The sequence below is a fragment of the Chinchilla lanigera genome, unplaced genomic scaffold (assembly GCF_000276665.1).
Source record: "Chinchilla lanigera isolate Chin_1 unplaced genomic scaffold, ChiLan1.0 scaffold00021, whole genome shotgun sequence".
Lineage (NCBI taxonomy): Eukaryota > Metazoa > Chordata > Mammalia > Rodentia > Chinchillidae > Chinchilla > Chinchilla lanigera.
Window position 1 is genome coordinate 16,463,697 of NW_004955422.1, and position 71,773 is coordinate 16,535,469.

Genomic DNA, 71,773 nt, shown 5'->3' on the forward strand with positions numbered 1-71,773 from the left:
GCACGGGAAAATTAAAAGAATTTGAAGTTAAACAAATGAGTATAGTGATACGATGTTCTTAAACAAAATCTATAGACGTTCATGATTACTCGACAGGGTCCGCAGTATTCTCAAAAATTTAAAGACACATAAATAAAACACATACTATTTTTTATTAGAGATTTTACCTCTTGGGTGCTTTTGAAAAGGACATCTTACCCAGTCTTAACTTTTTTAAGTAATACCTGCCCCGAATTAAGAAAACGGTTCACTTACTTTTCTCTGGATGTATTTTCGTGTTAACTCACCGTCCCCCACCCCCGAAAAGAAAGGCTCAAAGGAAACGGATGCAAAAGCCCCCTGTCTCTTCCCTACGGTGCACGTGGCAAGATGCGACCCCCCCCTTGGAAGTCCCTTCCTCTCGGTCCCCTCCCCCGCAGGGAATGAATGGAGTACTAATATTCCGGGTCCTTGGAGAGCAATGACCCCCCACTCACGCCCGGGACGCTGTGGTGGCCCAGGCAGGTAGTAGCCTCTGTGGGCCCCCTCCTCGGGCGCCCACGCTTACGTGGCCGTGGGTATCTGGGAGCCTCAGAGCATCAGCTCGCACACGAGGGCGGCCCGGCTACTTTTTCATTCATAAAATCTCGACCGGGCGGTTGCCCGGATGATTTATGAGGCCCCGCGTTATCACAGGCGGCTCCCGTCCCTGGGGGCCAAGGGTCCGAGCCCCCCGTGCGCCCAGCCCAGGCTGAGGAGCAGCGGTGAGGGGCAGCGGGGCATAAAGGGGTTCGCCCTCTCCGGCGACAAGGACTCCCGGTCCCGGAGGGAGCGTCCCCCACCGCGGGAAAGACAGAGGGAACTGGAATTAGCATGAGCCAATGGGGGCGCGGCGCTGTTACTAGGCGGACCCGGCAGATCTCGACGAGGAACTTCGTTGATTTCCCGGCCCAGGGGCGGGCGCAAAAGTGCAAGCCCGGCCGGCTGGCGTGAAGAGCTGTCCAGGAACCCGCGGGGGAGGCGTTGGAATTTGGGGCCCGGCGGGGAGCGTTCCTGCCCAGCCCCCACCCCGGGGAAGCCTGCTCGGCGAGCACTGGAGGCCCCGAGGGGGCCAGAAGTCGCAGATCCTTAAGGTCCTTTGGTTCAAGAGTCGCAAAGGAAGCACTTTGATTTTGATATTTTTAAAGAAAAAACGCAAGTTTTAAAAACTTTTATATTGCATTTTTAAAAACTTCGTCCTGTCTTTTAAAAACCCACCTCCAAGCAGGAACTGCATATTTTGGGCTCATTTAGTGTTCTGTGTGAGCTTATTTCTTGGTGACCATTTGAGACAAAGAGCCAGTGGTCCGGTCGGGAAGGGGTCGCACTGGTTGGAAAGAATCCCAAAGTAACTTCAATCCACCTTCCCGCTGTCTTTCCTTGGCCCCGGCCCCAGTGACCGAGGTCTGGCGGATTGTCGCCGGGAGAGGGCGAGTTCCGCCGCAGGCGTGTTTGCCACTGTCCCTGGCTGTGGGAACCTTCATTCAACCGGGGAAGGGAGCGCGCTCATTCAAGAACCCGCGCGCCGCGGCGCAGACCCCAGGACGCAGCGCGACCGCGCGCCGCCTAGCTGGGGGCTTTGAGGAAGCGCGTGCGGGCCCAGAGCCAACCCGGTGCGGGTGTGGACCTTCTGCATCCCACCTCCGGAGAGGACCCGGGCAGGAGGCGGGCGCACCCAGGTGGGGTCACCTGCTGCCGCATACCTGGCGGTGACTTGAAAGGGTTTGGCTCCGGCTTCGCGAGTTTGCCATTGTTAAGCCCTTAAATCGCCCTGGAAAACGCTTCCGAAAGCGGCTCCAGAGTTCCGGGGGCGCTCGGGCTTCCCTTCCCCCACACCGTCTGCTTTTGGGGCGCGCATGGCGGTCCATGTGCTGCCGCAGTTCTGCCCGGGCCACGCGGCACCGATTTTGGGTGCCCCAAAGCTGGGGGGGGGCGGGGCGAACTACAGCCCCGAAACCCACGCACGACGGCCACGCGTGGGGACACGGGTGGCCGCAACCCTCGCCCCAGCTGCGTTAATTAGGGTCACCACACAGACTACCACGTTCCTCAGTAGAGGGTCGGGGTAAAGAGACACACCCCGGCTGCGGGCGAGGAGTGCGCGCAAGTTTATCAGCAAACCTAACAGGTAGGAAGTCTAGGCTCCAGCGACATATTTGGCATTCCGAAGGGAAAAGCTCAACTTTTAAGGTGAACGAAGATTCTGATTGCCGCACCCCGCCCCTCGAAATGCATCGCCCGTGCTCTGAGCTGTATGAACCCAAATCTCTCAGGAATTAATCGGCTTCTTTGCTGTGGTGCCCGGCGCGGCTCAGACCAAGTGGTGGGGAGTGGGCGCCCAGACCGAGGCGAAAACTATCCCCAACCAAGGTAGAGAAGAAACTGGGTGGGGTCATAGCCTCCGGAGGTCAAGCTGGACCACCGCCCAATGACGCAGAGCGGACCCTCGCGGGGCGAGGGCGCAGGGGCTGCCGGACGAATACTCGTGGGCGTCCCCGCCTCCGGGATTCATCACCCTCCCCCTTTTTCTAGGGAAGACTGGCCATGGGGAAGGCCCCCATCTCCGCGCCCCTCCACCTAGCTTCCTGGGAGCTCTAGAGTGTCTCTCCTTTCCCAAGGCACGGGGAAGGTTGGAGGAGTGCGTCTTTCCCACTCGGAGCTTGCCAGTTCTGGGTCTCTGGACTCTAGCCAAGAAGGGGACGGGAAGGGAAACTTTCTCCAGGTTTGGGCAGGAGATCGCCCACCCAACGTCCTGCACCCTCCCCTGGGGATCGGCCGCGCCGTAGGAACTGGCGGCCGGATGCTCATTCAGACCCCTTGCAAAGTTCTGGGGCCGATGGGCCGTGGTCGCTCCCCAAGGCCCGCAGGATGTTAGCACGGGACTCCACTTGTTCCAGCGAGTTCGGGGGAGCGGGCAGGGGTGCGGCAGAGGGAAGGGCAGGAGGCGGGAGCGCGCCCTGGGGCCCGGGGCCGTGGCTGGAGGCCGCGCCGCGCATTCCGCGCATTCCCGCTGGGCCTCGGTTCCGCCGCCACGTGGTTGCCCTGCGCGCCGCGCCTACCGTAAAGCGTGGAGCTGGCGCGCACCCGCGCCGCCCAAGCGCATGCGGACCGCCCCGAACGCGGCACGTGGCCCCGCAGCAGCGCGGGAGCGTCGGACGCGGGCGCAGAGGTGGGGTCTGCTCTTTTACGTAACCGAGGGAGCTGCGCTGCGGGTGTGCTAAATTGTTCATTTGTAAAGAAGAGAAGAAGGAGGGTGCCAAATCTCCTCTGCTGTGCGTCATAGGGTGACTGTCCAGCCAGGGAACGCGACAGAACCGGACCTGTGACCATTATGCCTCTCCAGCAGAGGTGGAGGCTGGAGAGGACAGCAGCTTTCGGGTGGTTTCCGTCGTTTTTTCCTTGTTCAGAGTCAGACGGTGGCTCAGCGCAGTGCGTTGCGATTGGGAAGTGTAAACCGGAATGTGCTCTGCAAATGGGAAAATGTTCATAAACCGTACCTAGGTTTTGGTTTTTTTTTTTTCTTTCTTTTGTACGAGGAATTGAACCCTGGACCTTTGCTCCGAGCTACATCCCTAGTCCTTTTTTTTACTGAGTCGTTAAATTACCTGGGCTGGGCTCAAAGTTGCAAATTCTTTTGCCTCAGCCTCCCAGAGTGCTGGGATTGCAGGAATATGGCATCACATCTGGTTGCTAGAAACTTGTTTTTTTAATCCTGTAGCACCCCCTCCATCAGTTTAAGATAAAGAATGCGTGCAGCGCGTTCGCGAATCCTGAGCTGCTGCCTGATTCTGCCTCGCAGCTCAGGGAGTGGTTGGGGCGCGTGGTCCTGGCTAGGGACAGTGTCTCAGTCTTCGTAGGTCAGAGGGTTTTGAGAATCCTGCTGGGCCATCTGTCAGAGTCCCTGCCTAGACAGAGGGCCCTTCTCACAATCATGGGGAGGCAGGATGGGCCAGTAAAAGCTGCTGTTGCACCTGGGTGGGACCAGAGTGTTCCTGTGTCCCTTAAAAACAACCTCAAGCCCCGAGCAGCACCTGTGTCCCTATACAAGGGCTGCACAGGCCGCTCCTGTGGAATAAAGAAAGCCTTTGCCCAGCGTCCGCTTCGTATCTTCTGCGGGGTGTTTCCTAGCAGACTCACGGTTTTCATGTTTTAAACAGATGAGACTGGGGCCCAGAGAAGCTTTGTCGGGTTTATAGGATGGGCAGCAGTGACAGCCGTCACTGCAGAGCACCCTGCAGGCTGTCTCCTTCATGTCGTGGGCACTGTCAGAGCAAGTCCAGGGTCCTTAGATGTTCATGGATCACAACCGACTTCTTGAAGAATTCATGTAAGACAAAGCTCTTTTTCAGCAAGCTGGAAGTTGGCAACTGTATTTCCCAAACTGCCTCAGAATGTCCCACACAACACTCATGGGCCAGTGGCCTAGTGGCTGTGGGCGAATCTCTGTCCCTAGCTGTAAAATGGGGTATGATGGTTTCCCTTGCCAGGCCACAGCCAAGAGTAATTAAGGTAATGTGTGTGAGGCATTTAGCACAGGGCTTGGCATATGTCAGGGCCTGTTCAATTTATTCATTCATGTATTTGTTCTCATGCAGAACAGAGGCCATGTGCTGCATGAGGTATGTGGAATTAATTAAACATTTCATTTTATATTCAGAAAGAGAATTTTCAAAATGACTTTATGATGAATCAGTTCACTTCTCTTTGCTAACTTTCCCTGAGCTGTTTATGGATGGGAGATTGACATCATAGAAGACACTTTTAAATTAAAACAAAAGCTCAGCCACATTCATCTTTCTTTGTTTCTTCGTCCCCAACTCTTCAATCTCCTTTCCCTGCAAAGGGGATAGAAAAGCTGATTTTTAAAAAGAGGCATACGGATTAAGGGCCCAAATGTCAGAAAAAGGACGAGGGACAGAATTATGAGGAGGGGTTTCTGTGGGTCAGAGGGGCCCAGTAGCGGAAGCTGTGCCCTGGTCTCTGCCTTAGTGCTGGCCACCCTGGTGTATAATGGCCATTCTGCTCAGGTGGAAGGGGGCATAGTCGCCAGGGAAGCTGGTCAAAGGTGTGGGTCATTGAGTGACATTGGGTCAAACAAGTACCACTCTCAAGAAGCCACAGAAGCCAAAGCCAGCTGATGGCTCACATGGGCCCAGGGCAGGGACACCGCCTGCTGGGTGGCCTCTGCCTGTTGTGTTTCCCTGCAGGTTAAATATCTAGCTGCCGTGGGACCCTCTTGGGGAGAAGGGCCACTGAACTTGCCAGTCTGGTGGCTATCCCTGTACTCTCAGGACCCGTTCTCCATTGTGTCTTTGGACTGAGGACTCTGATCACTGTCTAACCCAGGGACAGAGCTGGATGCACCAGCCAGAAAAGTCTTAGGCAGAACATGACGTTAGTGCTGACCGACCAGCCATTTGTGAGCACCCAGGGGCGAGACCTCATTCTCCTCTCCTGTCTCATTCTGTGCGTGGTCCATGAGAAGTGCTCAGCAAGATACCTGACACAGGTGAGGCGTCACTGTCTGTCACCAGGAAAGGAGCTTCAGTCCCTACCCTTGCAGCACTGATAGGACAGGCTAGGAGCGTGACAGTTCTGTCCTGGGTGACAAGCACACAACACGGGAAACCTCGGTGAGGGGTATCATGAGAGGTATTCATGAGAAGGGAGACCCAAGTCCCTGTGTGTGTATGTATGTGTGCATGTGAGTGTGTGTAAGTGCTTATGTGCACATGTTGTGTATCCAGCTGGTGTTAGGTCCCAGATCTGAGTCCAAAAGAAAGACCTGGGTCTGAAATGTCCTCCCCCACAGAACAGGTCCCTAGAGGAGGTGTGTGGGTCCTTGGTGCTTGTCCCACCCAACATGAGCCTCCACCTTGGCCAGGGGACCTGGGTGGTATGAGTGTCTGGAGCATGGGCTGCTGTGACAAATAAGCACATGCTGGGCAGCTTAAAGTAACAAATATCTTAGCTGGGTGTGGTGGCGCATGCCTGTAATCCCAACACTCTTGGGGGCTGGGGCAGGAGGGTGGTAAATTGGAGCCCAGCCTGGGCAATTTGAGACTTTGTCTCAAAAAGGGGCTGGGGACATAGCTCAGTGTGAGGGCCCTGGGTTCAGTTCTCAGTAACATACACACCCAGACATCTATTCTCCCATAGTCTGGAGGCAAGAATCTGCAAGAGAAGGATTAGCCAGGCTACCCTGCCTCCTGTCAGGGCGTCCAGAGGAGGGTGCTTTTTGTCTGTTCAGCTTCCAGTGGCGCCATTGTCGCCAGTGTCCCTTTCCTTATGGCAGTACCATCCAGCCTTGTCTCCTTCACGTGGCCTTCTGTCCTCTGTGTCTCCTGTTTGGTCTCTGCTAAGGACATTTGTCATTGGCTTTAGGGCCCACCTGGTTAATCCGAGATCATCTCAGGTCCACATCCTTACCTGATTACATCGGCCAACACCCTAATTTCAAATGAGGCTGCATTCAGAGACTCTAGGGGCTAGGAGGGAGGGCTCTTTCTGGAGGTCACTGCTGCACCCCCCACAGCTAAAGAAGGGGACCCTGCTGGGAGACACTGTAGCTGCATGGAGCAGGCAATCAGACCCTTGTATCTGGCTAAGATTTTGTTCTGGAGTAAGTTAGATGCTTGGGTGCGGGGAACGGAAGCCCAGATGTGACTGGTATGGTCCATGTCTTCCTGGAGCTTTCCGTTGGGAACCTGAGAAATGATACATAGGTGTGTGTGTGTGTGTGTGTGTGTATGTGTGTGTGTGTGTGTGGTACTGGGTATTGACTTCAGGGGCTTATGCATGCTAGGCACACTGTACAATTAGGCTACGTCCTTAGCTTTATTTTAAAATGTTGAGTCTTTCTGTGTTGCCTAGGCTAGCCTCAAACTTGTGATGCTTCCACCTTGGCCTTCTGGCAGCTGGGATTACAGGTGTGTACCACCATGCCTGGCTGGAAATATTTTTATTTCATTTTTTATTTTATTTTTTGGTTTTCTGAGACAAGGTCTCCCAATACAGTCAGGCTGGCCTTGAACTCACTATATAGTCCAGGCTGGCCTCGAACTTGAAGTGATTCTTTTGCCTCAGCCTCCTGAGTGCTAGGATTACAGCCCTGTGCTATCATCCCTGGCCAGAAATATTTTTAAAAATGAGAGTTGATGGCAAAATTGGCAGGTGCTTTCTGCAGGCAGTGGCCACTCCAGTGCCTTTGCCTTGCTCCTCCCAGTGGCAGGCTGTTTGATACACGGTTCTAGTCCTCTCCCTTTCCTGCTGCAAGCCCAGATGGCCCCTGAGACTGGGTGGTGAGCCTTGCGGGTGGAGGCCTGGTTTCTCCTTCCAACTCTGCCATCTCCTGTCTGTGGCCTTCATTTTTCTGAGTCTCAATTTCCTCACCTGCAAAATAGGGGCAGTGACAGTGTTGACCTCACCGGGCCATCAGAGACTTTCCTTTTTCTTCCCTTGTGGATCGCAGTCTGCATAGACCTGGAGCTCCTTGGTGATGTCACAACCAGCTGCTCCCCTGGTCCTTACCAACCAGCGGCTTCTCTAACTGCCAGTCAGACAGAGACCCGGCCGCCAGAAGGAGCACACTGCCATGCTGCTTGGGTGACAGCTACCCAAAGGCAAATAAATTTACTTTGAGGATTTCCCTTCACTGCCTCATCCTGGGCTAACACAGTTTCTCTCTCCTTCTGGATTTCTTGAAAGAAATGGGTCGGGACGCCCTCCGCAAAAGGCAGGTGGAAAGGAACTGCAGCTGCAGGAATAGCCACGGAGGGAGCCTGAACTGGAGTGGGTGAGAAGGCGGAGAAGCTTCCGGTGAAGATGAATCTGAGCTTTCCCAAAAGGAGCCGGGCCTGGGACACCCTCCTGGACCCTGCCTGGTCTGAGACCTCTCTCCTCTGATTCCTGGTTGCTGCAGCCAGGCTCCAAATCCACCCACCAGCAAATTCCCATGCACGCTTCAAGGTAATAGAGGCGGCTATTTGGAAAGAGGCGATGAAAGATACGGAAGGAGGTTAACCAGGTCAGACCCCTGAGGGCAGACGGGAGGAAGGTGGAGAGCTGGGCACCTCTTCTGCACCTGTCAGCTCCTACACAGAGGCCAGCAGTGTGCTCTGATGCCCTGATAACCTGAGCAAAGTCCCTGCCTTTGAGCATCTTTCCCAACAGTGTCTCAGGGAAGGTCACAGAGCCTTGAGGGAAGTCACCTCCTTCCCATTTTAGAGAAGAAGGAAGCAAGGCCCCAGGGTATTTTAGCTACTGTAGAGCTGGGGTGCTTCTAGCTATTTTTCCAAAATGCAGATGGAAGGAGGTGAAATATGAAGGGCCTGGAAATTGCAGGGTTGTCTTTTTTTTTTTTTTTTTTAAGGAAAAAAAAAAAGCCTCAGTAAAGCCCAGGATGGTGGCAGATGCCTATAGTCCCAGCACTCAGGACGCTGAGGCAGGAAGATTACTGTGAGTTCAAGACCAGCCCCAACTGGTGAGACCCTGTCTTAAAAAACAAACAGCCTCATTAAGAGAGAATTTACAGAGCATGAAGTTCACCCATTTAAAGTGTATAATCCAATGACTTTTGGCCATTGATAAGGTTGTACAACCACCACCACCATCTCATTTGAAAACACTGTAATCTTCCCCCAAAGAAATCCTGGACTAGCTGGGGATATAGCTCAGTGGCATAAGCACCTGCCTCGCAAGTGCAAGGTCCTGAGTTCAATCCCCAGTACCAAAAAAAAAAAGAAAAAAAAAGAAAAGAAATCCTGGACCTATTAGCAGTTAGTCACTTTAAATTTTCCAGCGGCCCCCGATCTGCCTTCTGTCTCTGGGGATTGTCCTCTTCTGGACACCTCATATAAGTAGAATCAGACAACATGTAGCCTCTCACATCTGACTTCTTTCAGGTAGCAAGATGTTTTTAAGGTTCATCCACATATCTGTACTTCACTCCTTTTCATGGCTGAATAATACTCCAGCATGTGGATAGAGCACATTTTTTTCTACCATCTTCTGGGGACCATGTGGGTTATTTCTCCTCTGTGGTTGTGAAAGCAGCGTTGCCACGGGTGTGTAAATGGTGTGTGGATGCCTGCTTTCGCTTCTCTTGTACACAGGGTTCACTCTTGGTTAGAACTCCAGCTGCAAGGGGTCTTGTAGTGTGAGACTCAGGAGAGACCTAGACCCTTTTCAAGAGGATTTCTAAACACTGTCATGCCTCCTTCTTGGTGCTATCCTTCTGCTGCTGACCTCTCTTCCCTCCTCTTTTCTCTTCTTATATTTGTGCAGTCTGTACCCACAGCAACTGTGCATGAGAAATTATTATTGCTGTGAAATTAGCTGCTCCTGTACCAGGCCAAGCAGGTGCACCCACGTGGCAGGACACGAGGCTGAGGTGGGACACACCCCAGGCCTTTCTTTTCCCTTTCAGATTCTCGATGGACTGGAATCCAGTTGTTCCAAGGGACTGGGTTAAGATTCATTTTTTTCTGCATGGATTTCCTGTTAAATCAGCACCTTTTATAGAAAAAATTATCCTTTCTCCAAGCAGGGTGGTGGTGACTCAGGTAGAAGTCAGGTGTGGTTCAGGGCGGGTCTCAGGTCTCTGATCTCTGGGTCTCTGATCTCTTCTGTCTTTCAGTTTCTTAGTTTTTGTCCAGTGCTGTTACAGTGATCATAGACAAGCTTTTTTTTCTGTACTGAGATTGGACCCAGCTGAGCTACATCCTTAGCCTCTTTTTAAAATTTAAGACAGGGTCTCAGTAGGACATTAAGATGCCCAGGCTGGCTTCAAACCTTTGGTTCTCTTGCCTCAGCTTTCCAAAGTGCTGAGATTCCTGCAGGTGAACTCTTGATGGCAGATTGACTAAGCCCTGTGACTTGTTTGTCCTTGACAGTGGCCTTGGGTGTTCTTGGCACTTTGGTTTGTATATGCATTTCAGTATACACACACACACACACACACACACACACACACACACACACGACACTAGGATTTGATGAGTTTGTTCATCAGTTTGGTGGGAACTGACACCATCAAATCACTGGTCCCATCTATAGAGGTCTTGACATAGCCCTGTTTCCTTTGGATCTCTTTTTTGGTACCAGGAATCAAACTCACGACCTTGCGCTTGCCAGGCAGGCACCTTGTCACTGAGCTATATCCCTGGCCCTGTAGTTTGGGTCTTGAATGACCTCCAAAGGCCTGTGTGCTAAGTGCACCCCCAGGGAGGTGCTGTTGGGAGGTGGTGTTGCCTTCAGGAGCTGGGCCAGGGCCGAGGTTTCAGGTTCCTGGGGTGTCCTCTCCAGAGGGTTGCTGGAACTCAGATCTCTTCCTCTTTCTCTTTTGTTTCTTGGCCACGAGGTCAGCAGTTGGCTGTGTCATGCTCTCCCTGCCGCCATCAGCCTTCAAGTCCACCTGAGGCCCAGAGCAGAGTCTGCCTGGTTTTAGACTGGAACCTTCAAACTGTGAGCCATGATAAACCTTTCTTTTTTGTGAGTGAATACGGTAATCACAGGCATTTCATGGTAGTAACGGGAGCCCCCAGACACTGGTCTTGTTTAATTTCATTGCAATTGTGTGTATGTGTTTTCTGCGTCTTTTATTAAATATCTTGCTATATATTTGATTTTGGTGTTATGGTTTGGATCTGTGATGTCTGCGGAAATCTCATGTATTCAGAGGTGGGGCTTCTGGAAGGTGATTGGGTCATGGATTGCTGTGCTCATGAGTAGATTAATCCATTGATGAGTTCAATATCAAAATGTGCTGTTAGGAGGTGGGTCTCTTGGGAAGTTGGTCACTGGGGGCCTGACCTGGAGGGGTGTATTCTCCTCTGTGACTCCTCCCTTCTCTCTGTGCTTCCTGGCTGTCATGGCTTGAGCACCTTTCTTCCACTGTACCCTTCCACCATGCCTTCCTACTGTGCCATTTCTGCCTTGGAACCAGCCGACCATGGACCAAATCCTCTGAAACATGAGCCTAAAGAAACCTCTTCTTCTTTAAGCTGTCAATGTCAGATATTTTGTCCCAGAGACAGGAAAGTAACTGATACAGATGTCATTATAGGTACATTTTAGGTATCCATAATGATCCCATTCACTGTAGGGGATTTGTACCTGTACATGATATAATCTGATTTTTTTGTGGGGGAGGTGGTTTTCTGGTACCAGGAATCGACCTTGCGCTTGCCAGGCAGGTGCTGTGCCGCTGAGCTAAATCCCCAGATTTCTCCCCCCACAGATGTCATTATAAATCATATCATTTATTTCATCTTTTTTGATCAGATTTTAGATTGGGAGCTAGTGGTGGAGAGACTTAGAGAAAGATAGAAAATCCTTTGCGCGTAGGATGGGGCAAGGGCCAGGTTCAGGACAGTGAGGTCCATGCTGTCCATTAGAGGGTCCTGGGGTCTGCTGGCAGCACCATGGTGGGTGTGCTGAGGGTCTGGTGTGCATGCACACTGGGGGGACGGCACGGCCCCCTGTTGAGGCAGGATCTGGGCTCACTGTGGTCGTGGTTTGTGCTGTCCTGCCTCCCTGCTCCTTCCTGTTTCTGCATCTGTTTCCCTTTCTGCTGACACTTCCAGCACAGTGTTGTCTTAGTTACCTTCTTGTGGCTGAGACACAGTACCCAACACCGGGAACTTGCAGTCACCCTTTAGCCTATGGTCGGAAGGCTGCAAGGCAGGATGCCGCAGCAGAGGGGCATGGCGGAGAAGAGCTGCTCACAGCATGGTGGATGGAAGCGAAGAGTGAAGGGAGCAGCTGGGGAGGGAGATAAATCCTTCTGGGCCACCTCCCAGTAACCCACCTCTTCTGACCAGACCCTACATCCTCACAGCAAGCCGGCTATAAGCTCCTAGTACAATCACCTTTTAAAAGCTTCTCCTATAAGTACACCAGACTCTTGGGGGGGCATCTAGATATAAAAGCATCACAGGTGTGGTTACCCGCAACCTAAAAATAGCATGGTGGCACCAGCTTGGAGCACACTAGCAGGCTGCATGGTATGAGTCCATTGCCGGGTGTTATACTTACAAAATGTGCCCTAGCAGAACCTCAGGTACAAGAAGAGGGAAATGATGAGCGTGGGCATGTCCACAGGATACAGGAGCACGAAGTGAAAAGAGCCAGACACAGCATGCACACGCAGCAGTAGCAAAACAGAAGAAATGCACAGATGGCTGGAAGGGCAGATGACAGAATAGAAGCCGAGACTGGAGCGTTAGGAGTGATCTCCCCTTCTTGTCTACTGTATATATTTTTCATATTCTGTATTCTGTTATGAATAAATAATACTTTTATGACCAGAAAAAGGAATCTAACCAGAAACGACTCCAAAAGATACCAGGGTCTTTTCCAAGCTCCCTGACTCCCTATCTGACCTTGGAAGACCTGAGCAAAGGCCCTTGTGGTTTATCAGGTGGGAGCCACATGGGGGGTCCCCATCATGGGGGGAAGAGCACCAGCCAGGCCCCAGTTACCAGTGTCAGGGGCATCCTACATTCTCTTTTTTATTTTTGTCTTTTTGAGACAGGGATTCACTATGCAGTTCAGGCTGGCCTTGAGCTCACTTTGTAGCCCAGGCTGGCCTCGAACTCGCACAATTCTCCTGCCTCAGCCTCCTGAGTGCTGAGATTACAGGTGTGCGCCACCACTCCTGGCTTACCCTACATTCTCAAATGACCTCCTTTCCAGCAGAGCAGGGATGAGTGGGAGGCTGGTGTTCTACACAGAGTTGAACTGGGCACCAGATGGATGCTGCAGTACATATAAAGCCAGGCCTTGATGTCACCGGTGGTGGCCATGGAGGAGAATGGGATACAAGGACTCTGCCTCAGAGGCAGGCTGCAGTCAAGGCAGAGCAGAACAACAGGGTACCACGCTCTGTCCACTGCATGAGGAGTGGGAGAGACAGCCATCTTTCACTGTAGATGAACTTGGCCTACGTTACTGGCAATAATTCACATAATCTTTGGGACATACATGTCTCTGATGCAGTGGGAATCTGCTGTCTATGGGGCAGCTGGAAAAAAAGCTAAGTACAGAAGCCCCACCCATCTCCCACCAGGAGCATCATATAGACAGAACCATCTGGGGAGCGGCCCTGGTGGGTGGGCATTGGTGGGAGGTATTATCAGTGTCCTCAGTAGCAATCCCTCTTCTGCCAAAGAAATGGAATTTTTAACTGGGCACCGACTGCTCAGCTAGATACTACATTTCCCAGCCTCTCTTTTGCTGGTTATGGTCATGTAACTAAGTCTGGGCCAATGGGTTGTGAGTGGAGGCAGCTGGGAGCCATGGAGGCAGGGCTCAAAGGCAGGGCCTGCCCTCTCCTTTCCTTTCTTCCTGAGGTGGCATAAAGGTAGCCGTGAGCCATCTGGAACTTCGTAGATGAGGAATGTCAGAGTGATGGGGGTCTTTATGTTATAGACGGTACCATCATTTCGGGTTGGACTTCCACATGACAGATAAAAGAGTTATACTTGTTTAGGCCACTCTGTGTGAGTGATAGTGGGTGTATGTGTGTGCGTGCATGTACGCGTGCACACGTGTGTGTACAGTGGGGAGGCTTCCTTCAGGGCAGGCAGAAGATGGGAGGGCAATTTTGTGAATCAGCTTAGGCTTCTTTTGCTTGATTCAGATGGAAATTGTGAATCAACAAAGTGCAGCTCTGATGGCACCAGATGACGGAACACAGCCAGCTGCTGGTCACTGCTACTGTCTGCCGCAGTCTTCTGGTGCTGGCTTGTGCTGGACACGGTAGGTTTACCCTTCCAGATGTTGGTTTCTGCTGCTGATCTTGGCTGCTGGTTTCAAGCTCTTCAGTGCTAATGGTGCTTAGTGTTTATTACTCTTTGTTTTAAGATGATTGCTCTGTCCATGCTGCTCAGGTCGCTGCTTCTTTGCAGTTCATCTTCACCCCTGCACAGCCTCACTGGCCTACACTCCCCTTGCCTTGCCCTTGGTGCATGGTCTTCTGGAGTACATGACACTGTGGCCTCCCGGGGCCAACTGAAGACTTCTTTGCGAAGCAGCCTGTGATGGACTGGGGTCGCTGTCTCTAGTGACCTTGAGGGTATCACCCTGCCACCTGGGCCTTCCTAGGGACTCTGGAGAGGAAGGCTTCCCTTCCGAAGGTGGGGCTGCCTCAGTTTGAAAACTAGGGTGGGGCACAGGGAGCTTGGGGCTCCATGTGCAAATCTTGGAGACACAGGGCGATCACTACCTTTGATTCCTCCTGAGAAGACAGCCCCCCAACTCAAGTGCCTGGGTTTGAGGGAAGCCAGGCTCTAGGGAGATGTCTCAATGGGGGCCTGATGGGCAGCTCTCTACCGCTTTGTGCATCCTGCTGTTCTGTTGCTGTTGGCCTGGTTGCTGTGGAATTCTGACTCGCAATACCCAAAACCTCCTCAAAAGAATATGCACAGGAAAATTACAGGGAGACGGCTGAAGTCCCTAGCAAAATTGGAAAAATCAGCGCAGCCCCCATTGCAGAGTGTGTGGACTCATCCCCTCCACTCTGATTAAGGGGACTTGGTGTCTGTGAGGCGTTCTGCAAGAGGCCTCTGATTGGGAGACAATTTTGTGGCTTTAGCCTATAATTTGGATGCAAGGGATCGGGAGCAGTTAATGTGATAACCTCACCAACCTCCGCCTGCGACCAGACGTCATGGACAGCCTTGTAAGCAGCCATCAAAGTGGGTGCTGCAAACACTTGGCTGTTGGGCTGCTGTGCTGCTGGGCTTCAAAGGCAGCTCAGAGGAGCCCTTTGTGGTCACACGGGGAAATCTGGAAAGTCATCGGTCCCGTCTACCAGCTAGCTGCAAACATGCCCTGCTGTTGGGTCTTAGGTTCGCTGGACTTCTGGGTTGGCTCTTCCTGGGCCCCAGATGCCAGAGGCTTTGAGGCAAGAGGGAGGTGCATGAATGTCCTGCCTTGGCATCCTGCACACTGTAGGGGCTTTGCAGGAATAAGAAGTGAAGGAGATGGAGGGACAAAAGACATGTCTTGGGCTTGGAGTATGGCAGCCACTCCAGATAGGGTGTTTGGCCCTAGCCGTCTTCGTCCTGTTCAGGATTACTTCAGTGTTGCCTAGAACTTGGGAACATGTAGGTTCTTTATGGCTAGTGGCCATTTTTGTGCATTGCTTTGCCAAGATCAGAAGACTGAGAAGACTGTGTGCAGGGGCATGGGCACTGGGACGGGGATGGGGATAAGGAAGGGGGAGGGGTTGGCGTCACAGCTGTGGTCCCTTCCTCTGTCCCTGCATCCCCCATCCCCCGCAATTCCCATTCACCACATTGCTCCTGTGAGCATCAGTGACATACTGGCTTCTGCACAGTCTCTGAAGTTCTGGTTCTGCATTGATACTTCTCCGGTTCAGCTCCTCCTGACCCAGTGTGACCAGTGTGTCTGAAGCCTCTTCCCCTGTGCTTGTGTGCAAGAAGACGGGAAGCTTTCAAACAGGAGTGGCTGCCTGGGACACGAAGACCAATGGACCCACAGAGCAGAGGGTGAATGAGACCTGATCCTCACTTTAACCAAGATCTAATCAGAGGTCAGTTAGTTGAGCTGACACCGTGGATGGGGAACCAGGCTTTAGTTTCTTCCCCTTTCTAAAGGTTAACAAAGATACACAAGCATCTAGTGCTAACTATACTTTCCGGTTTGACTTCTGCAGTGCATGTGATTTTTGATAACATCTCTGGACTACATGATAATGCAACCCAGTGGTTTTTCCACAAGGGTCACTAAACAATGACATCCAAGGAAATGAGTCTCTAGTGACAAGCCACAGAGCTCTGGTCCTGTTCAAGTCCTAGATCAAAAACTTCAATAAGAAGTCTAAAGAGCATGTTTAAATAGCTAGCAAATGAGAGAGAACTTATAATCCAAAGGTTGCGTCTAATTACAGTTGAATTGGATAAGCTTTCCTCTCCTGGGGAGAAATCCAGGTTGTTTCAAAGTTTTCAGTTTTACCAATAATATCTTCATACAAAATACTCTTCTTATTCTCAGTGCAATTGTCAGCATCCTAGTGCATAGTGAACTATTGATAAAGTTATAAAAAAAGATTCTTAGGGAAGTGAAATTAATTGGATGACTACTACACAATTTGGAGATTCACAGTGCCCATTTGTGTGTAAAAGTCACTGAGAAGTCCCGCACTATAGAGACTATAGTTTTTTTTTGGTCAGATTACTCTTTTAATGTAATATTTATTTAAATCCTTTGGCAGCATTCCAGAAATACTATTTGGGAAACAGTGCTTCAGCATATTTTTTGAAGTGATGTAAAAAAAAAACCTCTTTTTTCCCAATAAAAACAAAAAAGGCTGTCAGAATACCTTCACACAACAAAACTGAATTACCACAGATAGCACTGGCAATACAGAAATCTAATTTCCCTACAGCCTTCCTACAACTTAGGGTCTTACCATTTTATTTCTTTCTAGCTAGTAGGTATCTAAAGATACTTTCATATCATTTTTCACTTTATTTCTTTAATTGCTGGTGAAGCTTTTTATTTTTTTATATGGTAATTTGTTATCTGAATTTTCCAGCACATAAACCATATATTCTTCTTCTCGGATCACTTATGAACTTGAACCTGGAAATTGACCTTGTACATTTGATACACATATTTCATCTGTGTGATGACTTAACTTATTTATGTTTATTATACTTTTTCTGTGTTTTTATCAAGCATATGATTATGTAAGATTTTTAAATTGCTATTTTACATATTCAAACCCTCCCTTTTGTCTCCAATGAGATGTCCTCATTTCCTTAGTCTGTCTGTTTCTTTTACACAGATGGGAAAAAATGCAGTTCTTTCCTTCTAGCTTGGTAAGAGAAACCTGAAAAAAAATAAAAACTTTGTTTTCTCACTGCGTAAGTAATGCCTGTTTATCTAACCACAAACAAAAACAAAAAAAATCAAAACTAAGTGAAAAAAGTACTTGTAATCTCACCATTGAGACTATATTGGTAATAGTTTTTGTAGGTCTTTTCAGACTTTGTTTGGATGTTTGTATATAATACTTTTTTTTTCCACAGGACGAATAAGTTCTGGAAATTCACTGTACACTGTGATGACTATAGCTCATAATACTGTATCATACACATGAAGATAGCTAAGATAGGAGATCTGATGTGTCCTCAGCTCAAAAAGAAAAAGATAATTTTGTAGAGGGATGAGAGTGTTATTTAGCCTGTGGTTTATTGTTTTGCAATGTATGCATGTATCAAAATGTCCTATTGGATGCCACAAATAGGTACAGTTTTTATCATCAATTATACCTCAAGAAAGCTGGGAACGATTTCAAGTAAAAAATTTCAGAGTTTAGCAAATCCTATTAGGATAATAGTGTTTTGAACATTTTTGCTTAACCTTGGAATTAACGTGGGATCTTCTGGTAGCTGGAAGTTGCCTAGCTCTTTCCGAGCACTGGTGGTCTCAGTGCTCAGGGTTGTCCAGAGCCACAGAGATGTGGAGACTTTGTCATGTCTGCTTCACAGAGGGGCTCCCAGCGCCCTGTCCTATCCACACTAGGGTGGATAGGCCTGTTGTTTTATTGGTTTAATGTCTATTAGGTTTCTACAAGTAGTTTGAATCTGGTTCTAGCCAGCAGCTTTTTACTTCAAAATCCCAAGCCCTATGATTTCTGGCTGTGACTTTGTCACAGTCCTAAAACTACCGAAGTCAGCAAATAATACCATCTTCCTGAGGATACAGCTAAAGATACGCATCTGTAGTCACACACACATACTCTTCTTGGTGCTACTATCTTCTCACTTCTTAAAGAAGAATTTTGGAATTTTACAATCAGCTTATCACATTCTTAAAATCATTAATTAAAAAACCCTGGTCTTTACTCAATTTGATGGTGAGCAGAAAAATGGGCTCCCTGGAAAGAAAAACCGAATGTGTGCTTTGCTGCTTCCTGTAATATAAACATTCTCTCCAAGGCCAATTTCAAGTTGCCCATAATCTAACAAATCTTATTATTAGATTTTTTTTTGGTGCCGGGAATCGAACTCAGGACCTTATATCTGCCAGGCAGGTGCTGTGCCACTGAGCTACATCCCCAGCCAACAAATCATTTACATACTTTATGAATAGTTGACAACTGTCATTTTATTATGCTTCTTCCTAACAGGATTAAAGTTTTGTTTGTTTATTGTTTGTCCCTCTCTTCTCTTTCCCCTCCTCCCTCCCCCATCTTGATATTCCTTTTATATGACATGTATTTTCTTCTTGCATGGTATTTGTATAACACACAGGTTAACATGTTTTTCTCATGAACTACATCTTCCAGGAATAGTTAGTACTTCTGGTTGCTTTCCTAGGTTTATAATCAGGACTATAACAAAACCAAAACCCCAGTGTCACCCACCTATGTATGTATGTATGTATGTATCTTAGATATATACATTATTAGATAGTTTTTGCCAATATTTGTAATTTTAGATTAATACGGGAGTGGTAACTGGGTGAGTGAAGTGTGTTATAATGATCCAGATTTTCGTTTTGTTTTGTTTTGTTTTCCGGTACCAGGAATTGAACTCACAACCTCACACTTGCCAGGCACGTGCTGTGCCACTGAGCTAAATCCCCAGCCCCAATGATCCAGATTTTTATTTTTATTTATTTATTTATTTATTTTTTTGGTTTGGTTTTTCTCCGGTACCGGGAACCGAACTCACGACCTTGCGCTTGCCAGGCAGGTGCTTTGCCGCTGAGCTAAATCCCCAGCCCCTGATCCAGATTTTTAATGTGAAGCACTTTCTACTTCTTGGCAACCCTGGCTTGTGGTTTGCTAGCATGGTCTTGGTCATATTTAGAATGAAGCCCTCGTACACATTTTCAGATAGTGAAATTCTTCAAATGGGTCCTTGACATTTATTGAGATGTTTAAGTGACCTTTTATCATTTCGCGTGGTAAGTTGTGTAAATCGTCTCCTGCATTAGAGCCACCTATGTTGTCTTGGGACTGGCGGACCTGGGCTGCTATGGATACTATTTTTTGGGAAATTTTAAAATAAGGTTTTTGCTATGGAGCAAGGTTTGGTAGCACAGGGAGTCTCCCGTTGTTCACATGGTGCATGACCATGGCACATTTGTCCAAAAAAGGCACCAACATCCATGTGTAGCAGTTTATGAAACCCCAGATTCTTCTGGGTTGTGCGTTTTCCTAGGGCATCGGGGCCTCTGGGCCTGTGCTCATGGCTGAGACCAGACTGTAAGTTTTCACTGTTCTTCTCTATTTGATTTGAAATGCTATTGGTCTCATTCCCCTGCACTGTTCCTCAATTTGGCGTTTTCTTATCATCCTTGATTTCACAGAAGAATCATTTATTTCTACAAGGATATGAATTTCCCATGATTTAAGGGGATAGTAAGCACACGTGGAAGTTTAATATATTGTGATAATTGCTGTGTTGCTGCTGTTTTAAGACAATCCAAAGGAAATGAGAATGATTTTTGCCTCTCCTTCCAGAGGGAAAGCACATCCAGGAGATGAGGAGCAGGGGCTTCTCTGATCTGGAGATTTCAGGACATATCTGTTAGAAAAGGGTTGAAATCGCTTGGGGTCACTGGAGACCCCAGGGTTTGGAGGAGGGTCTGGGAGAAGCCAGCAATCAGCATGGCTGCAGCTGGTAGGCAGTGTGGGAGCTCTGCCAAAGGGGTAAGCAGTCCAAGGATAGGGAAGCCCCTTGCCCTGTCCTGCCACAACAATGCAGGTCTCTGAGAGGAGGCACCTGAAGGGCATGATAGGGATTAAATCCATGCAGGCCACCCACTGCAGGCTGATATCTCCCACTAGATACCTCCGTTGACCACCACACATGGGTATGGGATGCTTACCCTGGCCGCTGAGTATCTGTTTCAGACCTCACATCACCAGGCACCATGGCAGTGTCCACAACGTGCCTCTGGTCCCGCCCTATTGAGTCCCGCCCACTTCGGCTGATGGAGGCCCATTTTTCCAGGTGGTTAAGCTCAAGTCCACGTATGTTCCCTAGCCACCTGCACCTGCCTCTACCCAGTGTCCAGCCATTCAGCAAATCCTCCAGCTTGATCGGATGGCTTCTCAGCATCTCTTCCGCCATTGTTCTTGTCTGAGCCACCATCATCTCTGTGTGTAATCATAGCCACAGCTCATACGAGGCCTAGGTTCAGAAGCAGACTAGGGTATGCCATCCTGACAAAACCCCCTAATCTCTGTGGCTGGGAATAGCCAAGGATTCCTGCCTGGTCATGCTAGGTACCCACTGGGCCTAGGCAATGGGGCTCAAGAACCCAGCACCAGTGGAAGACAGACCCTGGCTGAATGTGCACTGGCTCCTAGAGTGTCTACTCAAAAGTGACATTTGTGAATTCCTTATGAGTCCCCTGCTGACATTTCACTGGCCTTTGAGTGGGAAGGACTCAAGTGTGTAGAGGAAGCAGAATGAGACACTCTGAGGTTCTACCACCACAGGTAGTTCCTCTTTTGACTCAGAAAAGCCAACATCCTTTTGATACTTCCAGGTCTGGCACTGTTTCTTGCCTGCCTCTCTTTCCCCACCCCATTCTATGACATCCTCCCTACCATCCCCCCTTTGCTCAGTTTGCTAAAGTACACCAGCTTCTCTGCTGGCCCTTTGATACATCAAGGAACTCCTTCCCCGGGCCTTTGCACCGACTGCTTCCTTGGTCTGGAACGCCTTTTCCATAGCTAGTTGCATAGTTGGCTCCTTGTGGATGTCACACTCTTCCTGAACCATGCTGACAAACACTGAAGTGTACCAGCAACCTGCCCTTTGTACTGTGTCCTTTCTTACCATAGTATGTAATGTTTCCTACATGCTCTGTCATGCACTGATTTATTGCCTACTCCTTTAGGTGGAGGCTGGGCCTTCTTGTCTGTTTATAACAAGCCCTGTTTTATTTGCATAAACTTGACCTGCATACCTGGAATTTCACTGTCCATGGTCTCAGTTACTGGTAGTCAACCATGATCTGATATATTGCGTGGAAAATTCCAGAAATAAACAGTCTACAAGGTTTAAATGATGGGCTGTTCTGTGTAGTGTGACAAACTCTCAAGCTGTCCTACTCCATCCTGCCCAGGACTTGAATCATGCCTTTTTCTGGTATATCCACACTGTATACACTACCCCCAGCCCTGTTACTCACATAGAGCTGTCACAGTTACTGGATCTATAGTAGGTGAACCCAGCTTCAAGGGAGGGAAAGACAGACAGAGACAGAGAGACAGAGAGAGAGACAAATGGAGAGACAGGTAGAGACAGAGAGATAGAAAACAAACCACATAGCTTTTATTATAGCGCATTCTAATAATAGTCCTATACTATTATTAATTGTTAGTGCTAATCTCTTACCATGCATAATTTATAAGTTGGGCTTCATCATAGGGATTTGTATATAGGGAAAAGCATAGAATACACAGCATTCAGCACTATCTACAGTTTCTGACGTCTACTGGCTTTGGAACCTGACCCCTTTGATAAGGGAACAATTTGTCATCTTCCCCTTGAGGCACAGCTACTCTTTGTATCCAGGTCTCAGAAATGCAGAGAAACTTTTTGCCAAGCCATAACATACATCGTCTGGACTCCAACAACCAATGTAGTCCTTCTTTCCAGCAGAAACCTCCCACACCTGGTTTTTACTGGCAGGATTTCTATCAGCCTTCTGGTCTTCCAAGCTCTGACCAGAATCTCCCATACAGAACAGCCTAAGGTGTTCCAGCTCTAGTTTTTCAGGCGACATCTCTGAACCTTTCCAAACACTTCCCACAAGCCGTTTCCAAAGCTCTTGAACCACATGGTCAGGTATAGTCACAGCAACGGGACCACTCCTGTACCAAATTCTGTCTTGGTTACTTTTCTCCCATTGCTGGGAGAAAATACCTGACACCCAAAATTAAGGAAGGAAAGGTTTATTTAGCTCACAATTCATGGAGGTTTCAGTCCATACTTGGCTTGCTCCAAGGCAGAGTGGCACATGGCAAAGGGCAGCAGTTCATGGCAGCGGAAACAGCAAAAGCAACAAGAGCAAAAGGGAGGAGAGCAGGCGGGCAGCATCTTTCTCTGCCTTACATATACAAACTATCCGCCCCAAGGCGGGTGTAGCACTCACACCCATAATCCCAGCATTGGATCATGAGTCAATCATAAACTCTAAAAGCCTGCCCCATGACATAATGAGGTTTTAGGGGGACATCCAGACACAAACCATAACACTTAGCATGCACAGCATTCAGCACTATCTACAGTTTCTGACGTCCACTGGCTTTGGAACCTGACCCTTTTGATAAGGGGACAATTTGTCATCTTCCCCTTGAGGCACAGCCACTCATTGTATCCAGGTCTCATCTCTGATTTTTGTCACTCTGTCTCCGTGGTTTTGGGTTAGGGTTAGGGAGATCAGTGGAGATGACCATGGGGCAACTAGCACAGACTTAACAGTGCTGGCTGTTCCTTCAAATACCTCTGGGATCCTGGGGAATTTGGTTATCATTAAAGGGTTCTAACATTAAATGGCAGGCTCATTAAGGGATCTGGAGTCAAATTGCCAAAGCCACCAGCAGGGAAACTGGCCTGGCCATCTGTAAATTGGGAGCGGGAGCCTCCCTTAGTGCAGGGACAAATCCTGGTTCACGAATTGAAAATAATGTGGTTAGCAGTAATTTAGAAAGCTTTGTATTGAGCAGAGCTTTAAAAAAAAAAAAACAAACTTGTAAAAGTCTGAAAAATCTCAATGGAAGCGTTTGCTTTAAAATACTACTACTGTTTCTGGCTTAATTCAGTAAAAATTTTATTAACTTAATTATTTTTTCCCCTCTTGTTTTTGTACTCAATAAGCACATTTCAACAACTTTTTAAAATGAAACATTCCTTAAACAAGGCATTTATCTTCAAGAAACTAATTCCACCTGCTAATTTGCAAATAGGTTCTGGTGACCGCAGCATGCCCTCCTCGCAGTTTCCATTTGGAGAGGGGCTGGGCTGTGGTACCCCGCATCTCCCCCGCCATGTCTTGCTTTTAGAAGAGGTGCAGTCAAAAGCATTTTTTTTTTCAGTGAAAAAATTTTGTTGCGAGTGTGTGTGGGGGGGCACAGACACACAGAGCTGCCTTTTCCTCTTGTTTTGTGGCTTTTGCAGCTTTGAAAGTTCCAAGGTAGAAAGGGTAGGTCTGTTCTTGAGGTCCTCCTGTTCCCTGGCTGGAGACTTCATGGGGGCAGCTGTGTCTGCTGCCTTCTTTTGCTATACTCAGGGATTTCCTGTCTCTCCCATGTCTTCTGTGACCTCAGTGGCAAAGCGCAGCACCCTGGATCAGATGCTAACGTGAGAGTATCTGTCACTTGACAGCCTCCCCTGCACCCAGCACTATGCTGGGCTGGGTACCACCAACCCCTCCTACAGGAACCTCCAGCTGGGTGTGGCCTGACCCCGTCCACAAACTTCACAAACCAATGACCCATGGCTGAATATGCTTAAGAGACAGAGCGGGTGCCTCAGGGGCGTGTGGATTTGGGATGGGGAAAGATGTCCCAGCTAAGATTGTTGGGACAGAGAGCAAGGTGAGGAGGTTGTGGGGGCTAGAAGCTAGCTTCATGGGGTGGGCAGGACCACCCAGAGATAGATGCACACTCACAGCAGGAAGCTGCCTTTATTCCAGGGAGGCTAACATCTGTGGAAGGTTCTATAGAGCACGGGCCTCCACCCGTGAGTCTTAGACCAGTGCCAGTTTATGGTCTGTTAGGGACCAGGCTGCGCAGCGGGATGTATTTACAGCAACCCCCACTGCTTGCTTTACCACCTGAGAGCTACCTACTATCAGATGAGTGGCAGCATTGGGTTCTTACAGGAGTGTGAATCCTACTGTGAACTATGCATGTGAGGAATCTAGGTTGCGTCCTCCTTACAAGAATCTAGTGCCTGATTTGAAGTGGAGCTGAAGCAGTGATACTAGTGCTGGGGCATGACTGCAAATACAGATTCATATCAGCAGAGAGGCTTGACTTTACAGAGACCACAATAGATGAGTTAACTGCAGAGTTATATCAAAGCTCTACTAAAGTGAGTGGCAAGTGACATTTAAGCTGCATCTGTGGAAGGACAAAACAAGATTATGAGGTAGGCTGGACATAACACACTTTGGGTGTCACTGTCTCCCGTCATCACCAGATGGAACTGTTTATTGCAGGAAAACAATCGGAGCTCCTATTGATTCTGCATTACGAGGGGATGTATAATTATTTAATTACATGTTACAATGTAATACTGTAATAATGAAATAAATTGCACCATAAATACAATGCACTTGAGTCATCCCACAACCACCCCACTCCCTTGGTCCACGGAAAAATTATCTCCTACCAAACTGGCCCTGGTGCCAAAAAGTTGGAAACTACTGTTCTACAGGGAGAACTTTTTGTAGGGCGGTTAGGGCTGGAGGTGGGAACTCCTGCTTGTGGGTGGGACACTGACTCTGCAGGCTGCTCTTCCCTAGTGTACCCATGACCTTCACATGTCCTTTAATTGCTGGGACCTTCCCAATGGAGTGGGCCTCATTCCTGTGTCTTGCCCTGGAACAGAGATGTCATCTATGTGTCAAGTTGGACTCTTAGCCCCTGTCACTGAGAGGGGTCCCATAAGCCAGTGGGTCCACACACTGCTTTACCATGTTCTGCTAAAGCTCTGTCCTGTGACAATTCTTTCCCATCCCTACACTTTTTCTGCTGGTAAAGTGACTCACCTGAGTCCAAGGCTTGTGAAGTATTGATGATCAATTTGCCTCCATTACCTGCTAATACATTGGCATCTAGATATCTATTCCCAACATGTGTGAGTGGCACATCCTCCTCCTATGTCTTAGATTCCTAAGCTGGGCTCTGTGAACCTGGAGGGGGGAACAATCACATCTTTATCTGTCTCTAACTGCAATTTGGCATTTGTTGACAAAGCTGGGTGTGGTAGTTGGGATTGAGTGTCAGTTTGGATTGGTTTAGGAATTACTCCAGGTACTGGTGGAGAACACTTCCAGTTGTGTCTGGGTGGCTTGTGGAGCTGTGGCCTTGGGGTCTGTGGCTTCTCCTTCACCTCTGGCACTTTGCCCCTGGTCTCTTTCTGGGTTGAGCACATTTCCTTTGCCACACTTTCCTACCATGCAGTTTCTGTCTTGGGGCCAGCTGATGGTGGACTGAGTCCCCCTAAATCATGAGGAAAGTTAACTTCTCCCTTCTCCTCCTTTACATTGTAGGTGTCGGGTGCTGTGTCTCACTGACAGGAAAGCTAACATGCTGGGTTTTAGTGAGGTAGAAACATGAAGCCCAGACCCTTCCCTTTTCCTCTGACAGCAGAAGGGTTGTCATCTGACTGGCAGCTGGCTGGCCCGTCTCCCTGGTTGATGGGTCGACTACCCCCATGGCTTTCTGCCACTTCTGGCATTACTTCCGTGGCTGTCCTTCAGGTCCTGTCAACAACCATGACTCCCTTACCACTCCTAGCTGAGGCTGCCCTCTCTGAGGAGCAGCTGGGAAGCCATACCTGAGAGTGCCAAGATTGGGGAGCACTGGCCCACTACCCTCACCCCCTAAAATCCTCAATTCCAGTGGGCCGTGATCAGTACACCTCCCCCAGACTCCTTGAAAGTGGTGGCAGCCACAACTTCAATCCCACCAGAAAAGATAGAAGCTGTGAATCAAGGAGCAGATTCTGCCACAGTCCCACATGTCACCATGACAGCTCAGATGCTCCAGGTGCTCAGGGAGATACTTGCTTTGGCTGTAGTAGGTTTCAGATACTGACCTAATCCAAACATCTTCACCTTGTGACCTCCAGATGAGCCCACCCCTTTTATCACTACTACAAAAGTTCAAAATAGGTCACTGATCTGCAGGGGACTGTGCATGCACAGGTGGCTCCTTCTCCACATAGACACTTCTCCTTCCCCTCACCCTTCTTGGGTCAGTTGAGGAGGGCTCCTTCCCATACATGCCTACCTGTGCTATACCACAGATTCCAAAAAGGCCTCATTTGTGTGGTCCTGGTAACCCACCTGTGATTCTTGACCAGGGTAGAGTCAGGTGAGTAGGATGTACTAAAAAGAGCTCATAATACTAGGAGAAACTAGCCCCGAAGAATCACAGAGACCAGGGTCAGCTACCAACAGAGATGTACAGTGACCTATAGAGAGACCCAGAGAGGCAGCACAAGCTGCTGGAAGAGACACAGATCGCTGCTGAGGGAGTTACGAGCCTTGGCTGCTGAGGCGCTATAGGAATAGCTAAGAGCCACCAAGCACCATATAGCTCCAAAGCTGAAACACCAAGAGCTCTACCACTAAGAACTGAGTGAGGCTGGCACTCAACATTCAGAGCTACAACACTAAGGGTTGAGAGCCACTGGCTTTCAAAGCTCAGAGGAGCAGACATCAAGGAAGTTGAGCTTTGCCAATTCATGATTTTTATCCAAGCTGAACAAAAGAACCCCCAGCCAGTTGGTAATAATAGTAGTAGAGTAGAAGGATTTGTCACCAATAGAAATCATGGGTATCTTCAACTCACCTTATGGTTGTTGCAGATGTCTCAAAATATCATTTGTACTTATTGGCTCTTCAAAATCACAGGGGTGACCGGCCTTGCTGCTGGGCCTATTGCATTGTCAGTAAAACTGGGCTGTTTCTGTAAGTTTTTTTTTTTTTTTTAAATATTTGGTTAGCTGATTTCAATACATTCATTTCCTTGATAATGCTATATATTTAATGTTTTGTATTTTTTGTTTTTTATTTTTTTGAGACAGCATCTGTCTGTGTAGCTCAGGCTGGCCTTGAACTCATGGTGATCTTCCTGCCCCAACTTCTGGAGTGCTGGGATTAGAGGCATGTACTATCACACCCCGCTGATGTTTTATATTTATACGTGCACTGCCCCAAAGTCCATATTGCTGAAAGGGCTCAGAACTGGCTAACTTTTTGCACTGACATGCAAACCTGATCTTGAGATGAGAAGCATCGTCTACGGCCATACCACCCTGAACGCGCCCGATCTCGTCTGATCTCGGAAGCTAAGCAGGGTCGGGCCTGGTTAGTACTTGGATGGGAGATGAGAAGCATCCAGGTCACTCCAGACTATGTCTATGGGGTTTGTGGAGGACACGGTCCTTGGGACAAATATACAATTTTAAAAACTTGTGGATGGCACACCTGCCCTAAAATAGGCCCAAGTCATTGACTCTCAGCTGACTGGAGGCTCCCCTGCTCCTCCATCTCTCTCCCCTCCTTTCCTACCCAAATATTTTCACATCCTTCAAAACCCTACTAACCCTCCTCTCCTCCAGGAAGCCTACCCAGATCGATGGAGGCCATGACAACCCACTCTGCCTGTCCAGGCCCATGCTGCCATGGTGGAATGATGCCAAGGGCCCTACTCTCCCCTCTCTCTGTGTCTCTCTCTCTCTCTCTTTCTCACCAGGGATTGATCCATGCTAGGCAAGTGCCCCATCATCGAGCAATATCCTTGACCCCCTCATTTCTTTTTATTTTATTTTTATTTTTTTATCTTTTCGAGACAGGTTCTTGCTATGCAGTTCTGGCTGGCCTTGAGCTAACTTTGTAGCCCAGGCTGGTCTTGAACTTGCAACGATCCTCCTGCCTCAGCCTCCCGAGTGCTGGGATCACAGGTGTGTGCCACCATGCCTGGCTGACCCCCTCATTTCTTAAACAAGGATTCCTGGTTCAGAGTCCATCTGAGTCTTGTGACCTCCCTGAGTGCACAGGATTCCTCTGTGAGCCCGGTGAACACTGCAGGAGAGGCCCTTGCTTGAGGTCTCAGCACCCACCCTCAGCTTGAATGGCGTACGTACAGTGCAGCGACACATGAGAAGATCGCCCACAGTCAGAGTGTGCAGCTCCCAAAGCATCCCAAGTCCTTAACTGTCTGCGTCTTAACATGAGAGTGGGCTGAGGCCAGTGCACACTGTGAGTCCCCAGGGCTGGCTCAGGATGGATGCTCTGGTCTTTTCTCCGGCCAGGCTGGTGACCATGTGCACAGGAGTCCGTTCCCAGGGAAAGAGCCGGGTACATGGCTATCATTAAGAAGACCCGATGAAAGAAGCCGAGTTCTTTTGTGGCTGGAGCATGGAAATCCAGCTGGATCCTTCCTCTTTCCATTTCCTCCTGGGATGGGGAGCAGGGAATTCACAACTTCCCTCCTGCCCCAGATGTCCAAATATTTTTCTTATCAAATTGTACATTTTCAGCAAATTTTACTGTCAAAGAGGAAAATCCCACAGAATACAGAAGAAGAAGAAAGCTGTATTTATACTGTAGAAGACAATCATTTGGGAAAAAAATGACTTCCTAGCTATGGAGGCCAGATTGTAATTCTAATGAGCTCCTGTCTGATTTCAGATTCAGATTAATCCAGTGATTTAATAGATGGTTTCCCTTAAATAATTCCAAACCTTACTTACTCCACCTGAGTTATTTTTCAGATAATTTGGGGCCTGTTTGGGGCAATGGCCCCCAGGTTCTCAGGACAATATTTGCAGCATGGTCTATAGTAGAGGAAGCAAGGACTTTAATTGGAAGTGGACTGCAGTTTGAGTTTCAGTGTTTTTATTTATAGTATGGTTAATTTGTCATTTGACGTTGTTAATTTTCCATCCTTTCATAAATGACACAGCACTTTGGAGGGCCAGCTGTGCACAGAATCAATACTAATATCAACATCACACTTTCGGGGCTCGGGCTTCTTCAACCTTCCTCTCAAGGTCAAAGAACCAAGGCAAGGATGAATGAAACTCGGACCTCAAACTCCCTTACTTTGCTATCTGCCTAGAGTTTGGTCCTGCATTTAAAATTCAGGCAATGCCTTTTTTTTTCTCTCCAGTTCTGGCTGAGACAGTTGGGACATGAATATAGTTTCTGAGAGCAAAGCCTGAGGATGGGATTTTGGTTTTGGGTCACCCATGAGTCAGATATCAGCAGTGACCAAATTCCTGATGGCAACCTGGATGGCCATGGTGCTCAGTGGACAAGGTGCTCACTGTGGTTGCCTGGGGTGAGATGTGCAAGGAAAAACGACACTTTGGGCTACCCAGAATAGAGACATTGGATAGCATGGAGCAGTTGCCTTTCGTTAAGTGGCTCGGGGAGCCTTGGAAAAGAAGGTAATAGCCAACTGTCAATTCAAATCATGCCATGGAAGTCAGAGGGCCTCTGACAGCTTTGAGGTTTGCATTTCCTGTAGGGCAGACTGTGCTGAAAATCAGACCCAGGATCTGATTGTAAGAGTGGCAGTGCTGCAGGGGAGACTGAACGCACAGGTCTGCTTTATGCAGTTCAGGATCCTGATAGGAAAAGAGCAGAGCTCTGAGATCCAGGATGGCAACCATTAGGTGGGTGGACCTGAAAACCCTGCACAGCTGGGTTCTCTTGAGGCTTCCATGCCAGCAGAAATAGTTTCCTCTCTCTCAAAAGAGAAGAGGTCCCTCCATTTCCCAGAGGGCCCCCAAAACCTCACTTGAGGCAGGCATGTGACACTTTTCTTTCTCAGTATGCGTCCCCACCCCCCTCAATACTTCCAGCCTGAAAAGACTGTTGACTAAAGTCATCTCTCAGCAGGGCTTGAGTGGAGAAAGACATTCTCCGATCTGAGAGGAAATAGCTCACCCAGTGAAGACAGCAGGCGCTGCTCAGTAAGTTCCAATAGGAACCAGGGAAGTATACATGACAGTATAGATAGCTTAGGTCACAGACCTTGCCCTCACGAACTAATTAATTAAAAGGGAAGCTGGGTCCCTTTGAGAAAGACTCCTGCAATGAACCTGTCTGTTTGAACAGTACTTGTTTTCCTAATCCTTCCTCAAAGTGACATATGGCTATTACTAGGGCAACTGTGACTGAGGAAAGGGGACTACGTAGACTTTCAAGGATTGTTGAATATGAGATCTGATTCTGGGAAGCCTGAAACTCCATCATTTTCCCTTGGAGACTTACGGGAACCAGGTGAGAAATGGAGTTCTTGCCCAGGAGCTATCTCATAGTGGACCCAGTAGATCCAAGGACTTGTCCTATGATCATGTGATCATTTCCCTGGTTCCTTGGTGTGTAACTGGGGTAGCTAGAATTCAGAGCTGGCGGGAACTTTCCTTTGATTCCTTGAGTTGTGGGGAGAAAGCCATTAGGTGGGAAGAACCAAGTGAAAGGCCCTGAATGTGTCATGTCCTGGCTAAAATAGTAGGTCACAATGATACTGTAAGTCAAGAAGAACTGTAGAGATGTAGCCCCACCCCAAATAACTTAAGGTATGTTGGGCACTTTTCCACTGTATTCTCATTCAGCTCACCTGTTTAGCCCCTGCAAAACCCTGATGGATTGTGATACAGAGGTTATTATAATAGTAACCAGGTAAACAACCCCTATTAAACTCCTGCTGTGCCACATGTAGTGAATTTACTGAAGCAGATTGATATAACCTCTGACACGTGGTATGGGCTGTTTATCTAGTGATTTACCAGTTCAGGCATTCTTCATTCCTTCTTGTGGATTCTTATTTCCAACTGGTACAATTTCCCTTCAGCTTGAAGAACTTTCTGGGAGTATAGCTCTCTCAGATTTTATTGGTCTGAATGTGTCTTTTTTTTTTTTTTTTTTTGTCTGAATGTGTCTTTATTTCACTTTTTCATTCTTGTTTTTGAAGGATATTGCCATTTGATGCAGAATTTTAAGTAGACAATTTCTTCAACATTCAAAGTCTCTCTCTCCACTTTATTCTGGGTGCTGTTGTTTCTGAAGAGACATCAGCATTATTTATATCTTTTTTTTGTATGTTTTTTTCTTCTGTGTGCTTTCAAGATTTTCTCTTTCTCTTTGTTTTTTAAACTCTTTTATTTTAAATTTTTAAAGCAATATCTCTAGGATGTGCCATAGGTGTGGATTTTCTTAGTAACTATCCCATTTGGGGCTGACTGCATTATTTGGAAATCAATAAGTCAATTTCTATTAACTTTGGGAAGTTTTTTGCTTTATTTCTTCAAACATTTTTTTTCTGCCTTGTTACCATTCTTTTTCTTCTGGGATTTCTGTTAAATATCCCATGCCATTTTTATTTTGTTCCTTAAATGCCTAGGAATCTATTCACTTTCTATATCCCCATCCCTCTTTTAATTTTTTAATCTCTCTCTTTAAGATTACATAGATTCTATTGATCTATCTTCAGATAACTTCTTTGCCATTTCTGATCTTCTTTTATGTTAATTCGGTTGCTTTTTCACTTGTGCTGTGTTTTTCTGTTTTAGAATTTTCACTTAGTTCTTTTTTCAAGTTTTAGTTTCTCTATGAATTTCCTATCGATTCATTCTTCAGGGCCATATTTTCCTTTAAATCCTTAAGAATATTTATAACAGTTTTATAGTCTACATCTGCTAAGCCCAACATCTAGGTCGTCTGGGGGTCAGTCTCAATTGATTGCATTTTCCCTGAGTATGGGCCACATTTTTCTTTGATTTGCATGTCTAGAGTTTTTTTCTGCTATATTCTGAATGTCTGAATATCTGCTATATTCTGAATTTGAGGTTATTAGGGTCAAATTATCTGCTAAAATAAAAACCAACGCTTTTCAGGACCAAAGAGTAGAACCTCAAATTCTATATGATGCATTAATAACTTGAACTTACATAGATATTGATCTGGTTTTCCAAGGCCTTCTAAGTTGATCTAACTCATCCTTCAAATTCTGTCTTGCAGTCCTACGAAGAATTCTCTTGAGGCTTTGTTAGAGAAAATACAGAGTTGACTTTTCTCTAAATTATGATCCTTATTCCTAAGGTATGAGCTTGTCTGATGTCTCTTACATTTGGGATATAGATGAAACCCTCCTCTCTGGTTGTGCGGGATGTCATTACACCTTAGTATTGTCTTCCCTTTCAGCACCCCAGCAGCTGATCTCTGCTAATTCTTAGGCCATCTTTTTCTCCACATGCAGAGCCAACTTTTGGTCAAAGACTTGCAAGTGGCTTATGTACACAATTCTGAGGAGACTTGCTTGGCACAATTTTTTCCTATCGCATGCCCTGGCCCACAGATTTTAGCTGCTTGGGCAGCTTCCTCGGTGTAGTGAAACTGCATGCTCTGCTTGTGCTATAGCTTTCTTCACCACAGCCAAGAAATGTCCCTTAGGCAGAGAGATAGAGAAATTAGCAGGCTCACCTTGTGAATTTCCTTTCTTTCAAGCATCACATTCTTTCCTGCCTGTAACACAGTCTCATCATATCCCCTCTCCCAATTTTATAATTGTTTATGGGAGGAAAGTTGCTCTGGTACAGTTATCCTTGCATCTTGGCTGGAAATGGAAGTGGGACAGTATGCAGCTCTTGGTTTAGAGAATGCATTTTCCATCTTTATCAGTGAGAAGGAGAAAAAATAATTTATCTCTAACAGGAAGGACAGCAGTGTACATTCATGCCCATTCTGTTACAGATCAATGCTAACTCTCTGTTTCTTTAGTTAAGATGCTTCATAGGGACTGCAGTCACCTTGACACTGTACAGACCATGCTGGTTTGCCCCAGCCTTTAGCAACAGAGACAAAGGGTGAAACAAGCTCCAGGAGGGCTGTGGTTGGTTAAACTTAATTGTGTCAACTTGATTGGTTTGAGTGCTGCTTAGGGGATTAATAAACATACTTCTGGGTGTGTCTGGGTGGGTCATGGAGGAGTGATCTTGGGTACTATGTATGGTACCTGTTCCCCTCTTCCCTGGCACAGTTCCCTGTTCTGACCACCATGAAATAAACAGTTTTGTTCCATCATGCTCTTCCACCATGATGTTTCTCCTTTGGAGCCAGCTAACCATGAACTGAATCCCCTGAAACCACAAGCCAAATTAAACTCCTCTAAAGTTGTGAGTGTCAGGTGTTGTGTTCCAGTGATGGGAAGACTGACTCATACAAGGACCCATTCCTTGAGGGCACCAGATAAGCACACAATGGCAAAGCGATTACACTGGACCCTTTCTAGTCCAGAGAGGGTAGCAATAATTTTTTCTGGAGTTGATGTTACTCTAGATATGAGCTTACCCTTTTTGTTGAAAGTGCTGAGTGAGCATCAAAGGACCAACACAATTTGTCACCAACCTGTATTTATCCTCCTTTATTTGCAGTTTTATCCTCCCTTATTTGCAGTTTTAGTTTATGGTATTTTCAATTACCTGGAGTCAGTTGCAATCTGACAATATTTGTGGAAAATTCTTGAAATAAACAATTCATAAATTTTAAATTTGCATACTATTCTGAGTAGTAAGATGAAATCTTGTACCATCTTGATGTGTCCCACCTGGGACATGAATCATTACTGAGTCCGATATATCCACGCTGTATATGCTACCTGCTTGACATCATTATGGTTTGATGATCCAGGATTGCCGAAAGCAGATGATCCTCTGCCTGGTGTATTGTCACAGATTAGTAGTAGCTTAATGCTATATCATAATGCTAATGTCACTCACCTCCTTTCATCTCATCACATGGCATTGTTTCATCTCACATTTGTCACAAGAAGGACGAGGGCAGTATAATAAGATCTACATACAGGAATACCACATTCACATAACTTTTAGTATAGTGTAATGTTATGATTGTTAAATTTTTATTATTTAGTTTTATTGTTAATCTCTTATTGTGCTTAATTTACAAACTTTATCATATATATAGAAAGAAAATACTATATGAGGCATGATTGAATAATAAAGTGAAGGTTGAAATTTTAAAAATTTATTACAGGAAAAGACATATTGCTATTAATCCCCCTCAAAATAGTTTTCCTTGCTGAAATTCAAACACACTTATCCCATCATTCTTGCCACTTTCTGAAGGAGTTCTGGAAGTTCCCTTTTTTTTTTTTTTTTTTGGTTTTTCTCCGGTACCGGGAACCGAACTCACGACCTTGCGCTTGCCAGGCAGGCGCTTTTGCCGCTGAGCTAAATCCCCAGCCCCTGGAAGTTCCCTTTTGTAAGTGTCATTAATTGTACTTTTATGGCTGCCTTGAAGGCAAAATGTTTCAAAATGTTTACCTTTCATTATCATTTGCCTTTCTTTCTTTCTTTCTTTCTCTCTTTCTTGCATCCTTCCCTCCTTCCTTCCTTCCTTCCTTCCTTCCTTCCTTCCTTCCTTCCTTCCTTCCTTCCTTCCTTCCTTTTCTCGTACCAGGAATCAAACTCAGGACCTTGAGCTTGCCAGGCAGGTGCTGTGTCACTGAGCTATATCCCTGGCCCTCTTTTTGACTTTAAAGACCAATCCAAAGTAATACAGTATCGGATCTGGTGGATAAAGTTGATGAGGATACACCATAATGTTTTTACAAGCCTGTTTTTCTGCTGGATGGCATGCAGCAGCAACAGTCACTGTAGTTTTGATCACATCTTGTAAACACACTCACAGAAGAGGACTCCCAGAACTGCTTTAGAAAGTGGCAACACCTGGGCATGATGGTGCACACCTATAATCCCAGCACTTGGGAGGCTGAGGCAGGAGGATCACATCAAATTCGAGGCCAACCTGGGCTACAAAGTGAATTCAAGGCCAGTGTGAACTGCATAGCTGAACCTTGTCTCAAAAAAGACCAAAAAAAAAAGAAAAAAAAAAGTGGCAACGACAGTGGGATAAGTTGTTGGAAGTATGGGGTATTAATGGCAATGTGATTTTTAATATGGTAAATTTTAAAAATTTAAACATTCACTGTATATTTTGATCACAGCCTGCATTTAGGGTTCAGTACTCTGTAGTTTCAGGCATCCACTGGGAGTCTTGGAGCACATCTTCCTGTGAGTGAGGGAGGATGTTGCCACAAACCCCGGGCCAAGCACTTTGTCTACAGCAACGGACACGAGCACTGAGCACATGCCCATGGGGCCTCCTGCTCATACAGCAGATATACTCTTCCCAGCAGAAGGAGCTAGCCGAGAAAATGCTAGAGTGTTCAGTTTAAGACTCTGCCATGGGATCAACTCAGGAGAAATCCCCAGTGTATTTGGGACCCTGTCCTGCAGTGTGTGGTGATTAAACCAAGCCCACAGCCACTGGATTCAGGAGCAAATTCACTCCAGCAGTGGGAGTGACACCTTTCCTGATCACACCCAGTGATCCATTTGTGGAGATCACTGAGGTGTGGGTGGCTCTCTGTGCAGTAGAGGATGGGAGGTGACAGAGGAAGGTGGGGTTACTATTGCTCCTTACTCCATATGCAAGTCCTGGAAAGCAGTCCCATGCTTCTCAGGAAAGCCCATGGGTGGAGTGAACAGTGACAGTAGTGACAGCAGATTCAGTGCCATCCCTTTGTCTCTGTCACACTCCCCTTGGACATATCCTCTGTGAATACTCAAACTCCAGCCTCAGACTTAGGCTCTGCATGTTCTGCACCCTTGGTGGCTAAGGCCATCCATCCAGCAATGCTTACTGCAAGGTTGTATTTTAGGACAAAGAATGCAACAAGAATTAAACAGATGCCTCCACCCCCATGGATGCTGTATTCTAGAGCAGGAGGGAGAGATAAGCTATCACTTAAGGAGAATAATATAAAGAAAATAATGTGAGAAACTGAGACAGCAGTTAGAGGGATTGGGACCAGCTAGAGTGGCCGAGTGGGGGCATTCATGTGGGCTCCCAGGTGGGGGAGAGGATGGCCTAGGGACCATCTGGGCAGAGGGCACAGTGAGTGAGCGTATCAAGAAGGTGAAAACCACCTTTATCCCAGTCCAGTCATTGTGTAGAAATTAAAAAATATATTGAGCTTCACATACTGCTCCTGAGAAAGTGGCCCAGCAGGATTATACAACAGCTTCACATAACAGTGAGACCACACAGGGTCCTCTGTCCCTCCCTCACCCCGGGGCACACGATCCAGGCGGGAAAGCTATATTTAGAGAATGGCAGATCAAAAGGCAAAACAGAACTGTGTGCTTCCTGAATCCCTTTATTATAGCCCAACTTAGTGAAAATCAGTTAAGTCTCTCTACTTTATTATGGTACCAAAGAATAAGTCAAAGTTGATGAACCCGAACCCCTTCCTCGACTGGTCATTAAGAAAGACCATTTCAATTTTGGGCAATCTGAGCCAGGTGTAGGAAATACCATAGTCATCCCCAAATGATACTGTTGAAGAGGAGAAATTGCCTGGAATCCCCTGGAGAGAGCAAAGAGATGTTTTCCTTCCTGAAAACTGAATTGGTAAGGAGTATCATCTTGGATGTGTTTATATAAGTGGCCCATGAAATCAAAGGGATTTTTTGTGTGTGTGGTACTGGGGATTGAACCCAGGACTCCTGCACTAAGCTACGTCCCTAGCCCCTTTTTATTTTTTATTTTGAGACAGGGTCTCCCTAATTTGCTCAGTTGCCCAGGCTATGTTCAAACTTGCTTCAGCCTACCAGAGTCCTGGGATTACAGGGATGCACCACCTCAAAGGCCTCTTAAATTGTTCAAAAGCATGTGTAGAGGACAGAGGGGAGCCACAGAAATTGCCATGACCTGAAGGGACAAAATTCACATAATGCCCACAGCATTTAATTGCAAAAAGGAAGGCTTCTGGTCAGATTCTGTAATGACACTGTGTGTGAGAGCTATTTTCATCTGAGGATCTCAAAACATTTTCAAAGTTGAATTAAACTTTCCGGAGGTCCAGTGCAGTGGGTAGAATTAGACCCATTTCTTAGTTGGGTTGTTTGAGGTCCATTAAAGATGAACAAAGTCGTCTAGAGCCTTGGATTCCAACTTTTCTGTTTTTGACTCCGGCTCAAATGGTTTCATGTGTCCAGATCAGAGAAACACAAGCATTTTAAACAAATCTATTCTGAAACTGATTACTTAAAGAATTCTTGGGCAAGCCCTCAAGGGGTGTCTGTGACCATGGACTTATCGCGCTCTCTCATCTTGACCAATTAGCCAAGGTATCTTTTACAAGTCTATGAAAAGTCGTTGTATAGAAATATTGCAAAGCAAGCAGTTGGTCCCAAGAAGCAGCAAACAGCACCCCTTTCCCATGGCCTGAAACTGACTCCAGCCCAGGTGAAAAGGAGCTGTAGTTAGGCTGTTAATTTCCCATTATTCTGCCAGAAGGCTATAAAATGTCTTTCATCTCCAGTTACATATGTATCCAAAAAAATAAGAAGACTGTCATTATGGAGACAACCACTCTGGGAGGAAAGCGGTGCATTTATTTTGAATATCTGCACAAGACACTTTTTTTTGATGTCTTGGAAGGGGACTTCCGAGTCGCAGGAGAGAGAACCACGCACAAAAGTCCTTTTACAAATGCAACTTGGCTGGGGCGAATGTTTGGTCTGGCTGGAAACCTATTGTCCACGGGCTCATAATCCATCCTATGATATTTGCATTTGCTTCTCCTCCTGCCCCACAGGCAGCTCATGCAAAACAGCTGGGCATGGGCTCCGGGGGTGGGGGCAGGGAGAGTCTCGCGCATTACTCAGTCTGCTCCTGCCGCAGAAACCCTGTGCAGAGGCATGCCGCTTCCTGATGCTCCTGCAGGCTAGTGGGGAGTTTGTCTGCCAGCGAGGTGCAGAGGTTTAGGGGTAACCCAAGGAAGTGTGTGATAAGAGCACAATCCCCATTTTTTACAGTCCCTTTAGGGTCGAGGGCCTCACTCACCGAGGTACCCACAGCACTCTCAGCCTTCCGCATTCTTTCCCCTTGACTGACTCTCAAAAGATCTATTTCAGCTGGGAAGAAAAACCCCCACATCAAGGAGCATGCTTGCTGATTTGGATGCTCAGATCCGCTGTCCGTTAAACAGATAGCTTGGGCTCAGTGATATTGGGCAATTGATCCCTGGGTCAAACGGATTCCCTTCTGGCAGCCGTGCTCCTGAAGCACGTTGGAGGGGAACCTGGCTGTGTAGATGAGGACCTGGGGCCGCTGAGTCTGATTTGGGCACTCAGTTTCATCTGTCATCTTTTCCTCCAGGTGTGCTCAGCCAGCACTTCCTAGGACCCATGCAGAGAAACTTAAGTGCCTATTCTCTGTCCCCAGAGTCATTTAAGTGGGGCTGGACTTGGAGGCCTGAGAGGGACCCTGCTCTGTGCTGTGATCCTCTGCCATGACATCCGAGCTGCCACTGAACTGCTGGGGAGGAGGAAGGTGGCCAACTCTGGAAAGTGGAGGAATTCCATCCCATCCCACTCTTAGCTCACGAACAGTGACAATTTCCTAGGTCCAGTGTGGAGTGGAGAGATCAATTAGTCAAAAGAAATGTACATAACCAACACAGCACAGTGGGGACAGTATTTGTATGTGACAGTAGGCACAAGAATGTCCCAGGCCTGTGATTGGTTCTCTCTTGGAGAACCAGGAATTGCAGCACAATGGACACAGTCCAGCTGGACCCTGGGGATAAATATGACCTCAAGGGTGGCCCGGTGTTAATGTGCTCAGGTTTCCATAATGCAGTTCCATGGGTGGGATGATAGTAGCAGACAGTCTTGACCTCATGCCCTGGCGGCCGGAAGTCCAAGACTGAGGTGTCACTAGGCGGTCTCTCCTGAGGTCTCTGTTCTTGGGCTGCAGATGGTTTCTTCCCTGTGTCCTCATGGGTGGAGTTCGGTGCATTGGCCCTATTACACCTGCCCCACACACAATAGTTTAAGTGACGATTATTCAGTTTTTCTCTCCATTGTCATCACTCCACATTGCAGAACATGATGCCCTCCCGTTTCCCAAGTACACGTGACTTTCACAGCTCCAAGGGCTGCCCTGGACTGTGGGCAGCGAAGGGCTTGTGTGGTGTCCAAGGTGGTAACTGTTCAACAGATCGCTGTCTTCCCTATGAGAAACATGTAGGGGGCGCAGAGCTGCTATTACCAGCGCTGCAGCCTGCGAAGCACTGGCCTTAACAACTGTTTAGGGTGCTAAGTGACAAGTGGTGAATGAAAGCTACTAGCATCACTAACTTCTCATCCTATGGAAGCCCTGGGGACAGGGAGGGGACCCAAGTGGATCTCTGTGGGAGGTGGAGAAGATCTCTGACCAGCTCCCTTGTCTCTGCACAGGGAAACTTAGAGATGCACTCTGAATCACCTTATCCTTCCAGAAGGGACAATTTGTTCATATCAGTTTATTGTAAACACAAAGCAGTATGCTATCAAAGGGATGAGGTCTTACCAAGTGGTAGACCACCTCTTGTTAGAAAGAAAGAGTTGTTTTCAAAAGCAATGTATTCTACCTTTTATAGAAGTAGGGGTCTCTACTCCCTTTCCTGCAAACTGGATGGACATGGATGTTCTGCACTGGCAGATGTGACCAGGAGCTCAGCCCCTTCTTCAGTAGGGGTGAGCCAGGGCTTGGTGGCAGCTGTGGCACACAGGCCTGCTGAATGGCAGATGTTCTGGTCTTTTACAAAAATATAATATTTATTTTTTTTAAACTGAAGGGCATAAAGGCAGACCAAGGGGGAGAGAGAGATGCTAATTTAACTTGAGCTGACTTTTTTTTTTTAGCTGACTTTGATGCATGGCAGAAGTCTGGAAAAGATAAAGCGAGTTCAAACGTATAGAGCTTACTTTTCCTTTGCATCAAAGCAAACCAAACATTGAGAAGGTCTATATGCAGAGCTAAAATACTCAATTGATCCTTTTCTTCCTCCCGACCAACTCCTGGGAAACATGGATGCCTCAGCCTCTTAAATATCGCTGGTAACAGCGGGCCAATTGTGCAGCAGGGCCAGCGCTGCCCCAGGTAGCCGATAACTTCCTGTGTTGAAACGATGACTCGGAGATTTCATCGTGATATCTGTGCATACCAGGAAATATCAGCTTACAGACCTGCCATTTCTTGAAGTAATCGGTGAGAATGCCATTAAAGTCGATGTCTTAATTAAGCGAAGCATTAGCCAAGGAATTACAGGCATCCCAAGGCTTAGCTGTCTTGTGGGATCTAGTTTCTCGAGGCTGAGGCGGAGGTATGTAGACTCCGGGAACTGGGAGGGAGAAAGCCATTGTTCCTTGGGCTGCCTGTAGGCTGGCCTCCTGGTCCCTCTCTGGGAGGCAGCTGAGAAGGTGCAGGAGTGCATCACCAGCAGGGAGGTGGACTTCTCTTTGCCTCCTGGGCCTCTTTAGCCCGTTCACTTCCTTTGGTCAGTTGTTCGTTTACGCTGTAGTAAATAGACAGAACGTAGACTCTGGCTGGGCACTGTGCATGCTGGAACTCCACATTCACCAGGTTCTACTTCTGCCCAGGGACTTACATTTGAAGGAAAATTGAGGTCAAAATGAGGGCAGCTGTAGCCCTCCACAGTCAGGAAATGAGGCACCTGCGATCAGAGGCAGCTCTGCCCTCCTCCACTGTGGCAAGATGACCAGGGCCACCAGGGGCTCCCATGTGGAATGGTCCTTGGGCTTCTAGGTGTTTGCTTAGCAGCTCTGTTCTCAATTTTCAGGCTGCAAAATGGGCTTCATTCTCAAGTGCCCACATGACAAAAACCAGTGTGTTGATAACAAACGGTCCTAAAGTGTAACTTTGGTATACTGAAAATTCAGTAGACTTCCTTCATCCTCAGCAGTTACAGGCCCAAGATAAAATCTAATTTATAAATTAGGCATAGAGATTATATGATGAGATTAAAAATTATAACATAGAGCAATTATAACAAATATTGTAGTAAAAGTTATGAGAATGTGGTCTTCTCTCTCAAAGAAGTCTTTTGTACTATAGAGCTTAGCAACCTCCGCTGTCATCTTTTTTTTTTCCTTTCCTTACTAAGTCACGAATGTTCTCCTTTTCACTTCAAGGAACTACTTTACCATCTCTCTTTGGCACATCTGAATCACCAGCATCACTACTTTGGGACTTTGGGGCCATTATTAAGTAAGTTAGGGTTATTTGAACATAAGTACTGCAATACCTCAACAGTCTGATAACCAAAATGGCTGAGTGCTAACAAATGGGTAGTGTATGGGATGTGGATGTGCTGGACAAAGGGATGAGTCATATCCAGAGGGGATGGAGTAGGACAGCAAGGTTTCATCTTGATGCTCAGAGTGGTGCATCATTTAAATTTAAGCATTCTTTCTTTCTGGGATTTTTCCATTTAATATTTCCCAACTGGAGTTGATCTTGGGTAACTGAAATTAGGGAATGTGAAACTGTGGACGGTGGGGGACAAGGATAATGTGAAGCTGGTCTGGCTCCTGGAATAGAGGCTGTCTTTGTTATTTTCTCATTGCTGGGACAAAATACCCAACACCCACAAGTTAAAGGAGGAAAGGTTTACTTTTAGCTCACAGTTTGTAGAGGTTTCAATCCATAGTCAGCTGGTTCTAAGGCAGGGTGGTATGGCAGAGGGACGTGGCAGAGGAGAAATAGTCCATGGTAGGACAGGCAGGAAGCAGGAAGGCTTCCTTCTTTTTTCCTTTTTTATTCCACTCATGCTGTAAGCCTATTTGTTGGTGCCACCCACACCCAGTGTGGGTCTTCCCTCTTCAGTAAATCCATCACCCACACCCCAAATTATGCTAAATTGATCAGTGGACTAATCCAGTATCACACACTCATGATCCAGTCACCCATCAAAGCCCTACAATGAGTTCATGAGCCTTTTGGGGGGACAGCTAGATATAAGCCATGACAGACACTCAAAAGATAGGAAAGTGTTCTGAGCACCTGGCTCCTATACACAGATGAATTCTTATTAGCCAAACAAGGAAAGCTGTCATAGTCTACTTGGGCAGCCATGACACAATACCACAGACTGGGTGTTGTCAACAACAAACATTCATTTTCTTACAATTCTAGAGCCCAGAAGTCCCCGGTCCAGGTTCCAGTAGGTTAATTTCCTGGTGAGGTATCCTTCTTGGCTTGGATATGGTCACTTTGTCTCTATGTCCTCACATGTAGAGGCAGAGCGAGCCATCTCCGTGATGTTCCTTCCTCTTTTATAAAGCTACAGTTCTGTTGGATCCTCAGCCCTACTTCTATGACTTCATTTAGCCTTAACTGCCTCTCTATAGGCCCTACCTGCTCCACACTTGGTCAGGACTTCAGCACACAAATTTGAGAGGAGTATATCAGTCTCTATTCTGTTACTACAATGGTATACCTGAGGCAGGTTGACTTGAAAAAAAGATTTACCTTGGCTTGTGGTTCTGGAGGTCCAAGATGATGGCCTTTTGGCTGGCAGAGTTCTGAGACGGCACAGGGCATCATGTGGTGAGAGACGGACAGTGTGTGTTTGCCTGGCTTCTTTTCTTCTTCTTACAAAGCCTTCAAGGTCTGATCATGAGACTTCACCCTGATGACCTCAACTAACCTTGATCACCTCCCATGGGTTCTAACTTTTAGCCTCATAGTTGACCAAGTTTTCTCCCTCTTAATCCCTCATAATGGGGATTAGATTTCAAACAAAGGTGCTTTGGGAGAATGAGATAAGAACTGGGTTGCTATAAAGGGGTTTTGGATGACAGTCTGCCCAGGGCCACTCTGCCCTGTTTTACCTATTCCTACCACAGCAGAGGACACAGGTCAGTCCACAGCAGGAGCATTTTTGTGGTTTAGATCTAGACTATCCCCTCAAAATCCCACATGTTCAGAGGTTGGTTTTTGGAAGGTGATTGGATCATGGAGTGCTATACTCTTCTGCTGATTAATCCACTGATAAATTTCTAGTGTAATGTGCTGTTAAGATGTGGGCCTGGTGGAGGTGGGTCACTGAAGCAGAGACCTGGGCAGGTGAATCTCCCACCTTGGCGCCTCCCTTCCCTCTCTGCTTCTTGGTTGTCATGGGTTGAGTTCCTTTGCTTTTGTCCAGGCCCATCTACCATCCTGTTCCTGCATTGACATTAGCTCACTGTGGAATGAAACCGTGAGTCAAAATAAGCCTCCCCTCCTTTAAACTATGAGTGTTGAGTACTTTGTCCCAGCAATACGAAAGTGGCCAGGACGAGCATTGAGTTCTGAGAATGAGGTAAAAACTGGGTTGCTATAAAGGGGTTTTGGATGACAGTCTGCCCAGGGTCACTCTGCCCTTTTTTTTACCTACTTCCTTTTGCTTTGCATCTAAAACAAACAAGAGACAAGGAGGTCCCTTGCTGCCCTTGGGAGCCCATGGTGTGTAGGAGGGGGCTGGACTCCTGAGTGCAAGGAGTATTGTCCACCTGGTGACCATCTTTCACAGGGACAGGGCCACAGAGACAGGGCTGGCCAAGATGGGACTCCAAGTTGGCATTTGCTGCTGGTGGCCCCACAGCCTTCCAGAGGGTGTGTGATTGTGTGCATGATTGTGTAGGTGTGTGAACATGTAAGTGGTGCTGCCTGGTACCCTGAAGGAGGGCAGTGGAGTCTATCTAGAGGTGAAAGAAGAATGGTCCATACAGAAGGCACAGACAGTAAAGTCATGGAGATGAGACACATCGTGAATTTGTTGGCTCTGTCATGAAAGCAAAGCACCATGGACAGGTACTGTCTCTGGTCCTAGGGCCCAGAAGTCCAAGGGGTTTTAGGGCTGGTTCTCTCCTTGGTTAACAGATGGCATTTTTCTCCCTGTATCCTCACTTGGTCACCCTCTGTGAGTGAGTGTGTCCAGATTTCCCCCTGTTAGAAGACCACAGTCAGACTGGGTTGGGAGCCACCCTGATGACCGCATTTCATGTAACTGCCTCTTCACAGAGGCCCCGTCTCCGAATGCATCACATTTGGAGATAAAGGGGTGAGTTAGGGCTCCAAAATATGGGTGTTGGTGGGACACAATCTGGCTTGTCACCTGAAGATGCACTTCTGGAGATCTTTGGTTGCTGTGATCTTAAGGCTTGTGGGGTCCAGAGCTGAGGAATCTGAGGCCCACACAGGACAAGAGACCCAGGTCCAGGCACACATTTCCTAAGAAATAAGACTGTGGGTCACATAGATCTCTGCTTCCAGGCTAGGGCCTATTCTACCCTCCACACCTGGCCCCACAGCCTCAGAGACCTGAGTGACGCTGGCACCTAAGCAAGGAGAAGCCCCATTAGCACTTTCTTCCTAGGAGCATGGTGGGAAGTTCAGGGGTGCTGAGCCCACCAGACACTCTTGGGGAGCCTCCAGTACATTTTGGAGTGGCGACTGCCCCTGCTAGAGGGGGTGATGGGGTGGGGGCGGCTGGCAGGAGAAGGATGCTGAGTCATCTGTCTCCTGAACATGCTACAGAAAGGAGAAGTTGGAGGTGTGGGTGTCCATGCCTCGGAGCCTGGAGTTACTGCAGAGGAGGCCCAGCTGCAGGGCAGCCACCCCAGGCAGGACTCTCATCCGGGGCCTGACCTCTGGGCTTTGATGCTGTGGTGCATTTGGGACAGCGTGAATGCAAGTTCTTTCCCTCCCTAGCCTTCAGGTATGTGATGTCAGTGGCCATGGTGTCCTTCCTGCTGACCCTCAACCCTGTGCCATCCCTGCAGCCCCCCTGCAGCATTCAGTTGCTCTGTGAGTCAGGGGCCTGGTGGCATGTGGAGGAAATCCCCAAACACCTAGCTGAGCAGAGAGTCCTTTGACTCAATACTGGCAGAAGTAAGCACGGCCAGGCTTGGTACATGCTCTTCCTGGGCTCTGTGGGATGGAGCTGACCTTCAAAGCCAGAAACTCTATCCCTGGGGTTCCACTGGTGACTGCTGTCCTGTACTGCCTCCTGTTATGTCCCAGTCTGTGAGACATGGTTCTGGCCCTGGGAAGTTTGTGTGCTGCTGGGGAGACACAGGGTTGAAAGCCAGCCACTAAGGGGGAGCGTACAGGTGGTCTCAGCATGACCCTGTGCATGACCCCTGGGCAGGTTTTGAGCAAAGTACCTCTGGACACGTTTCTACAGATGCCAGCACCTCGGTTTCCTGAGTGCTTTCATCCTCACATCGCATTCAGCAGAGAGCACAGCACCGGCTGAATCAGCATCTCACCTGGCAGCATGGCAGACTCACCTGGGGCAGCTCTGAAAAATATCACAGGGGTCACGCTCTGCCACTCTGGATGGACTGCCTGGCCCTCATAGATTCTGGGCCATTCTGCGATGCCACCCATGACATCCTGGGAGTACCCGGCCTCAGGGGAACTTGGTAGAAGTTCTAAAGTCACCCCAGTGGTAGGTGCAGAATGGAGACCACAATGGAGACCCAGCAGAGGGGTCTCAGTGCCCCAGGGACATGCCATACTGGCTAAGCTGAGGCCCTGCACAGAGTTTACCCTGTGATCTGGGCCAGTGGACACCATGCATGTGGGGTGGCCAAGAAGCCATGCAAAGTGGGCTCAGCCCCTCTGGGCCCCTGGGAGTGGGCATGGCTGCGGCACAGTCAGACTCGGTACAAAAGAGAGGGAAGCGCAGCTGGCCACTTTTCCCACTTTCCCAATTCCTGAGAGTTTCAACAGTGAAACAGGACAGGATGGGGGGCCCGGGGACAGGAGAGTGTCAGGATTCATTTGGAGTTGCTGGAACGTGATTCAAAGCAAAAATGGCTTAAATGGATCTATAAAAAGAACACCCCAAATCCCCTTAGACGGCGAAAGCATTTTGATGATTTCAGTATAAATGAATCTGGAACATAAGGATTAAATTTCTCTCAAAATACTCGAGTCTAAAATGGTGCGGAGAAGGAAAGGACTGTGAAGTACACGACTGCTTTTGGAGACTTTTCCGGGGCGGGGGACATCTCCAAGAAAGTGCCCAGAGGACAGCTTCTCTAGCGGGTTCCAAGATGGTGACCTGAAGGAGCCTTTTCCTCTTCTCTGCTTTTCTCTGTGACACAGGTCACATCCTCCTGCCAGCCCCAGGCCTCCATCCAGGAATCCTGACTCCTCTACCATCCCCTCAGCTACTCTGCTCACTGCTTGTGCTTGCCTCCCAGACACACACAGTATTGGTGGATAAGGGTGGGGAGTGACAGAGGGCTAGGTTACTTAGCATAGGCAGGAGGGTATTTCAGGAAGGCTGGGCAGTCAAGGTCAGAGCACCAGGAAGCACTGAGAGTGGCTGATGAAGTCAGAGACAAGGAGTTAACAATGACTGGGTGTGAAGGGTCTGCCCAGGGGGAAGCAACAGGGCTCGGATTGGAGAGTCTTGGATGTAAGAAGCAAGGAGAAGTGGGAGGGGATAAGGTCGAGGCGAGGGCAGGGCAAATAGTAGGTTCTATGGGCAGTAGCTGCTTCCTGTGGGCTGTAGGGAGACTCCTGGGACAGCCTACTGTGTCTAATAGCAAGATACTCTCCATGACAAGATATTCTCCATGTGCAAGATACTCTCCATGAACAGATATTCCATGGTCAAGATACTCTCCATATGCAGATACTCTCCATGATCAAGATACTCTCCATATGCAGATACTCTCCATGAGCAGGTAGTTCCGTGAACAAGATATTTTACGAGCAAGACACTCCCCTTGAGCAGATATTCTCCATGAGAAAGGTACAGTACTCTTCATGAGCAAGATACTCTTCATCAGCAAGCTACTCTATACCTGCAAGATACTCATTAAACATGGCACATCTGCTCTGGCTGCCGCAGCAAATACCACAGCCAGAGGGCTTAAACAAAAGACATGGATTGTCTCATGTTCTGGAAGCTGCAAGTCCAAGATCCAAGTGTCCCAGGGCTGGCTCCTCCTGAGTATTCTCCCCATGGCTTGCAGATAGCATGTTCTTGCTGTGTTCTCACATAAGCTCAGTGGTAGAAAACTTGCTTAGCATGCCCAGGGTCCTGGGTTCAATTCCTAGTACCCCCCCACCAAAAAAAAACCAAAAACCTTCCCCACATTTTCCAAATTAAGTGAGAGGTCAGATGAGATGGGTATTTTATTATATTAAAGACATTTCCATCTCTTCTCATTTTATTCAATGAGAATTATCAAATACCTCCCTAAAAATGGAAACAATTGTTTGATTTCTCCCCCTATGTCAAATAATATAATCAATTATAGTAACATATTTCCTAGTATTGAGGCCCTCTTGGCTTTGATTAGAGTAGTCTTTTAATGTGCTTCTGCATTCTTTGTGTGTGTGTGTATGTGTGTGTGCTTCTGAATTCTGTTTGTATATATTTGACTTTGGATTTTTCCCCCTTGATATTTATAAAAGCTATTTGTCTAAAGCTTTCACCAGATTTTGGTATGAATGCACTTGCTTTGTAAAGACCATTTGAAAGTTTTCTACTTTATCTAAGCTCAGAAGAGTTTTAAATACTTTGGGATGAAAGGTCTAGGAGTGGTTCCCTGGAAACTTCTGGGCTTGGTTCTTTTCCTTTTTTGCGGGGTGGTGGTGGTAGTGTTCCTAAAATTTGCTGTTAAAAAGAATGTCATAGGGAATATCTTTTATATTTACCCTTGCACACTTATGTATTTGGCACTTAGATAAATTCCCACATGTATAATTCCTATCAAAGAGCATCCATAATTCAGAGCTTAATCAACAGGTCCTTCTGATCCCCACCTTCCCACTGGACCCATGTGTGCCTGGGCCAACAGTCAGGGACACCATATATTGTTAACCTTTTTTGTCTTTTTCAGTATAAAGTGAAAACAAAACCAAAAAACCTTATTTCAACTTATATTTCTTTAACTGATAGCAAGGTGAGTGTTTTTTCATAGTTTTACTAATTACTGTATTTGTTTTTCTGTGGATGTCCTGCTCATACCTTTTCTACATCTTTCCAATTGACTTTCCTTTCTTCTTTCATTGCTTCTCAAGAGCTCTTTACATATTAGGGATCCCATTGATTATGCTATCCAAAGTCAGCCACAAGTCTTCCTGGTAATGACTTTGTTATAAAAATTATGTAGTTACTCTGTGATATCTAAGTTCACTCTACGGGGCAGAGGGTGGGTGGTTCAGCCTTGAATCATGCAGAGAATCTGAACTTGTCAAATGAACATTCAAAATTACCTGGAGGAACTTGACTCAGCTCTTGTGTGTCCAGTTCCAACAAGCTCTTTACAGGACTGGAAATAAAGAGCCAGCATCAATAGAACTCCCAATGATCGGAAACATACCACAGACTCATGCAGTTCTGGTCATCAGAATTCATTTCCTGAATAGGAAGAATTTATTTCATCAGAGGAAGCCTGGGTCAGTCTCCGGTTAGTTATTCCAAGAAGGGAACAGAGTTATTTGCAGGTATTAGCTATCAAAATTCAGCCAGGGTTTCTATTAAATTGCGCTTGTTACTGCTTTGTTGATTTCTGGAGGGAAACATAAACATGTGATGAGGGTGCAAAAGAAATTTCACAAGGTTCCCTCTTGGCTCCCACCCTGGGTGAGGTCAGGAATTGCAGGGACCGGTTGCCAACCCAGGCTGATAACCATGGCAGGGAGGGTGGAGGGCAGAGCATTTGATGTGGAATCTCCCATGCATGGTTTGGCAGTTTTCCAAACAGTTTTAAAAATAAAGCAACAAGTCAGGTGTTGTGGCACATGCTTGTAATCCCAGCACTCTGGGAGGCTGGTGCAGGAGGATTGCAAGTTCAAACCTAGCCTGGTCAACTCAGTGATTTAGCAAGATCCTGTCTCTGGAAGACTTATCTCTTGCCCCAGCCCCAGCCCACATGTCCCAGCAGGACGGAGTGTGATGGTGATGATACTGGAAGGCAGTGAGAAGTGTCAGATGATGCAAGGAGGATGCTCTTTTCCTCTTCAGGCACTACCCCACATCAGGCACTGGTTTTGGTTCCGGGCAGATAATAACAGTGGGGGATACCAACAAGACAATCCGGCAGCAATGAAATCAGATACTTGGGCTCTGTCGCAGGCCCTGCCGTGGAGCAAGCTGCCAATGTACCCTTGCTGGGTGAGGAGACTGACATAGAGCCCAGGGTGTAAAGAGAACAGCCCTGGAGAGATTGAGCAACTCCCCTGAGGCGTCCTGGAAGTCTGAGTCCCATCCCTGCTCTGAGTGATCCCATCTCTGAAAGGTGACCAGTGCAAGGCACATCTTCGCAAACTCACTGTGATGAAACTACCGCGGATGCAAGAGACGGCAAATCCAAAAGTCAGCCTGCCTGGGAGTCAGGAAGGCTGTGCCAGACCTGTGTAGGATGACGGGGGCCTGGATTTGGGCAGGATGGGAAGGGAGGTGGTGGGGCCAGCCTGTCTGCAGGAGCAGAGCCCACAAAGGACAGGCTATGTTCAGGGACAGTGTGCAGGGCAGAGGTTCTAATGAAGCTGGCCTCAGGGAAGAGGGCAGGACACCTTCCATGGAGGGACTCAGTAGGCTTCACTGTGGGGCTTCTCCTGGTGCCCCAGCAGCAGAAAATCTCTGTAGGTTCCCAGAGAGTCGCATTTTTGAAGGTCCATCATGGCAACAGCTGAGAGGGGAGATTGGTACACTCAGTGCTCTCTGTGTCACTTGTTTACAAGAGCCTCTGCTAGGTAGAATCGCTGAGTCCTGTCCTGATGAGCCCGATGGTATAGTGTCTTCTCTGCGTGATGCTTAGAGGTGCAATGGTTGCAGTGGGTGAAGTGGCAAACATGGTGACAAAGCCCCATGTTCAGTGACAAGGGACATGAGCTGTCAGCTAGAGGCATCCGGCTTCTCCCAACAAAGAATCTGACCCTGCTTCCTTCACATCTGTTTAGTGATACTGAACCGGTAATCTCTGAACATTATTTGTAAAACTGGAAGTGGGTGTCATTGTATTAGAGTACTCACCAGGAATAGCACTCTGCCTTATGGCAAGGAAAGATTTCTCTGTGAGACTGAGACATTAAACACAGTTGTCCTCAGTATCAAGAAGGATTAGGTCCAGGATCCTCTTGGAGTCCAAAATCTTTGGATGTACAGGCTCTTTAAATAAAATGGCTTGGAGTCCTACTCATATGTACTTTAAATGTGTACTTTAAATCATCCTTCCTGTGTACTTTAAATCATCTCTAGATGGCTGCTAATACCTAGTGCAATGCCAGTGCTGTGGAAATAGTTACATTGCTTAGGGAATAATGACATGGAAGCAGTCTTTATATGTTCAGTACAGATGTAAATGTTATTTTTAAATATTTTGATCAGTGGCTTTTGTTAATGGCTCCCTTCTGCCTCAGTTGCCTTCACCATTTATGTTCACATGTTTGTGCTAAAATTTCAGAATGCTCAAATCATGACTCAGAAGACCAAAAATTTGGGAGATGATGAGATGGGTTAGTGGGTGAGGAGTTGAGTAGAGGACACATAAGCAGCCCTAGGCAGCTCTTTTCTGAGTTCTCACAGTGTTCAAACACCCTGGAACCTGCAAATACATGAAGCCACAGAAAGCACACTGAGATATCTTCATGTCTACAGTAGGGAAGAACAGACAAAATCCTAGCCAGCAGAGAGAGATGTGCAGAGAGTTTGCATGCTGAATTGTTTGCCAAAAGAAGTGTTTGTGAGCCAAGGCATTCCCTGTATATTCAACTAAAGACAGGAGACAAAATAAACAAGAATACATACACTCACAATCACAGAGAAAAAAAACAAGACCGAATATCTTGGCTATAATAATAAATGTAAATGGAATAGATTCTCTTAAGGAGAATCTCTACTTGGATAAAACAATCAAATTGTGTGCCATTTCCAGGTCACATCCCTGAGACATATTTACTTGGAAGGTAAAAAGAAACACACACGCAAATACATACTAAATAAGTGCAAATAAAAAGAAAGCAAAGGCCACAATGTTAATATTGGTCCAAGTAAGATTCAACATAAAAAACCAAGTAGAACAAAGAAGGTCACTTTATTTTGACAAATGGTACATTTCACAATAAAGACATGTTGACTCAAGACTTTTTTATGATAGCTATGCTCCACAATATATAATGCAAAAATGGTTAGAAATATATGAAGAGACAGAAACCCATGAAGGCCTGACATCTCTTTTTCATCCTTTGATTCCCCAAAAAACTCCAAAAGGCAAAAACTTTTTCATAAGCCTGAAGCCAATTAGGCAGCAAAACCGGCCCTGAATTGCTGTGAAGCTCTCTATAGTCTCGTCTTAGTATGGATATTTGTGTATTTCACTGAAGATATGCCACTGGCTTTGATTATGTGGCCCTCTCTCTAATCTGTCTAGGGGTTTTACGTAAAATACCTTATATTACCTTTCTAAAAACTAAAAAGTTCTGGGTTTTGAATTATAGCCTGCTCTAGTAGATTTGGATAAGTGCTTGTGGACCTGTAATAAAGAAATGTTTAACATACTTCTCTCAGTCTTTGACCTATGAAATTGGAAAAAACAGAACATGCAATATAATCATAATTATAATTAATGTACATCTTCAAGAAAGGCAGAGAGAGAGAGATGGGGGAAGGAGAGACTGTGTGTGTGTGTGTGTGTGTGTGTGTGTGAATCTTATAACCTACAAATTGAGAACACACATTTTCTGGCTTTTATATAACACTTTTATGTTTACATAAATCATACTCTATGATAAAACTAAAAATTTATAACCCAACAATGTGGTTTCTAAAAACACTTCTAAATTAGGTCAAAGCAGAAGTAAAAACTGAAATCACAGACATCAAAATTTATGGGATGTGGTCAAGCTCATATTTAGAGACAAATTAAATACTTTCATTATTAAAGAATGAAAAGGAGAACAAAGACAAGAACAGAGATGTGGCTGCTGAGATGAGGATAATTTACACAATTATAGAGAAGGCTATGGAAGGCTCACAGCTTAGCAGTAATACATGCTTACTGGGTGTTTATTGTGTGGTTGCTAAGCCTAAAATAAATAGAAGTGGCTAATTATTAAATTAAGAAGGGATCAAAAACCTGCAAAGACAGATATCCATAAGAGAAAGTGAAAAGTTGTTAGAGGTTCAATCTTCAAAATGTGGAATTTCATTAAGCCCTTGTATATATTCTAGTCACCCTTTTACAATTTAGACCACTTTTACTATAGTGGCTTATATCTAATGTACCCCCAAAGCCTCATGCACTCATAGGTGGAGCTTTTTGGAGGTGGCTGCATCTAGGGTGTGTGACTGGGATTAAGAGTATGTTATAACTAAATTTGTTTAGCATAGTTCTCGGTGTGGCTAATGGAAGGTCCAACCAATAGGTTTGCAGCCTGGCTGGAATATAAAGGGAAAGATGGCAGCCAGGCTGCTGCTGCTTTGCTGCCTCCTGCCTGCTCTGCCATGGACTGTTTGTCCTCTGTGATGCCCCTCTACCATGCTACCCTGCCTCAGAGCCAGCCAACTATGGACTGCAACCTCTATTTTGTGAGCCAAAAGAAACTTTTCTGGTTTTAACTTGTGAGCATTGGGCATTTTGTCCCAGCAATGAGAAAAGTTAACTAAGACACTTATCAGAAACAAGGATTAGCTGTCTCCCTACTTACACAAAAGGAAACTATAAACATACCTAATTTGCAAACATAGACTCACAAATTTATAAAATTCCAAATAAAATAATGACAACCAAGTCCAGCAGAACATCTTAAAGCACACAATATAACCAGACAGGTTTTATTCAGAGAAGAGAAACAGAGATCAGTTTAAGGTAACAACTGATAATTCCCCACACTAGTGGGTCAAAAGCAAGAAAATGTTGAGCCATATCTTGATAATTTCCAAAGAGGCATTTGAAAAAATTTAATATTTGCTTCTGACTTGAAAATAAAAGGAAATTCGTAGTAATGGAGACCAGTGGTATACCTCCTTGTCTATACTAAGATGTCCATTTGAAATCAGCAGCCACCAATCGTTCAACAATGATTGAATAATAGACACATCTTCACTAAAGTCAGTGACAGGTTGGGATACCCACTGTCACTGCTGTTCTCCAGCACTGTCCCAAAAGCTCCTACAGAGAAAGTTTTGGTAAGGAGCAAACAAAATAATTACTTATGTATAATATGATGATCTATCTAGAAATCTCAGAACATTCATGAAAAACTTGTTAGACTATGATGTCGGAGAATTCTGAAGGTGGCTGATTAGAAAGTAATTATACAGCTGGAGGAAGGAAGGGTGTAAGGGCAAGTGATAGGGGTCATGAATGTGATTAAAGTACATCATACCCATCAAAACCACCTGAAAACATGAAACTAAGAGGTTGGGTAGGGCAAGGGGGATGCTGGAGAGAAATGTTTAAAGCAGTAATGTTCATGTACAAATCTGCCAGAATGAAATCCATTAATCTGTATAACTAATATGCACTAATAAAAATGTGGGGAAAAGAAATATTCAAAAATCAATAATTTTCCTATATACCAACAAGAGCCAAATAGGAAATTAATATGAAGTAAAGACTGTTTTTACAATAGCAACTTAAACTATGAAATCCCTAGTAATAGATGACATGATTCATTTGAGGCGTTACCTCAGCTGGATGAAGGCACATGCAGATGGCTGGTCATGCCCTTTCTTCTGGGGAGGTCTGTGAAGATGTTTCCAGAAAAGCTTGGGTCTGAATCAGCAGAATGAGTGAAGACGACCTGCTCTCCCCCAATGGGAACCCCATCATCCCACAGGATGAGGACCCAGAAAGAACAAACAGGCAGAGGAAAGGGGAATTCACTCTCTTCTGGAGCTGGGACACCCATCTTCCCCATCTTCTGGGTCATCAGAGCCCTGGTCCTTGGTCCTTTGGACTTTGGGACTTGCACCAGTGGCCTCAAGTCCTCAGCCTTTGTCTTGGCTACTTTCCTCCCACTGCTGAGATAAAATATCCAACGCCCAAAATTAAGGAAGGAAAGGTTTATTTAGCTTACAGTTTGTGGAAGTTTCAGTCTATAATCAGCTGGCTCCAAGGCAGAGTGGCATATGGCTCAAGGGCAACACTTCAAGGCAACAGAAGACAGCAAAAGCAGGAGCACAAGGCAGAGGGTGGCGGGTAGTAGTAGGGGTGGGGTGGGGACAGGGCAAGCCTCTCTCCCTTATGTTGTAAGCAGGCTTCTCCCACCCAGGGGGCATGTAGCACTCACATAATCTCCAGGCCCTCCTCTTGCACAGGCTCAGGATGATACAAAGTAAGGACTCCCACCTCCTGCTCAGTCACTTTAACCTTCTAAACTTCTCAAATTGACACAATGAGCAACCTCCTGGAGCGTAAGAGCTCCTCCTTCTCACCCCAGGAGGTAGAACTGCTGAGTCACTTTGCCAAGCCTCTAGACTGCTCAAGTTGACACAATGTATTAACCATAACAGCCTTGAACTAGCGGGGGACAACCTGGGCTGCCCTGCTTTTGAGGCCTTTGGATTTTGACTGAGCCATGCTATCAACTTCCTGGGTACTCCAGCTTGCAGATGATGGCAGAGTGTTGGGCTTCTCAACCTCTGTAAACATATAAGCCAATTCCCATAGTATCTATCTTTATCTATCTATCATCTATCTATCTGTCATCTATTAATCTGAGACAGACGAGAAGCCCTCATTTCTTCCCTAGCGCCTGGAGAGGGTGTGACTTAGCCAGTGGGTGTCTGGCTTTCCCTCCTGCCTCCCTTTGCTCCTCCTTACATCCCTGTGGACTGGGACAATTTGCTTTTGTGTCCCCCTTGCCTATCAAACCACCATTCTCCACTGCAACATGAGTGCAGCCGGGCAATGGCTCTGCCTCTCCCAGACTGCAGCTCCTTTGGGTGATACTGTTACACTTGGAGAAGAGAGGGGGCACTTTCCAGCTGCTAAGATCAGGAAGGGAGGGATCTGGGCCCCTTATTTGCATATCCAGCATTTATAGCTAGTCTTCCAGAAGAGCCCCTGGCTTCAGCCCTCACCCTCACTAAAGCAGGTCTACAAGTGTCTCCATAAGTGGTGCTTTGCAGGCACTCCCTGGGTTTTAGTCTAGGAGGGCTCCCTCCTGTGTCCTAGCCCTCCTGTGCTGCCTTTGCCTTTGTGTTCCTGTAAACCTCCTTGTGATTTCTTTTTTTTTTTTTTTTTTTTTTTTTTTTGGTTTTTCTCCAGTACTGGGAACCGAACTCAGGACCTTGCACTTGCCAGGCAGGCGCTGTGCTGCTGAGCTAAATCCCCAGCCCCGTGATTTCTTTCTTGGGTAACGAGGGGTCCAAAAGTTTTATAAATCCACATAGGAGTTTTATCCTGAGCAGCGTGGGCAGAGTGAATAGACAGAGTTATTAACATTGAAGTGCTCCAGAGACCGGTAGCCAACAGGGACCAGCAGCAGGGACATGGTGCCTGGCAGAGTCAACCTATGGTGTCCAGCACAATCTGGCACTGGATGGTGATGGCCAGCGGTGGCAATGACGAGTATCTGGCTGTGTCCTCTGTTGGCATCCCGCATACCTGGTGTCACCTGTGCTTTGCCGATTCATGATTTCCATTTGGATCCAGCAAGAGAACCCTAGGCTGATTGGCAACTTACCTATTGGTTTTCTGAAGGACCCCAACTAAACCCAATTTTGCATCCAGAATGGTTCTGGAAGAACAGAATTTTGTGTTTCCTATAATGGTTTTGGGGTTTTTAGACTTGGCTCTCTAACCTGTTTAGACTTTAAAACCTTAGGGACTGTATTTCCAACAATAGATAAAGCCCTGGTGGTCCCTGGGGTGGACTATTTACAGAGGTGTGCAATGTATTGGTGCTGAGTACACCTGATCCACCACTTCAAACAGCTGAGGAGCTTGGTGACTCTGCGTATGATGTTTCTGATCACTTGTGGAAAACCAAGGAATACAGTAATGGTGGTTAACTCTTCCTAGCGTCATTGGGCACAGTGACAAAAGGATGAGCTCAGGGGTTCAAACTTCTGGCTTAAGCAATGCATACAGGACCTGTGAACTTCTGGGTGTGTCCTAAGGGAGAACTGGATGTCCCACAGCCATGAGCTGAAATCACAGAAAATCCAAAGCAAGTCCTCACCATGTGGTTGGCTGTGAGGGTTGAGTGCCTGGCCTTGCTGTGTCTGCTCATAAATCGAGAGTATCAACCAAGGGGAAAAAGGCGTGGGATGAGCATTTTGTACATGAGAAAGACATGAGTTTTGGGAGGCTGGGGCAGCATGCTGTGGTTTGATTGTCTGTGTCTGTCCTGAATTTATGCTGAAATGTAATCCCACTGCAATAGTAAATAAGAGGTGGGGCCTCTAGGGAGCAGTTAAATCATCCAGGACTTGAGGGGACTTGTTGATCCCTTCCGTCCCTTCTGTCATGTAAGAATGTAGCAAGAGGCTCCATCTATGAAGCAGAGACGGGGCCCTCACCAGACACAGAGTCTGCTGGCGCCTGGATCTGGGTCCTGCCAACCTTGGAAGTACGAGAAATAAATGCCTATTATTCACAAATTACGTAGTCTAAGGCATTTTGTTATAGCAGCCCAACAGACAAAGTCAAACAAGGAATGTACAGGAAGAAAACCATAAAAGAAGAAAGCTACAAAACAAACTATCCCAAGGACATAAAAGAAGATCTGAATAGCAGAAAGAACACTTTCCATTAATAGGTAGAATTCTTATGACTTTAGAGCTGTCGGTTCTCTCTCCAGATAATCTATGTATTTATCACCATCCAAATAAAATTCTACTAGGCTATTTGGAGGAAGCTGACAAGAAGAATTTTTCTTTTCTTTTTAGAAAGTAGTGTTTTATTTCCCATCAACCTCATTTTCGCTTTGCTTCAACATCTACAGGACATCTTAAAGCTGTTGGTGGTTGCTCTATCCACTCAGTGGCTTGAACAAGGGGCTGCAGGCCAGTCTCCAGTGGCCAGGTGGGCACAGGATCTTCAGCTGGGCACTGCTGAGTGGGTACCAAGGGCATCTGCCCACCCTCAGACAAGGCTGTGACCTCAGGTAGTGAATTCAGGAGTTGGCACTGTCCCTGGAATTCGTCCTTTGTCCCAGCTTTCTCAGCAGCAGGCAGCTGGCTCTTTCTTTCCAGTGTCTTTAGGATCTCTGTAGAGTATGGGTCAGGCGTGCACTCCACGGTTGTCACAGGAGATGGTGTCGTGCATGCTCAGAACTTCCCAGGTCAGCACCCACTGCTGCAGACCTACCAACTGAGCTTCCTTGTTGTCCCGGGGAAGGCAATGTCCATGTGGTACAGAGCAGAATCAGTGTCACACAGAGCCGTGGCAGACAGGTTGGTTTAAGATGCTTCTGTGAGAGGCTGTGGTCAGCCTTGGGGTTGGAAGACACAGCTCCCAGGAGGCTTCTCGGGTATGGTTAGCGAAGGTCCCTAGAATGATGTGGCTATTGACAGGAGAGGCTCCACTCAGCTTGAAAGCTGTCAGTGGTTGCTCTATCCACTCAGTGGCTTGAACAAGGGGCTGCAGACCAGTCTGCAGACCAGTCTTCGGTACAGCTCTAGGCCAGGATTTCTGCAGGACATCAAGGGCTCTGAGCATTGTGGAAACGTCTCTTTAAGTTAGGGTGGAAATCAAGAATAATGCCAAATGAACTCTTCCCTGGCTATCTCAGAAAGGCTGACAAAGAACTTAAAAGTCAGGTGGGCAGAGTGGTGGTGCACACCTGTAATCTTAGTGTTCTGGAGACTGAGACAGGAGGGTCACGAGTTCCACCCCAGACTGGACAACTTAGTGGTACCCTGTCTCAAAATAAAAAGAGTTGGGGGTGTAGATCATTGGGAAGGGCTTTAATCCCTGGTAAAACACACACACACACACACACACACACACACACACACACACACACACACGGTCATCCAGAAGAATGAGTACTCAAGAAAAGTGAAGAAACTATTTTTTAAAAAGCCATAACCTTATAAATTAATGGCATGAAATAGAGAATTCAAACACACACCCAAAATGTGCAGAATGTAATTTACATTTCCTGTCCATAGATAGTATGTGGAGAAGAATAAACTTAGGTCCATACGCATACCTGCACATATCCACACTAAGATAAATTCCAGATGATTAAATAATTCAATGAAAAAGCAAAGGGGAGGGGAACCCAGACCACCAAAGTTGTATAGGAAAATGTAGGTGAGTTAAGTAAGCTTGGAACTGAGTCAATCCTTTCTACTTCATAGAGATATCATGAGGTAAATTTGTGAGCTCTAACTAGTTAGAATAAAATTGCATCAAAAAGTTGCATACATCACATGCAAAGGCAAATAAATTAGGAATACGTGAAACATGCCTATCAAAGATTTACGTATTTCATGGTAGAGTTCATGTGAGTATGAGCATGTATATGTAAGAGTTGTGGGGCTGGGGATTTAGCTCAGCGGCACAGCACCTGCCTGGCAAGCGCAAGGTTGTGAGTTCGATTCCCGGTACCGGAAAACAAGCAAACAAACAAAAAAAGAATTGGTATATGTGAAGATTTATATTTAGTATACTTTTTTTAAAAAGATCAGTACCAAGTAGAAACACCAGCAATACACAAAGCAAGAAATTGTCCATACGCCCATGAAGAAATTCAGGTGCGTTAGAATCCAAGGATCACACATTAAAGAACTCAGTGACACTTTCCACAATGCACACTGGCAGGCACTAACAAAATCACACTCTGACGTCTAGCACTGTCCACAGCTTGGAAGGGATGAGGACACACACACAGGTTGGGTAAGTCACACGCTGGCCATGTAGCAAAGCAGAATCTCACACCGTGCCTGTGGGAGGGGGTAGGCTGCTCCGTCCATGTCCAGGGAATCTACAGTGATTAGGAGTGATTTGGTGACTGCTGGTGACTGGTGATCCTCTGAGAAGCCCTGCCATGACTCGTTGCTGCCTGCATCAAGATCCAGGTTGGGCCATGAACTTGGCTGGAAGGACAGGGGGCCTGGTCTTACTGGCGCAGTGCTGGGAGGGCCAGGGCGGGAAGCAGGCTCCTTCTTGGGTTGTTCCCTGCCAGCCCTGGTCTGGAGCCCCAGTCAGGCCTGAGAACCTGTGTTGCTCTGAGCAGGGCTCTGGTCCTTGAGGACTGAGGAGCTGAGAAAGGGGTGGGCTCAGTGTCCTGATGTCCCCTCGAGGCAGGGGTAAGTATTCCTGGGCCACAGCCTGACACAGACTGGAGCTTCCGAGTGGATCAGATGAGCAGGGTAGGAGATATTTGAGACCACGGAGTCTTCCACCCGCTGGATACAGCGCAGGATCGCCAGGAGCAGAGGGAGCAGCGCCCACAGCAGGGAGGGCAGAGGGATGTGATCTGCTGTGGCTCTGAGCTGGTCTGAACTGCACTGGTGCTGTGCTCGGACCTCACAGCTCCAGCACATCCACCGGGGCCTCAGATGGAAACCTGGTGCGCGGTCTTTGCCGGTGTAACAACTTCCAGATCTTGAGACGAAGTCATGTTGGTTTTCAGGTGGCCCCTGACTCCAAGGGCTGTGTCTTTGTGCGATGAAGAAGGGGCAGGGGGACACAGCAAGGGCAGAGGCTATATGGAGTCAGAAGAGGACACAGCCATAAGTTGGCCAGGAGCCACTGGGATGGACAAAAAGGACCCTCCTTGGAGTGCAGAGGGCACCTAGCCCTGCGGTCACCTGATGTTGGATTCTTGGACACCTGGTCTCCAGCACCGTGGGAGAGTAGATGTCTCTTATTTAACACCCCTCTTTCCTTCCTTTTTTTGTGGTATTGGGGATTGAACCCAGAGCCTTTGCACTGAGTTGCACACCCTTTTTTTTTTTTTGCTCTTTTGGGCAGACTCTCACTAAGTGGCTAAATTGCCCAGGCTGGGCTCAAATTTGGGGTCCTCCTGCCTCAGCCTCCCAGAGTATTGGGATTACAGGTGTGTGCTACATTGCCCTGTTTACCAACTTAGTTTCTGATGTTTTGTTCTAGCAGCCTTGGGAACTGAATTCAATTGGTTTGTAATATTTTTGCCTTTAATCCATCTTGGTTTGTGGTTGTATAACAACTATAAAGTGTTTACACATAGTTGTGGGTTTAAAAATATTTGACTAACATGATAGCAATGATTTAAGCATTTTTTCTTCCTTGAATGGGACAATCAGCCTAATTGTGGAAAACTGTGCTGGCAATGGAACCTGGAGGCCTGGGTTCAAGGCCTGGCTCTGCCACCTGTGGAGTGTGTGACCTCGGGAAAGCTACTCAGCCTCTCTGGGTTTGTTTCCTGTCTTTGAAAGTGGAGATTGAAATGCACCTCACCGAACCAGAAGACAGAAGCAGGAGACAGAAGCAAGATGGGGTTGACAGGGGAGGGTCCAGGGAGTCAGTGTCTAATGGAGACCAGGCTTAGTCCAGGGAGATGAGGAAGTGCTGGAGGCAGATGTAGGGATGGCTGCACTGTAGCGTGAATGTGCCTAACACACCTGCACTGTGCACCTAAGGATGATTAACGTGGTGCTCTTTGTGTTATTTGCATTTTACCACAATAAAAAATTGGGAAAAAGTGGTAGCTACTCCATAAAGCTGTTGATGGAGGCGTGCAAAGTAATTTGCATAAATATGCTTAAAAACGAAGCCTCTCCTTTTACAGTGGTGTGTGCAGTTATTTACTTTTTATGACCTTGGCTCAAATACTTTCCACCAGCCCTCAGCCTAGATCCATACTCCTAACCCGGCTGTGATTGCTGTGGGCAGTGTGAGAGAATATGCAGGTGTCATATACGTATTGCTGTGTCTGCTGCCAGCTGGGAGCCTCCACCCCTGCACAAGCTGGGAGGTAGTAGGTGCTCAGCAAATATCAAGTACTTATGTTGAGAAAAGCCTTGCCAGGCGTGGTGGCACATGCCTGTAATCCCAGCACTCAGGAGGCAGGGGATTGGGCTGCATAGTAAGTTCAAGGCCAGCCTGACCTGCACAGTGAGACTCACTCACAAACCAACCAACCAACCTCAAGAAAACAAACCAAAAGAAAAAATACAAAAAGGAAAACCCTAAGGATTATATGTTAATCCCTCATATAACTTAATCCTAATTAATCACAAATAATTACAATAAACAGTACAGACATTAAATTAAGAAGGCAGCATGGACAACATGATCTCTTTTTGAAAAATTAAAAACTCTATGGCTCGTAGAAACAGTCCTGCCAAGGTGTGCAGAACTGATGACAATAGTGTATTCTTCTCTAGTTTTTCTTCTTTGTATTTCCTCTGGCCTATATTTCTAATTGTTCTAGATGACCATATATTGGTTTGGTTTTTAAAAATTAGGTAAAAGTATTAACCAGTTAGCAGCAGAGCCAGGAATTTCTGGCAAACAAGCATTCAGGGCAGTGAACCCTTGAGACACATGGTGGCCACTTTTCTGGTTGCCCCTCAGTGTTACCAAGATAGCTATGTGAGCTCAACCAGGTCTTATCCTCAGACTTTGTTGGCTAGCGTCTTTCTAGTTTGCCATGGATCTTTATGTTATGGTCCAGCACCTCCCAGACATAGCGAATCAAGAGCCTCAGTCAACAGAGCATCAAAATTTTGCCTGTCCTGTGGCCCTGGTGATGGAGCTGGTCTTACCTGGCTACTTGGTCCACTCTCCTGGTAGCACCTAGTTTCTGGAAAGTGGCCTTGTCTTTTCTTCCCAGTGACTTGAGCTTCACATTCTCTGCAGCAATCAGACAATAAAGGGTCACAGTGGATACTTGAAGGTCTTGGTGGTACAGGGCCACCCTCTTCTGCTGGAAAGGGATTTTCTGTCCATCATCCTCTGCAAAGGAGCTTCGTGTCTCTGGAGTCTAAAGGAACTGAAATGCTTGGAAGTCCTCTTCACAGTGCCGGCAGCTCTGATAGCTTGTCATCTTCATAAGAGCTACTGTACCTGAATTCTCCACCTATACCAGAAAAAAGAAGCCTTTGAAATATTCAGGACAGAAAGCATTTTATAACCAGACTGTGTTATTTTACCATAGCTGCCTGTCCAAAACACAGTGACCAAAAGCACTTAAACAGCTCTATTGATGCATGTATAAAGTTTCAATTCTTCCCTCCCTCCCACACCTCCTCTTCCCCTTTATCTTCTCTTTCCTCCTCCTTCCTCTCTTATTTTTTTTGAGACAGGGTGTTAGTAAATTATCTATGCTGGCTTCAAATTTGTGATCCTCCTGCCTCAGCCTCCCCAGTAGCTGAGATTACAGTTTGGGCCACCATACCTGGCTAAGTTTTATTCTTTAAATGGAAAGAAAAAAACCAATGAAGTGTAATTAAATAAACAAATGAGATATTACAAAGGAGCATTAGACCCTATCCCTACATCATCTGTATCATGACAAATTTATATTCAGGTTGTCTAAAATATCTTGGGCATCTCGGGCAGCTGTAACAAATCACCACAAACTTGGTGGTTTAAAACAGTAAAAACGCACTCCCTGGTTCTGGAGACAGAAGTCCAAAGTCCTAGTGTTTGTAGGGCTTTGGTCTTTCTGGAGGCTTGAAGGAGGGTCCTTCCTGCCTGTCTCCAGGTCAGGGGCAGTTGGGTCCTTGGTAACCCTTTAAACATCACTCCCATGACTTCCTCTGTCCTCCCAAGCTGCCTTCAGTCTGGTCCTCATGTGCTCTTCCTATAAGGACACCGGTCACTGGCTTCGGGTCCCTGCTCCAGGACGGCCTCATCTGAACTGAACTCATTACCTCTGCAAAGACACTCCTCCCCACAAAGATCCCATTCACAGGTAGCAGGGAAGAAAACTCCACCATATCTTTTTGGGGGATGTGAGCCAACCTATAATGCCATCCACACAAGCTTTACTTCTCTACCTACTTTGTCCTTATTTGTTTGGATTGCAGCGACAGAGGGCAAATTGCTATGGAAACCTGTGGAGATAAGGGAAAGAACAATCCCGAGGGTCCCCAAGAACCCGAGAGCTCAGTGGCTCAGCAAGCTGTCTGAGGTGCACAGAGAGATTTAGGGGAGAGATGGCACCATGCCAGGGGAGGACCCCTGGAGAGGCCTATGGGGCCGGGCACTCTTGCTGAAGGGCAGTGTCCCTGCGAGGTGCAAGGCCTGGGCCACAGGTCATTACTGCAGTGACGGTGAAAGCAGAAGACTCAGGGTGCCGGCAGGGCTGGGTCTGAGTCCTCTAAGCCCAGCAGAGCTGGGCCAGAAAGTGACAAGAGGCCACTCTGTTGATGACACATGAATGACAGTGCCAAGTGAAAGTCAGGGATGAGAAGGGTGATGGGTGGCTTTCTTATAGGGCACCTCCTACACTGGCAAATGGACCAGGACACCCATGTGAACATTACCAGTTCGCGTGATAATGGCGCATCATGGTCCTGGTCACTAGAATGTCATTAGAGTATTCTTCAAACTGCAGGATCTGACACATCAAATGCTGTGAAAAGTATAAGAATTTGATTTTTCTTTTTTTTTCTTTTATGGGTTATCCTTTTTAAATTTAATTCACTGGTCTTTTTATTAGTACATGTTTACAGCACGTGATGATCACCTTCATTGAGGGGAGTAGGTCCGTGTACATAATGCGCGCCAATTCTTTGTATTCCTCTTCTCGTTTCTTTCCTCCTCGCTGTGAGTTTACTCTCAGCAGTCTCCTGAGGCTGCTCACCCCAGCCCCGAGATAGCCGCTGTCCAGGCTCCCTGAGCCTGCCTGACGATCCCAGATGGACAGGGTGGGACCCCACTCTCCCAAAGAGAAGACTGAAAAAGACTGACTTTTCATGAGCCTGGGTATGGTGACTTTGAGGGCCAAGGATGGTGTCTCAAAACATCTACTCACAGAGTCGAACTCCGCGGTCCAGCAGCACGGACCCAGGTCTTCGACTGCTCATCACATGCAGAGCTTTGATGTCAAAGTGTGGCTTTTTTGCCGGTCTCACATTTTATGACTCTTTTGACCCTTCCAGAGCATGTTGCCCTAGCTGGTTGGACATGCCTGTCCCCCGCTGCAGGAGCCTCTTAGACACAGAGAGGGCAGCTGCCTCTGCATCCCTTCCTCTGTCCATGGCCCATAGCCCATGACGTGTGGTCTGCCAAAGACCTGGCCCCATAGATTGGATGCTAAGTGTGATGAGACTGTGGCCCTGGGATGGGTTCTCAGCCTGTGCAAATTTTAAAAATTTTAAATGTATTTTTATCAGTGCATGCTAATTTTACAAAATTCCGTGTTTTGATATGGTATTTCCATACATGCATATAAGATACGTTGGTCTCATTCACTGTCTCCCCTATTGCCCTCACCCTCTCTTCCTATGGACACTGAGGCTGTCGCTGCTATGGCATCTCTTTGCATACAAGTACGTTGGACTGCATGCGGTAAAGAGTCCAAAATAAATCCACCTTACAGAGTATAAAAAGTTTATTTTTCTGTCCATACAAGAAGTCTGGAGGTAAGCAGTCCCAGGCTGCCATGGGAACTCCAGTCAACAGGGACCTCACTCTCTCTTCAGTCTTTTTGGTCTAGAATCCTAGCGCAGTATTTCTATTTCCAGGGATACTTCATGGTCAGACATAGCTGTGGCCATGGGCCATGTGCTGTGGACGGAGGAAGGGATGTGGAGGCGGCTGCCCTCTCTGGGTGTGAGAGACTCCTGCAGTGGGGGAGAGGCATGTCCACCCCGCTAGCTGCTGAAGATCACCATCACATCCGAGTCTGGGGAAGCAGAAGGAAGAAAGGGGTCCATCTATCTTTCAGCCTTTAAAGAGTGTCCATGGAGCCCACCCAGCACTTCTGCTTACCAGTCATTGGCTGGAACTACCATGTGTCCATATGTGGCCAAAGGGAGTGTGGGAAAATAAGACTTTTAGCAGGGTAATTTGTGGTTCCAAATAAAACCAGGCTTCTCTTACTCCAGAATTAGAAAAGAATGGATCCCTAGTAGGCAACTGGTATGTTGGCCTCAGTGTCTTCTTCAAACTAGTTCTTTGTTTAAAAAAAGTTGAAATTCACTGAAGAAGATGGTAAATAAGCCCAGAGCAGGTGTTCAGCACCCTGTGGTATTAGGGGATCGTGGGTTAAGACAGGAACAGATCCCTCTACACCAGGCTAAAACCCAGCGGCAGGTGCTGGTGAGGATGTAGAGCAAAAAGAATCCTCATTGCTGCGGGGCAGGAAACAGTGTGGCTGCTGGGGGAGACAGCTTCTAGTCTCTTTGCTTCTTTTTTCTTTTCTTTTCTTGTCTTTCCTTTCCTTTCTTTTTTCTTTTCACATCTTCTGCTTTCTCCTTTCTCTTCCCCTTCCCCTTCCCTTTTTCCTTTCCCCTTCCCTTCCCTTCCTTTCCTCTCCACCTCTTCTCCCTTTCCTCCTCCTCCTCCTCCTCCACCTCCCCCCCTTCCTCCTCCTCCGCTCCTTTCTTTTTTGTGGTGCTGTGGATTGAACCCAGGGCTTTTGCACTGAGCTATATCCCCAGCACTTTTCCTTTTTTTTTTTTTTTTTCTTTTGAGGCAGGCTGTCTCTAAATTGCTAAGTTGCTCAGGCTTGGCTCAAACTTGCGATTCTCTTGCTTCGGCCTCCCTGAGTGCTTACAGATGTGTGCCATCATGACTGGTGGTTTCCTGGTTTCTTCTGAAACTAAACATCCTCAGCTGGATGTGGTAACAAGTGCCTGCTATCCCAGCACTCTGGGAGAATGAGGCAGGAAGATCTGAGTTGGAGCTCAGTTTGGGCTAATTAGTGACTTAGCAAGCCCCTGTCTGAAAGTGAAAAATAAAAAGGGTGGAGATGTAGCCTTGTGCAAAGACCCTGGGTTCAACCTCCAGTACTGCAAAGCAAACCAAACCAAACCAACCCCCCAAAATTAAACATCCTCTTCCATAGAATACAGCAATCATGCCCCTTGGTATTTACTCAGAGGAGTTGAAATCTCAGTGCCCACACAAACATCTGCACACAGATGTCTACAGAGGCTTCCTTCACAATGGTCAAGATTTGGAGGCAACCACAATGCTCTTCTGTAGGGGAGTGGATAAAAGCCTGGTCCATCAGACAACAGCATACAGTTAGTGATAAAAAGCAAAACCACAGAAGGACACAGAGGAGCCCTAAATGCATATTGTAAAGTGGAAGAAACACCCGAAGAAGCTATGTACTGCGTAGTTTCAGCTCCATGGCATTCTGGAAAAGGGGCACTGGGGAGGCAGCAGAGAGCCCAGCAATGGCCAGGAGCTGAGGGAGGGAAGGAGGAACAGACTGGAGCCCAGGGGATGCTTAGGGTAGTGACGTCATCCTGAATCCCGCAGGATGCTGTGACAGTGGACACCTATGGTCGCACATTTGTCCAGACCCAGGGAACAGACAGCAGCATGAGTGACCCTCATGTAAACTGGGGACTTAGCTCCACGTACCACTCATCCCTCTTCACAAAGGTGCCATGCCCGTGCATGATGATAACAGCAGGGTGAGGGTGGGGAATTGTCTGTACTTTCTGCTGGGTTTTTCTGTGAACCTAAATTGAGCAAAAAAATGAATTCTACTCATATAAAACAAAATATTGAATGAGAAGGCTGCAATGTGAGTGGAATCTCAGAAAGTGCTGCCTTACCCTAGGCATACACAGAGGCTGCCATTTGCTGGGAGGCGGGTGATCAGACTGGGTGCACAGCAACGTGGGATAACAAAGTCACAGGCTTTGTTTTCTGGCACAGCCAAACAATTCTATGAGCAGCGAGCAAGTGCCTATGCACCAAGCTCACCACCCAGCCTACTGGTCGACTCCTGTTTTTGCTTTTATTTTTGTGGTACAGGGGGTTGAACCCAGGACCTTCACACTGAGCTACATCCCCAGCCCTTTTTCAATCTTTTATTTTGAGACAGAATTGTGTTATGTCACTCAGTTGCCCAGGCCGGGCTCAAACTTGGTAATCCTCCTGTCTCAGCCTCCCAGAGTGCTGGGATTGCAGACAATGCACCACCATGCTTGGCTCTACCAGACTTCTTGGTACAGGAAGTTTGGTACCTCGGCTCTGGGATGGTCTCACTGCAAAAGGGCCACACTTTGATTTTGGTGGCACTTCCTGGGATGCTACAGCTGTTCTTCCATGGGCAGGGGTGGTCTTGGGCTCCTACAGCCACAGCTACTGAACTGGGCACTTCATACTTTGTGGTGCCCCATTCCTCCTGTGGCGGGTGGCAAACCCCTGTGGAAGGCTGAGCCAGCAGGTGGTCCAGGCCTGGAGGATGCTCTGCAGTGAGCACGTGTCTTCCATCCCCTGAAGCAGGAAGTGGAGGGAGGCGGAGGGGCCCTTGGACCCTGGGATGTTTGCTGTCAGCCCAGCCTGAGGAGAGGCAAGAAGGCCAAGGCTTCCTGCAACCATCTGCTCCCCTCTCCTTTCCTGTGAATGACTCACCCAGGGTCACTGGTCCAGGAGTAGCTGAGCAGGCCTTGTCTGTGCCCTGATGAGGCCGGGCTCCCTGCCCCCTGCCCCAGCACCTGGAGGCCACACCAGGCTTTGGCCTCTCCTGTGTGTACTGCCTGGGGTTGCTCCCAGCTGCTGCCTTATCCTGGTCTGGGGGTAATGGCCAGTGCCTTGTGTACCCAAATACATCAGGGACATTCTGGGTGGAGGGGCTGTCCACTAGGGAGCGTGGGCTGCAGGAGCTCTCACCGCTCAGCACTGTGGGCAGAGATGGAGACAGAGACAGCGAGAGACTGTGAGAGAAATTACCTGAGAGTGGAAACCCTTAAGATTTCAGGGGAAAAAAGCCGTGGGTGGAACCCAGACAGTGTCCTACTCCCCGGGCCCGCCTTCCCGCCCAATCCCCTCAAGCCCTTTGGGGACAGGGAAACATTTAAGGCCTGTCTCCAACTCTAAATGGCTTTGATGTGGCCAAGGCCACATGAAGACCTGCAGAGCAATGGACACACAGCATGTCTAACCTTGACCTTAAGAGTCAGGGAGATCAGGGGGGAGACCCCTGGGTAGGCAAAGGAGATCCCAAGTTCTTACTCTGTGGCCCCAGGCCTGCCATAAAGCTGATGGCCTTGGTGACAGTTCACAAGGCTCTTGTCCCAGGGACAGCTGGGTGCAGATAGGCGCACATGCAGCCGCCTGATCACTGGTGGCAACAAGTGTCAGGACGCCTGTGGTGACAGGCGATAGATGGACCCTGGGCTCTGCCAAGTAGGGACAGCTGGGCAGCTTTTTTGCTTGTGCACTGCCTCTCAGCTTCTGCACACATATGTGGGTCCAGACCCGGGCAGGCTGAGCTGATGGACAGGAAACCAGGCTCAAAAGGACCGAACTGCGAGTCCAGCCAGGAGTAACTGTCTCACAGCCCCTTGGGCCGGAGCCAGCCTGAAGCCTGACCACTAGGCTGCCGCCTGCCTGTCTCTGGGCTGGGCTCAGGCAGCCGGGGCAGCGGGGAGGACCAGACTCACATCAGGAGATGGAGGCACAGAACGTTGGAATCTCAGTTGTGAGCAGCTGAGACTTTCCACTGGATTTCCCCTGACCTTATCCTTGAATTTCCATGCTATTTTCCTTCTGTCTAGTAGAAGCACAGTCTGTGGGCCTGCTTTCCAGCACCGGGTCCTCCCCAGGGACCTTCTCACCAGTCACCCCCTCCCAGAGCTTGCTGTGGGTTCTGGCTCGGGGGGACTCAGCCCCCAGACCATCTGGGTAAGGGGTGGTGGCTCCAGAGCCCACGGGAGCATCAGGGCCAATTCCCCCTTCTCGCTGAGAATACCATAGTGTGGTTGGGACACAGCGTTTTGCTGGCCAGGGGAGTAACAGAGCTGGCCATAGCCTGGTGAAGTCAGAGAAGCCCAGGGCTGAGGGACACAGGATTCACATGAGACACTGGAGTCTCTCTGTTGGATACTGTGGACAATTTTGACACCTAGCATCCTCTCCTGCCCTCCTTGGAACAGCCCTCCTTGGAATTTAAGCAGCCTCCATAAACAACACAGTGGTGTCCAGAAGGGCCCTTAAGGCCTCCTCCCAAGGGTTCAAAAACAGTCCTGACAGGTGATGTCCCTGACCCTTGGCCATCCAGATGATGAACGTTAAAGGCCACCCCCAAATAGGGCTCAAGAGCCGATTGCACCAGCAAGGTGGTTGAATCCTTCCCTCACTCCTCTGGCCTGGGGCAAACACACAGACTCCAAAGCCCTTTCTGGCCCTCACTCTCGCCTCCCGCCTCCCACCCGGCTGAGCTCCAGCTCCAGCCAAGGGGAGCCCTGAAGGTGCAGTCTCTCTGCTGCCTCATCTGGCTTATCCAGTTTCTTTCTCTTGCATTCGTCATTGTCCTCTGTTCCTGCGGCCGTGGCTGCCTTAGTCTGGGTGGATTTTGAGATAGCTCTGCCATCAGAGTACTTGGAGGTTCCTGGCAGGGTGCTGCCACCTTTTCCTGTGCTGCTGCTCTGTTCCCTGTTCACGCACCGGAGGAGGGGTGTCTGGGCCGGCACTGAGTTGGGTCACGCTTGGACTCATGGGTGCTGGGCCAGTCAGTGGGGGGCCATACAGCAGGCAGGAGCCACCCTGCAGCTGGTGTCATGGCCTGGTTCATAGTCCAGCTGTGTGGGAGGCTGTGGCAGATGCTGTTAGCACCCCCAGGTCCGCCCTAAGATGAGGCTTTCTCTCCCCGATGCTGAGGCTGGGCTGCCAGTGGCTCCTGTCTGCTCCTCGTGCCAATGCTGTAGGGAGTCTCCCTGCCCAAGATATGTGTGACCCCCCCGCAGAGGTTGGCTGTCAGGGGCCACCAGGCTGCCCAGGCTCAGAAAGAACAACCGTGCAGTATAACTTGTGCCCTGGAGAGACCCCGAGCACCGGGCTGGAGCTGGATTTTGGCTGAGACCACAGCCTTGCCTGGCTCCTCTCCCTCCCCACCCTGCCTCTCGGTCCCTGGCAGGCGCCTCCCAAGTTCTGGGTCCAAGTTCTGCCTGCAGGCACTGTGATTCCTGCTTCAGGATCTTGGTCCGGAGAACTGGCCTCACCACGCCACACAGCCTGGGTCGGGCCTGACTTTCTACCCATCCCTGTCCCACCTGTGCAGGTACTGAGAGTGGTTCCACAGCTGTGAGCCAATACTGGGCAGCAGACAGTGCAGTCACCCTGCCATCTGGACAGGCTTCAGGAGATGCCACTATTCTAGGAAGCAGCCAGATGGTGACAAAAGAGGGGTTTCAAAGATTGGACACAACCCAGGTGTCTACCCGCAGGTGAACAGATCAATGTGGGCTGTCCATGCAGGGATGCCGTCTAGCCATTCAAAGAAACGTGCAGTGGACTGGTGCCCCAGCATAGACGGACCTAGAAAACTCCACACTGAGTCAGGGAAGCCAGTCTGAGGACACCAAGCACTGCACGACTCCATCCATGTGAGATGTCCGGGGAAGGGAATCCAGCGGGACAAAGCAGGGGAGTGAGTGGTGGCCTGAACAGGGGCAGGGGCAGGAGCTGGAGAGGGGTTAGAAGGAAATGGACAGGACAGATTTTACTGGGGTGGTGAAAATGTTCCCTGGTTTTTTTTTTTGTAATGATTTATTTCTCAGCTTGGTAAATTTACTAAACATCTTTGGATTCTATACTCAAAATCGTGGAATTTTGTGATCTGCACACCATACCCCAATAAAGTGATTTATCCTGGGCATGAGTTTTCAGATAAGACCACCAATCTTCTTGTATGTTTTATTTTCTTCAGTAAGAAACAGGTAAAATCCTTCACCTCAAATACCTGGTTTGCAAAAGCATTATGAAGTTTTGGAAATGAATCACAAGAAATAAAAGGTCCTCATTATTTGTAGCTTCTTGGGCTCAGACCCACAGGTAAAACTCTGAACACAACAGAGGAATGATTCCCCCACCAGGGATGACAGCCCTTTGGAGCAGAGTTTGTTTAGAGATAGTCACACTCCGAGCCATATTCCCTAATGCAATGTTCCTCAGATCACCTGGATCACAGTCCTGGGGAAGGCTTATTTAAAAAGCAGATTCCAGCCTGGCGTGGTGGCGCACACCTGTAATCCCAGCACTTGGGAGGCTGAGGCAGGAGGATTGTTTCGAGTTTGAGACCAGTCTGGGCTACAGAGTGAGCTCAAGGCCAGCCTGAACTGCATAGAGAGATCCTGTCTTAAAAAGACTAAATAAACAAATAAATATTTTTTAAAAAGCAGATTCCTGGTCCCTGCTTAGACACAGTGAGTTGGATCTGTCGATGGGGCATCAGTAAACTGCATGTTCCCTGCTCCCTAGGGTCATTAGGGTCCGGGGAGTCTGAGGGGGCTGCTCCAGCTGTGGAGACAGGAGGTATTCTGGGTGGCAGAGACCTTCTGCCTAACTGTTCAAGATAAGCCCAGGGGTGGGCAGCTACAGCAGAGGCTTTCTATAGAACAAGCCCAGCTTGCTAAATTGCCACTGCAAAAGCACCTTTGTTACCAAAGAAGAGCTTTCTAGGTGAGGCGTGGGGAGGGCAATGGGAAACTCCACTCTCCCTGTCCCCAGCCTAGAACACATGGGCCTTGATGGCCAAATCTAGAGATCTCAAGAGCATCGCTTTGTAGATAATTTGCACATTGCTGTCCCCACAGCACAGCTGGTTTAAAAATACCGCCCTACTGGTCCCCAGTCACGGCACTTCTGTGGGTTTGGATCAGTGCATCGTGTCATGAACCCAGCCTTCCAGTGGTGCACAGAGTGGGGTCGCTATCCTAAAATTCCCCTGGGCTCTACCTGCTCATCCTTCCCAACCCCCAGATCCTTGGAAACCAGCAATTTGTTACTGTCTCTCGTTTGACACTTTCCTGAATGTCAGATGGTTGGAGTTGTGTATTCACTTAATATATTATAAACGTCTTTCCAAACAGTGCCCATCTACTTGATCAATTAAACGAGGTCCCAGTTTTCCCTTAAACAAGACATCCCGTTGTGTTTAAGCAGTTTTCATGTTTTTTCCTGCTTTGAATCAGTGATCACCAACCTTTTCACATCAAGGATAGGTTTCACGGTAGACAACTTTTTCATAGACCGCGGGGGCGGAG

At 47.5% G+C, this 71,773-nt stretch overlaps 2 long non-coding RNA genes across 2 annotated transcripts; both read left to right on the top strand.

Annotated features, from left to right (window-relative positions):
* The first annotated feature begins 1,502 nt into the window (after positions 1–1,502).
* Positions 1,503–8,429, top strand: LOC102025255. The gene is made up of 3 exons (XR_260891.2): positions 1,503–1,697; positions 7,726–7,986; positions 8,390–8,429. It is a non-coding gene; the product is annotated as an uncharacterized LOC102025255 (long non-coding RNA).
* A 32-nt stretch (positions 8,430–8,461) lies between these two features.
* On the top strand, positions 8,462–16,913 carry LOC106148489. The gene is made up of 3 exons (XR_001233984.1): positions 8,462–8,500; positions 10,379–10,509; positions 13,661–16,913. It is a non-coding gene; the product is annotated as an uncharacterized LOC106148489 (long non-coding RNA).
* The last annotated feature ends 54,860 nt before the right edge of the window (positions 16,914–71,773 follow it).